Below are 72,089 nucleotides of genomic sequence, written 5' to 3'. Positions count from 1 at the left end.
CTCAAGGCGAGACCTCCACTGCCGGACCCATGGGGGAGCCGATCCCCATGGAGACTGGCGAAGAGGGCCACATCCAGTTTGGCCCTCAGCCGAATACGATTCTGGAGACCCATATGGCTCCGGAGTCGGGAGCAGCCCCCTTTCAAGGAGGGGGTGCGCCGCTTCCGCCGGTGGTCCCTGTTCATCCAGGGATGCCGGATAACCTGATGGAGGCGCTATGAGGCGCCTCCGTTATGGACGAGCACCGTGTCCTTATGGGCGCGGTGATCGAGAAGGTTCAGTCCGCCAAGAGTGGACTGAACGAAGCCTGCAGCAACCTGTTGACATGTTTTGAGGTAAGTGACATAGAAAGAGAAAAACCCCATGCAGTCAGTAGCCCCTGAGACACTGTCCGGTGCTCGGTGAGACGAACCGGATAGAGGGTCAATCTTTTATTGTAGGAGACTAACGTGATATGTATGCATAAGCAGGTGTCGCTGTTGGCCGCAACCTCGCATGCTGCTGAAGTCTCTGAACTGAGGCTGAGGCTGGAGCGGACCGAGAGCGAGCTCGGCGAGGTTAAGGTTCGGCTCCAGGAGCAGGAAGGTGAGTAACGACTTGCTGTGTATTCGGAAAGCATAGGCGCTGCGTATTGAATGTAGTGTCGTAATATGTGCAGGAGCCGCGACCGAGGTCGAGGCCCTGGGCAAGGCCGAGGAGAAGGATGTCCAGCAGCAAGCCGCCCGTAAGAAGCTCGAGGCCCGGGTCAAAGAAATCTAGTAGGAGCTCCAGGATGCGGTGAAAAAATGTGAGACCTTGGAGCATGATGCGTCGACTCGAGGGGCCGAACTCACCGAGGCTCGTCAGAGCGCGGAGACCGCACGGGATGAGGCCCAGGCCGCTCTCCAGGAGATCCAGGAGGCCAAGAAGATTACGGCGGGTAAGGCTTTTAAGATGCAAAGCAAGTATGCGGAGAAGCAGTACCTTTTACTAACCCGGGTGCGGAGTTCCCCAGGGGCTTTTGCGTATCTACCACGCAGCGTATCAGACGCTGCCGAGTTCTACCGAGCTGAAGGAGGGGGTTCTATGGAGAAGCTATTCTGGTCGCAGTATGCGACGCCAGAGCATCCCGTGTCCTTCACCGATCAGCTGAAGCAGCTGGTGGAGCTGCACAGGGTGGCCGGACTAGCCATGAAGGATTTGATGATCCGGCTGTGGCCAGCCGAAGCTATGCCCGGCAACTACTTCAGACTCGTGAGGCGGCTAGTGGAAGCCTGTCCGTGGCTGGACGTCGTCAAGCACTCTGCCTGTATTGAAGGTGCCCGTATGGCCTTCGCTCATTGCAAGATGTGGTGGGCGAAGATGAACGTCGTTGAAGTTGCCAGCGGGCCGCCGGAGGGCAAGGAGCACCGCACACCCGAGAGATATTTTGCGGATGTCATAGAAGGGTCTCGACTTGTGGCAGCTCAATGTTCGCAGGACATTGTATTTGAATAAATGTATTCATGTTGCCCTTGCCTTGTATTATGGAAACAAAGCCTGTAATGTAATTTTGTTATGCTTTAATTGTTTCCTCCTGCGCGGGCGTGTTGTTTGTAATCTGAGGGTTGACCAGTCGTCGGCTTCTGTCCTCGCGTAGGTAGTATGGAGGTGTTCGGGATGGAATCTAAATAATCTTGACCCAATTATATGGTCCTTTGAAGGAGTTGTTTAGCGCAACGAACAAGGCAATCATACTATACGGCTTAAACACCCTCACTTAGCCATAGGAGTTTTATAATAAAGCAAGTGCGCATCCCCTGGTCCAAGCCAGGGTGCTATCAGCATCTGATCGGGAAGTGCCGATCCTTCGCATAATGCGGAAAATAATCTCCAACGATTTTGTAACCCTCGAACAGCTGACCGGCTCTCGCCGTATCATGACAGTCAGTTTTCGGCTTTCTCTACTGAGGTGCTCATCCGGTCAAGGCCAAGGCACAATCGCAGTAGTTCTCCCTTTACTACCCTAGCCGATAGAGCGGAACGTAGGGTAGCAAGCACAGGAGCCGGGCAACCCAACTATTGACCAAAGACATGATTCGGAGCCAATGCATATAATCCTAAATTTGGGGTGCCGAACTTATATATAAGAAGTGTTCGGACTTTGCTGCCGTATTGTGGGGCGATAAGTAGCCCCTGGCGAATATGAAATGTACAAAAGAGTACCGATGCAACTGATAAGCAGATCGAAATAAAATGAAGTAAGAAGCGAAAACCACAGAAACTGGGCCGCAAACCATTTTCATTATAACTGGATGGATACGTCAAGGCGTATCTTGTACAAAATAGTGCGATAAGCATCCAGGCTACTTAACATGCCGGGATCAAGAGGGCGCGGCGTGCGGGTCCTGAGAAATAAGTGGAGATACCGTCAAGAAGAACGTATAGAGGTTACCCTATGCACCTATGCTGCTTGCCTCCTTTGTATGCCGATCCTTTAAAGGGACTGGTGATCAGGCCCGTGAGAAAAGGAACCTGAAACAAAAAGAAAAAGGTGAAACTATGTGTGTCTGGGATTGGTCTAGCCGAACTGTAAATCCCGGGTTAGCTTGTGCCTCCGTCGATGTCCATGGGATTTTGAGTGCGTAATTATGTACGCGTGGTGCGAATGCCACTACTTCATCGGGACTGGGACGGAGGCCGAATTGCTAATCGAGCTCTTGACGAGCCACGCTGTCCTGCTGCAGTGTAGTCCGGAACTTCTTAATGATGTCCAGGGCCTCGACAGCCGTACCATGGTGCTGCTTGAGAAGGCCACTCTGTACCTATGCTGCTAGGGCGGCGGTGTGCTCCTCTGTTCGGAGGGAGCGTTCCGTATTGCCATTGACTATTATGACGCCGCATGGACCGGGCATCTTGAGCTTGAGATAAGCATAATGTGGCACTGCATTGAATCTAGCAAATGCGGTTCGTCCGAGCAGTGCGTGGTAGCCGCTGCGGAAGGGAACGATGTCGAAGATTAACTCTTCGCTTCGGAAATTGTCCGGAGAACCAAAGACCACCTCCAGCGTGATTGAGCCCGTGCAGCGGGCTTCTACTCCTGGTATGACTCCTTTAAAGGTAGTCTTTGTTGGTTTGATTCGTGAGGGGTCAATGCCCATCTTCCGCACTGTGTCCTGATAGAGCAGGTTGAGGCTGCTACCACCGTCCATCAGGACTCGTGTTAGGTGAAACCCGTCAATAATTGGGTCAAGGACTAGTGCGGCCGAACTGCCGTGGCGGATACTAGTTGGGTGATCTCGACGATCGAAGGTGATCGGGAACGACAACCACGGATTGAATTTTGGGGCGACTGGCTCTACCGCGTAGACGTCCCTAAGTTCTCGCTTACGCTCCCTTTTGGGGATGTGTGTAGCATATATCATGTTCACCGTTTTGACTTGAGGGGGAAATTTCTTCTGCCCCCCAGTGTTCAGCTGCCAGGGCTCTTCGTCCTTGTCCTCACTTTGTGATCCCTTTTCTTTGTTTTCGGCATTTAACTTGCCAGCCTGCTTGAAAACCCAAAAATCCCTGTCGGTATGATTGGCTTGCTTATCCGGGGTGCCGTGTATCTGGCACGGACGGTCGAGTATGCGGTCCAGGCTGGAAGGTCCTTCGTTGTTTCTTTTGTAGGGCTTCTTCCGTTGGCCGGACTTGGAGCCACTGAATCCGGCGTTGACTGTGGTGTCATCGGTGTTGTCGCCATTGCTTCGGCGTTTGTGTCTATTGCGCCGGAGCTTGCCAGTGTTGTTCTTGGCCTCAGTGGGGCCTGCCTCACTGGTTGTGTTTTTGCTACGAGCCACCCAGCTGTCCTCACCTGCACAAAAGCGGGTCATGAGTGCCGTAAGGGCTGCCATAGACTTCAGCTTTTCTTGGCCGAGGTGGCGTGCTAGCCATTCATCACGGATGCTGTGTTTGAAGGCTGCTAGGGCCTCGGCATCTGGATAGTCGACGATCTGGTTCTTTTTGGTTAGGAACCTAGTCCAGAATTTTCTGGCTGATTCTCCAGGTTGTCGAACTATGTGGCTTAGGTCATCGGCATCTGGTGGCCGGACATAAGTTCCTTGGAAGTTATCAAGGAAAGCCTCTTCCAAGTCCTCCCAGCTGCCAATGGAATTCTCAGGCAGGCTATTTAACCAGTGTCGAGCTGGTCCTTTGAGCTTTAATGGGAGGTATTTGATAGCGTGGAGGTCGTCTCCTCGGGCCATGTGGATGTGGAGGATAAAATCTTCGATCCACACTGCGGGATCGGTTGTTCCGTCGTATGATTCGATATTGACAGGCTTGAACCCCTCGGGGAATTCGTGATCCAGCACCTCGTCTGTGAAGCAGAGAGGGTGTGCGGCGCCTCTATAGCGGGCTGCATCGCGGCGTAGCTCTGATGGAGTCCGTCTGCGGCATTCGGCCCGGGCGTGGTTAGGTTTGTCACGTCCGAATAGGTAGCCGTCGCCGTGCCTCGAGGCATGTCCTCGCGATCCGTAGATCGATCTTGTATGTCCTGATCTACTGTCCAGGGTCTGCCGGAGGTCATACGTGTGACCCTGAACTCTTCCATCTCAATTTTTACGGGGCGGTGGGGCAGGCTGCTGTTCGGCCTGAGTTACCGCTTTATCCCGACCGCGGGGTGGCCGGTCGGCCGCCCTGTCTCGACCACGTGGTGGTCGTTTCGCATTACGCGAGGGAGATATGTGCTCCGGTGCCTCCTCATTGAATTGAGGTAGCAGTCTGCGTTTCGGGTAGCTCTTGGTTGGGCGCTTGAGGCCGTATTTTCGGCTGTCAGGACATCAGTCCATCTATCGACGAGCAGGTCTTGTTCAGCTTGAAGCTGCTGATGTTTCTTTTTCAGGCTCCTTGCAGTGGCTATGAGCTGAAGCTTAAAGCGCTCCTGCTCTAGAGGATCCTCAGGCACGATGAAGTCTTTGTTGCCGAGGCTTGTCTCCTCCTTGGAGGGTGGGCGGTAACTATCGTCCTCCGAGTCATCTTCTATGGCCTGTTCGTCAGGGTTATCTTGCCCGTTGTCGTGTTCCTCCTGTTCGGATGCTGCTCCGACAGGGTCTTTATTGTTTTCGGCATCGCCTAGAGTACTATTTTCTTCGGTGCCAGTGTTGCCATCCTTTGAGCGACGGGGCTTAGAGCGGCGTTTGGGCCACCGGCGCTTGGACTGCGTCTCAGAGGGTTTATTTGCATCTGGCTCTTCTTTGTCGTCGCCAGATCCTTTAGGTGTATCAACCATGTACACGTCGTACGAAGAGGTGGCTGTTCAACGTCCAGTAAATGGCGGGTCTTGGCCTTGCTCCTTGTCGGCATCGTCGTCCGTACCGTCGATGTCTTCGGAGCCATGGTCAAGCACGTCGGTTAAGTCATCGACAGTGGCTATGAAGTCGGTGGCGGGTGGGAAGCAAAATTCCTCGTCATCCGCCTCTAGCTCGAACCGAACATAGTTCAGCCATGAGTCCTCCTCCAAGGACAAATTCTTTAAAGAGTTTAGCACGTCACCCAAAGGTGACTGCTGGAAGATGTCTGCGGCGCTAAATTTGAAAATCAATAACCGATCCAGCTCGGAGTGCGCAGGCGTACCTAATCCGGAACGTATAGCCGGAGACGAGTCCGGAGTTCCATTGACGCAAACATTGTAGGATGTCGAGTCCGTGTGCGGCTCCAACGCCGCAGACTTTGTGGCCTCGGAGGGTATGATCTGCTTCGGTTCTGAGGTCGTTGCAGCAATAGGATCCATCTCGTGGATGTAATCCGATGACAGATATGAGTCATGTTCATCGGGACGAGGGGGAGCGATCGCTGCGGTTTCAAACCCATTGAAGATCGAGTCTCCACGGGTATCCGCGACGTAGTTCAAGCTTCCAAATCTGACCTGGTGGCCAGGGGTGTAGCTATCGATCTGCTCCAGACGGCCAAGCAAGTTGGCCCGCAGTACGAAGCCGCCGAACACAAAAATCTGTCCGTGAAGGAAGGTTCTTCCTTGGACAGCGTCATTATCGACGATTGAAGGGGCCATCAAACCTTTTGTCGACGGCATAGTGGAACTCTCAATGAAAGCACCAATGTCCGTGTCAAAACCGGCGGATCTCGGGAAGGGGTCCCGAACTGTGCGTCTAGGATCAATGGTAACAGGAGACGGGGGACATGATGTTTACCCAGGTTCGGGCCCTCTCTATGGAGGTAATACCCTACTTCCTGCTTGATTGATCTTGATGAATATGAGTGTTACAAGAGTTGATCTACCACGAGATCGTAATGGCTAAACCCTAGAAGTCTAGCCTATATGATTATGGTAATGAGTATATATCCGTCTATCCGGACTACGTTCTCCAGTTTATATAGACACCGGGGAGATCTAGGGTTACACGGGGTCGGTTACATAAGAAGGAATCTACATAGTCGGTTGCCAAGCTTGCCTTCCACGCCAAGTAGAGTCCAATCCGAACATGGGTATAGTCTTCGGCCTTCATGTCTTCACAGCCCTTCAGTCCGGCCCAATGGATAACAGGGCGGACGTCCGAGGACCCCTTAGTCCAGTACTCCCTCAGTCCATAGGCCAGTCGACAGATGACGGCCCTCAAGAAAATACAAACCGACATGTCGTGGGCTGCGCATGTTAAAAAAGAAAGCCTAGACGGGGCAGCCCAAAACCCAGTTGATACTTGCTGCCCCAGTGATAATAGATGATACCTGCCAACTCCCCGGTTTCGTTGTGAATTTATCTCCTATAGTAACTACGTTGAAGCACCTAAAAAATGTAACTATGTTGACAAACCCGTGGGCCCCAACGTCAGTATAGCATTAGGAGGAAGTATTTTTTTGATGAGGCACTTGCTTGCGTACGGCCATAGACCTGGTGTGTCCCGACTGTCTGCCTCTCCCCGTACAGTCCTCTCCAGATTCCTCTCGTTTTTTCAGCATGTTCACAACGGCGGACAGCGGCGCCACGGCGAGCGCACAAAGGCGCAGGAGGAGATCGGACCACCTGAGGCAGTGCCTTATTTGTAATGAAAGTACTAAAGTAGCCCAGTGGCCAAGTGACACTACCCGACAGCTGTTCCGCCCGGGTTCGATTCCACCTGATGTAGGGAAAATATCTCCAATTTTTTTGCCTCTGCCATTATTGACATGTGGGTCCCCATTGTCATCTATGCACACCACGTCCAACACTTGCCAAAACTTCGTCCCTCGTTTTCTTTGTTTTTCTCACACTCGACATTGTGTGGGCATTTTGAAAATAGCATATCTTTTTGACTGTGCATCATATGAAGATGTGCTATGCATGAATGTTGATCAGCATGATGTTAACTGGCTGGTAGTTCCATTTTCGACCATGAATAAAACTTCCAACATGATGTTAACCCTGTTGAAAAGGCCGTGTTAATATAAATGCTCTGCCTCTGAAAGTTGCAGTTTCTTATCTGAAACTGAACTTGTAGTTTCTTCTCTAAGAATCACATTGTCTGCACTTTTATACTCCTATGAAACTACATTTTTTAAGTACTAAAAATAAATCTCTAGAATTCATAAAATACTCCATATGCTCAATACTACAAATTTGAAATTCAAAAGACATTAATATCTGAAAGTACTCTCAAAATACACAACACAAAACACAATTCACAACCTGCAAATACTGACAACCCTAAGCTCCTCCTGACAATTCACAACCTACCCGACTATTGGGCTGGGGGGGCAATCCCCTCCTATTCCTCGGCGGTAGACAGCCGCCCCGTGATACAATGTGAACGGCGAGGGAGGGGATGGCGGGGAAGCGTCATCGGTCCAACTGCTTTTCTTCTCTTGCAGTTGGGTTCGGTTGACGAAGACTCCATCGGCTTGCTCTGGCACGACACCCTCACAAACGACACCCTGTAGATGCTCGATCCTTCAATCTCTGGTGGATGCTCCATCTGGGATTGATACTCCCACCACCGCTCCCTCACAATCGGATTCGGTGAATCTGTTTGCTCCATGGCCCAGAGAAGCAGCTCTATGTACTCCCGCGTGACTCCCTTCGGGAGTCACTACAAAAAAAGACACATCCGTGACATTTTGGGCCGAACGAAAAAAAATTCTGTCATACATATGACACTTCTATGATGATAATTGTGACAAAACCCGGTATCATCATAGATGTGGTGGGCTCCTACTCCTATGACAAAAAATCATGACAGAAAATGGGCTTTTTGTCCTGGGCGGGCCGGAGACGCAGCTGCATGACATTCTTTGGGCCGTCCATGACGGAAAAAACCGTGGTATAAGCGAGGCGAGGAAAATTTCGGGGAGTTCCCGGTTACAGTGGGAGGTCGGGGGCCGAGCGATGCGCGTTTCTCTTGTACACGTACGCGCGTGTGTGCGAGGAGTTGGCTCTAACTGAACCCGAGCGAGGCGTTGGGCTCTAACTGAACCCGAGCAATTGCACTGCCGGCTACATGTTACTGAACCCGAGCGATCGATCGATGGCTGTTAACTGAACCCGATCGAGTGATTCCTTCGCTACTGCTGCTAACTGAAGCCGATCGATTGGATGAATAGTGAGCATTGCGGGGGGGGGGGGGGGGGGGTTGGATGAACAATGAGCGGTAGCGTTGCCTCTGGATGAATAGGACCCCGTGGTGTGGAGGGCTGGATGAACAGTAGACGGTGGAGGGGTGCCCGTGGAGGGGTGGTTGAACAGGACCCCGTGGTGTGGAGGGCTGGATGAACAGTAGACGGTGGAGGGGTGGTTGAACAGGACCCCGTGGTGTGGAGGGTTGGATGAACAGTAGACAGTGGAGGGGTGGTTGAACAGTAGCCGGTGGAGTAGCGCGCGGTGGAGGCTGGATGAACAGGAGCCCGTGGAGGCTGGAGGAGGTCGACGGTAGCCCGTGGAGGCTGGAGGAGGTCGACGGTGGAGATGAACAGTATCCTGTGGAGTCCTGTTTTGCGGTACGCCACACCCCTCCAGATCAACAGGACCCCCGTTTCGACCGTAGCGCTCCAACACAAGTCCGTTTCCTCCGTTTTGCGGTATGCCACACCCCTCCCGATCAACAGGACCCCCGTTTCGACCGTAGGAGGTCCGTTTCCTCCGTTTTGCGGTACGCCAGACCCCTCCCGATGAACAGGATCCCGTTTCGAACGTGGCCGGTCGAACAAAGGCCGATTCCTTCGTTTTGCGGTAAGCCAGGCCTCGTTTCCATTGCCTGTTCCGTCCAAGCCCTCCCGATGAACACGACCACGCATTCCGTTCCGACCCAGCCGGTTGGCTCCCACGCGTTCCGTTGCCTCCCGATGAAAACGACGCATTCCGTTGCCTCCCCGTGAACACGACGCATTCCGTTGCCTCCCCATGAACACGACGACGACGCTGTTTCTCCGTTCCGACCTAGCCGTGTACACGAGCCCTGGCCGTACGTATGCGCGAGTAGGCGTTCGAGACCCTGCCCGTATGTACGTACGTGGCTGTATTTTTGTTCTTGCACCCTGGCCGCTGTACGTACATGTACATGCTACGTGCGCGCCTCTACTACGACACGTACGCGCCTCTACTACGACACGTGCGCGCCTCAACATCGACCAGTATATATGTACGTACACGTTCGCGACCAGAATGACAACGCTATGTACGCTTCGACCAGGTGGGTCCCGACTGTCAGGCACTTCCTTGCCTGCGAAGATGTAGCTGGTGGGTCCCAGCAGTCAGGGGGGCGAATCATTTTTTTTTTTGCCCGGACGCACTTCCTTGCGTGCGAAGGTGTAGCTGCTGGGTCCCAGCAGTCAAGGGGGAATCGTTTTGTTTTTTTTTGCCCGGACGCACTTCCTTGCGTGCGAAGATGTAGCTGGTGGGTCCCAGCAGTCAGGGGGGCGAATCGTTTTTTTTCGGACGCACTTCCTTGCATGCGCAGATGTAGCTGGTGGGTCCCAGCAGTCAGGGGGAAACGTTTTTTCGCAAAATACGGTGGCCTGTCCGGTGGGTCCCCGCTGTCAGGTGGAGGAATAATTATTTTGCGCGTAATAAGGAGACACTTCCTTGCTGCGGCCGTGGACCCAGCTGTCAGCCTCTCCACGTACAGTCCACGTCCGATGGAAGGCATTCCTTGACCACGTTGACCATGCCGCACTGAGAGCACCAGGGCGGTGGACGACGGCGAGGCCTAGGAAGGGGACGACGCGGAGCCGGGGAAGACGCGGCAGTGGATGCCCACGCGTAGACGAGTATGAGGGTTCACTCGTTCGACAGCGGTGTGAGGCTGCCGGCGCCGCAGAATAACAGGGGGTGTGGGTGCGTAGAGGGATGGCCTGGCCAGCGGTGGGAGTAGTAGGGGGCAGTGAGGCCTCCGCGGCATCACAGCCGGCCACGGGCGGCAGGAGCAGGCGGCACGACCGGCGCTGCTTTGGGCGGCTAGAGCAAGAAGACTAGAGGTTAAAGAAGCACTACGGCTGTTGGATGGACATCGTACAGTCACTGGAGCTAGAATCGTTCATATATTGACTAAAGTTGACAAAGGCCTCCATCCCAGTCAACTTAGTAGGCCCACAACTCAGCCTCCCACCAAGGTGGGTCCCAGCTAGCAGGGGGTATTCATTTTTTTGTGCGTAATAAGGAGGCACTTCCGGTGGGTCCGAGCTGACAGCGGGGGGAACGTTTTTTTCGCGAAATACGGTGGCCCATCCTGTGGGTCCCAGCAGTCAGGGGGAAACAATTTTTTTGCGAAATACTGGTGGCCCGTCCGGTGGGTCCTTGCTGTTAGGTGGAGGAATAATTATTTTCCGCGTAATAAGGAGGTACTTCCTTGCGGCTGCCGTGGACCCAGCTGCCAGCCTCTCCACGGATAGTACTCTTCCGATGGAAGTCGGTCGTTGACCACATTGACCATGCAGCGCCGAGAGCACCACGGCGGTGGACGACGGCGAGGCCTAGGAAGGGGATGACGCGGAGCCGGGGAAGACGCGGCAGTGGAAGCCCGCGCGGAGAGGAGTACGAGGGTTCACCGGTTCGGCTGCCGTCGCTGCAGAATAACAGGGGGTGTGGGTGACTAGAGGGATGCCCTGGCCAGCGGTGGGAGTAGTAGGGGGCGCTGAGACCTGCGCGGCAGCACAGCCGGCCACGGGAGGCGGGAGTAGGCGGTCCCGCCGGCGCTGCTTTGGCGGCTGGAGCAAGAAGGTCAGAGATTGAAGAAACACGACGGCCGTTGGATTGACATCCAACGGTTACGTCTGCTAGAATCGTTTGTTGACGTATATAATAACTAAAAAAATCTTGCATACGCGTCAACTAAACAGGCCCACAAGTCAGACCACTCCCTCTTTTTTTAATAATTTATATATAGCTCATGGCAACATCTTATGCAATTTATTGCAGTCTTTTTTTGGTTGGCCAAGGCCAATTTCACGTATTTCTGTGGGTTCCAAACTATTTTTAATACCGAAATGTCGAGCCAGATTTAAAGTAATTTGAAGATATATTTAAATTAGGTTAATGCCCAGTGAAATAGGAATCTGAAAATGTGAAAAAAAATCAGAAATTATAAAGTAATTGCCAATTTGTCATCTGTTTTTATATTTTCAACCCATTTCATATTACTTTCAAGATTTGCAGGCATCTTGAAAGAGTTGCAGCCCATGAGGGCATAGAAAAATAAGTAGGCCTGGATTGGGTATTCTTCAGAAAAATAAACTGGGCTCATTTTCACAAAGAAAAAATAGCTGGGCTGGTCACGTGGTGAATAAAATATAAGCCTAGGCTAGACGGGCCACAGCCCAGTTCAAACCCTGCTCCGTCTCAACAATACCAAACAAAAAATACTGCTCGAGTAGCTACGTCCCAGGTGTGAGCCGATCTTGTGCTGTTCTCTTGTCTATTGACTATATACGCTCACAATGTTGTGGGTCCCATGTTGACAATGCGAGAGGGCGGCGCCGCGGCGAGCGCACCAAAGCGCGCGGAGGACGCCGGCGTTAACGATTTAGGAGACGGTGGGGCGGCGATGCGTGCGCTGAGGCGCAGCCAGCCGTGGGAGGCGGAAGCAGGCGGCCCCGCCGGTGGTGGTTTGGTTTTGGCGGCTGGAGGAAGACAGGACTGAAGAAACATGACAGACTGTAAAAGCAGCAAGAGTACTTAACAACCTTAACTGAAACCAGCAGGGGCACTTAACAACCAAAGCTGAAAGCAGTACGAGTACTTATACAGGTTCAACCGTACAAAGCACGCCTCGAACAGTGCTACTTTGCCTACAGTTAACCAAGGGTGAAGCCGCCAAGCCCCAGGACAAGGCCCAGGCGCCACCTCGCGCATCCACAACCTTCTGAAAGCGGCTTCATCTCGCAACATGGTCAATAAACAGGATATTCGCTTTAGAGCCATGGAAAAGCATGAACATAATCTTCTGTCCTATTCTCCAAGATGGATGGGCCTTCATTATTTGAGACCACCCATGAATAAGTATCTTTCCACCTCCAAGGGGAATTGAGTAGGTCGACATAAACATCATGTTGTGACCAAGCGCAACTCTGACCCGACCATGGTCAGGCATCTGTATAGGAACAATAGAACTCGGCAGTTGTTGTTTCAAGAAGATCACAGCTGTAAAACTGTGTATAAGCAATAGTTTATGAACAACATATATAACAGAAAACAGCTCGTACCATAAGTTTCTCGACATAGTTGGACCTATTCAACGAGTGCAGCAGTGGCACACATATCCCACGTGGCCTTCCACCATTGAAATGCCCCACAAGGACCTCAAGACGATCAATAAAGTGTAGGAACTTGTGGATGTCGATCCAGTCAACTTCAGTGCCATTAGTAACAGCTGAGTTATTACAGAGTAACAAACGAGCAGACTGCTTAACTCTGAAAAAACCTACACGTGCCACCAATTATAAGAAAATATTAGTTAGAAGTAGCATCTTCATGAGAGATTCGTTGCTACTTCTAAAGTTAAATTGTGATTAGTTAGACAGAATAGGTGGATTAAGAAGTAATCGAGGCAACAAGCAAGAACCAGATACAAAACTAACATGGATGAACAATTGGAACGATGTCGGGGTGGAAGATCGCAGTGAAGATGAGACCGGGTTCTGCTATTTCCATCAACATTCGTGCGCCAACTTTCAGTCCGTAACACTTGAGAAAGTTTATCCAAGTTCGGCCATAAAAAAAGCAGCGATCTTCTTGGTTCATGAACCCAACTCGGAACTTATATCCATGGCTTGTCTTCACTGTGACCATTAAACTAGTGTATTCAGTTATGGAAAGGCCGAGCATCTTGAGTACATGTGTTCTGGCAGAGCAAATAATACACTGCAAGAAAAATAATATGAGAACACGGCATGTTCAAAAAAACCCCCACCCTCCCGGATAGAAAAGAGGATTCTAGTAACATACTGTGCGCGTTTCAAAATGTTGTGTTAGGATGAGAAGGAACAAGTGTGGCGTCTCGCCGAGGGCGCACAAACCTGTAGGGTACTCGCACTTTGGGCACTGCAAATGAAACACACTAGATTCAGTAGGAAGAAAAATGCATCAACGGCGGCGGCTGCCATCCTAGGATTACCTGCGACCAAGGGACCTGGATTTATCGGGGATGGATGAAGAATTCGTACCTGGTTCTCCATGGAAAACCCTATGCAATCGCCGAGAGGGGGTTTTCTCTGAACAAGCAGACGAGGGAGAAGGGGCTTCAGGCCCAGTGAAATATTGTCGCTTCGTCCGTCCAGCTTACTGCTAAAGCTGGAAAGGGGGGTTGTGATTTGACGGCTCATTGGGCATTACTGCGGCGCTACGACCGGGGTGTGTCTACCGTGAAGTTGTGCACTCTAATTTGTGCATATGGCACGTGGACCCCGTTGCCGGTTGCCCCACATATCAGCGAAAGGAAGTAGAAAGACAGGAGTAACTAGTTACACATAAATATATATTTTGACAGAGAGATACTCCCTCTGTAAAGAAATATATAAATATTTTATATCACAGGCTCACCTTGCCGAGAAATATACTCCCTCTGCAACGCACGGGCATTATGGGGGTTCAGCTTTTTTTATGGGGGTTCAGCTGAGAATATAATACTCAGATAGGCTCACGGTTCTGGACTTTGGGCCGCAGGCCGATCCTGCATGTTTGGGGGCCCATGTGTTCTACCTCAGCGCTTTTCATATTGCAAGCGATCGGTACGACGCTGGTTTTAGATGGTGTCGCAAGGCGAATACACAAAATTGAATAAAGCACGGCAGCTGTTGGAATGAAATCGAACGACAGTTCCTAACCAGCAATCAGAGTTGCAATTCTATCAACGATATACCATGTGATAAATAATACTGTCGTACTACTTATACACACAGGACACTTGTTTCACCATGCCAGATTATTACATCAAAATCTCTGGGAGGATAGATCAGTTCAGCAGTTGCGTGCTGCTACTGAAGAATTTCAAAGTTGATTTGGACCAGCTCTCCTTGCCGAGAAAGTTCGATTTTGACATCATCCCCTACCGCAAGATATGATTTAGATTTGAACCTTGACCATCCTTTAGCATCAATCATCATGCGACCATCCTTTGTACTTACGGTATATTGAGCAGGTTCATTCACACCAAGGCTGCGCATGGTAAGAGAAACTTGGCCGCGGTCGCCCGGATTGTTGAACGACTCCCTCGTTGCTCTAGGAATTCTCTGTTTGCAAACAAGAAGACATACCCAAACAGTTAGATCAACACAGTGAATCATGTGAAACAACATGGAAAGAAAAAAGAACGAAACACTTGGGCAGCCAATGCTTACCAAGAAGGTGGACATGTCGGTTTTTGTAAGGACTTTGGTATATGAAGTGCGAACTGCAGCCCAGTCTGTTGCCAGTGCAACTGCACGGGCCGGAGCAGATGCAAGTGCAAGTGTTGGTGCAGGTGCCGAAGCCGCTGCTGCTGCCAGAGATGGTGCTCCTTGTAAAGCTAGTGCCGGTGTCGGAGCAGGTGCCGGTGTCGATGCCCGATCCTCCGGTAGATCAGACTGATCCGCTGATGCGGTCGGTGCCCAATCCTCACCTGGATCAGACTGAGCTGCTGCCGCTGTCAGTGCTAGAGCAACTGCCGGTGCTCGATCTGTGCGAGACAGCGGCGATCGTGTCTGGTCTGCTATGATCAGCTTTCTAACTTGACTAGGATCCGTGACCGTGATCCAGTTTTTTCTTCATTTCTTTTAAACGTGAGAAGGACTAATTGTGGCATTTTTGTTAAACCAAACTGCAGTTCATCATAGGGATTCAGCTTGTACTCAGACAACAGACTAATCCAATTTTTTCCAGTAATATAAGTAATGGACAATGCCTTCGTTACTGACACGACATAACAAGTGAAACCTGCAAAAATAGCCATCGTAGAGCAAACCAAACGGTTTATTCTGTGATGAATGTCACATGGCAAAACCTGCATCGTAAAATTGCAGGAAAAGAAAGAAAACATGACATTAAATCAATAAGATTTAGACAGTAAATCAATAAGATTTACTTGATGTGACATGAGTGAATCCTTACCAGGAAATCACTATACTGAAGTACTAAACAGAAGATTGATCGTCCAACTACGGGTGGCATGCAGGGGCCCCGCCTACTCCCACAAGCAGGAAAGTCCAAAGGTCGTGACAAATCGTATGGACCGAACATCCATGGGACTGGAAATCCTGGTGGGTGCGACAAACCCTGCAATGCATACAGATATTGGAGTGTAACCATAATTGATAAACCGTCCTCACAAAAAATATGATCTGGATACTTCAAAATATACAGACTGAATTGAGTGGACAGACATTAACATAGACCGTTCACACACCAAAAGTGGCAGTACTAATAAACAATACAGGGTTCAGAAACACAAATCAAGTACTGAACAATAGTACTTACTACAGACAAGCAAAGTTGCACTAACTAAACTCTGCAGACTATTTCGCCACCGACCTACGGGATGAACCCCGCATAACTGACTAGGCCATGGACTTCGTGTGAGATGTCTACATGCACCATCACCATCTTGTCAACCTTGGAGAACCTAACAGAGTGGTCTTTCCACTCATAAACATGATGATGAAGACAGGCCGCATCAGATTTGTTGGGAAGCTTTACAAGAACCACACCCTTCATAATCGAAGGCACAGCCAGGAAATTGTTGTGGTCAAGTACAGCCTCGAGAACATGCCTGACAACAATGCTACAGGAAAACACTAGTTCAGGACACGTGGCGACAAGGACACAGCAGCTGGATAGTTCCGTAGTAGAACTCATCATCAGGTCTTCCAGTTCACACGGCATGACTTTGAGAACTTCATCTCCACCGCGGACCTGGTTCTAATTCAAACAGAAACCATATTTTATTACTACCTCCGTTCAGAAATATAAGATGATTTTCGATATTATACTCCATATATGACTACATATACGCACAGAAATGAGCGAACAAAGACACTAGAACATGTCTTCAAAGGCATGAGAGCAGAGGGATTACATGCAATATCCATAACACAAGTTACTGAGGCAAATATACCCTCTTAAAAGGTAGCATTGATGTTCATAAAGTACTCCCTCCGTCCCAAAATTCTTGTCTTAGATTTGTCTAGATATGGATGTATCAAGTCACATTTTAGTATTAGATACATCCGTATCTAGACAAATCTAAGACAAGAAATTTGGGACAGAGGGAGTAGTTGAAAGTAATCTATAAGAAATCAGTGTCAACCTCTCGCATGTTTTGGTCAAAAGAGGAATTTAGAACCGTCATTTGGCACACTAAAATCACATGCAAGATCACCCAGAAAGTTGTACTACCAGTACTAGTACTGCGTGTTAGATGAAAAAACACGATCAAGATCGAGAAAAAGATCGTCAACAAGAGACATTACCTGGACTTGCTTAATGAGGGATCCCGGAGAGGGGGGCTTGGACAGGGCGATGGCTTTGAGCTTGTCTGCGGTAGTCTCGGCGGGGTGCTTGTGCTTCTTCGTACCATGAGCCTCGATGGTTTTGGCCAGAGCCATAGACATCACGTCGGCCGGTGCTCCGGCATCCATCCAAGAGAGGAAGTTGAGAGAGAAGAGTGAAAGGAGGAACGAGATGAGGGAGAACCGAAGCGAGTGGGGGTTTTCTTCAAGAGAGGAAGCTGAGAGAGAAGAGTGAAATGATGGTTGCTTTGTCCATCCAACTTACCACTGGAAAGGAGGGGGTTTTGTGATTTGACGGCTCATTGGGCATTACTGCGGCGGTTCGATCGGGGTAGTCTACCGTCACTCTACTACGGAGTAATTTAGTGCATGGCTGGTGGACCCAGGTGCTGGCTGTCCCACACGTCGGCGAAAGTGAGTAATTTAGTGCATGGCTGGATGAGGATCCGCACGGTAGAGCGTGTCCATTGTTTTCTAAAGAAAAAAATGATTACAGCAAGCGTTTCCACTCTTACGACGGAGGAGTGCGAAACACGGCAGCCACTTGAACATACACAGTGCTCCTACTACTAGGCATGTGCAGTGGTTCATACGTCAGTACTACACAATCTTGTTGCTAGTGTAGTAAGATATGAGGATAACAAATGATGTTGTGCGCATGTCAACTACTCCTATATGTAACATAGTACTGCTTTTTCGACTGTCCGGTCAAGAATGAACGGTGAGATCAATGTTAACAAAACTAGGTCCACAGCGCACAGAGAGTACGGTGCTACAGTACTCCATGAAACATGAACCATATGAAGCACGAATAGTGTTAGGCAGGGTGTATGAAGGGTGCATGGGATGGGAGCAAAAGTTCCCTTCTCGAACCACTTTTGGGTGTTTGGCAGAGTGCATGAAGGGTGCATGAGTCCACACTAGTAGGTTGACAAAAATACACGAAGAGGAAACAACTATATTGAGATGAGAATGCAACCAAACACACCCACACGCTTTGTGCTACAGTGACTCATCTGCACCGTCTGAGTTTGATCCAACGGTCATGTTGCGCCGAGACATGGACATGCCCATGCAGAGGGTGCCTAAACACCACCGAAGTCCCTCTGCTTCTCGAGGCGCACGACGTTGGTGATGCAGGGTGCAACCGCCCGCAGAGCCCGCTCCCAGTCTACGGGAGCCAGCTCGTCAAAGGCGGCGTCCAATGGCACGAATGGATTCCGGTGACGGAACCCTTAAAGGATTCGCCCGGCAACGGCGACGGCAGCCCGCAACCCCTCCTTGTCCAGCTCAGCCCCCACCATCGCGCAGAGACGGCTCAGCTCCTCGGAGATATAGGTGAAGAAGGAGACCAGGTCAGGAAGCCGCAGCTCGTTGAAGTCGACCGAGTGGTCGAATGGGTTTAGCCCGACGACCGGCATCGTCGCGCTGGCACGATGGTAGGCATCGCGCAGCCGCAACACGTGTGTGGCAACTTGGTTCACCAAGTGGCTGAGGCGATCCTGGACCTCGTCACGATCGGCCCGCTCACGCTCCAGCTGGCTCCCCTGACGGCCTATCTTATCTCCCGCTTTCTACAGCAACGCCGCCGACGCCTCGAGCATCTTTGTGGTGGACGCCTGCCGCTTTTGAAGCTCCGTGAACTCCCGCACATAACGGAGGAGCATGGCACTCCTCTCCTCCTTGAGCTCACAGAGCTCCACGTCCTTGGCCCTGAGCCCCGCATCCTTGACATGGAGCTCCTGTGTCAGGCGCCTCACCTCGGACTCCGTGATCTGCTGCGCCGCCATGGCACCAGGTAGAAGCAATGGGGAGAGGAAGCAAAGGGGGCGAAACAGCTGAAAGGCAATGCAATCTACGGGAAGGCGGAGGGAGCGGGGAATCTTTTAGTTTTCACCATGGTAAAACACCAGTCGACGACTTCTCACATCAGGGAGCAGTGGGTTTTTACAGGCGGAGTCATCGTGACTAATTGCTGCCGCGCCTACTCCCGTCAATCAAAAAATTAAAAATCCTGCCGCGCCTGCTCCCGTCAATCAAAAAATTAAAAATCCTACTGCACCCAAACACCAGAGCAACGCCGCGGTGGATATTTAAATTTACCTGCCGGCAAGTAGATAAAAAAAGGGGTGAAAAAACAAATGTGGCGGCGGCCTAGCTAATCGGTCGAACTAGCCCAACTAGCTAGCCACCGTGCTTCACTGATGTACTCGGCGGGAAAGGTGGTCTTTCGTGATTTGACGACTCATTTACTTGCTTCAGCGCTACGACCAAGGAGGACCCAGAAAACGCGCGGTAGGGCATCCCACGTCAGGAAGAATATATGTGTGCACCACCCGGGAGGACCCCGAAACCGCGCGGTAGGGTGTGCCATGTCTCGGCACGGAGGATAAATGTGCGTGTAAAAATATACTGTATCAGACATAGTACCTATGGTTCGACCTCGGGACCCAGCCAGTCGGTCGTAAACACCCCACTAGCCACACAGCTTCATCATGCAAACGTGGCACGGAGGATAGATGTGGTTAGCTCCGTCTCGACCAGCCACAACGTCTCTTGTTCTAGGCGATTCTTCTATTTTCCAAGCTTTTTTTTAGTTGTAATAACACCACGGCAAGCTAGCACCGCTCCTCGTGTGTGCCCGTGCAAAGGTTAGACGATGGAGAGAAGAGAGATTGAGATCGCAGACCTGGGTCCCACCAGTAAGTGAGACAACGGGCATGCACGTGTTGACGAGGCACTCCCTCTACTCTACTCAACGCAAGTACTGTATAAAATCAAGTTATGGGACAAAGCCAACAACCGTTCGTTTTTTCAGGCTATCGACTTACGCTTTGTAGTCCAGGTTGCCAGTTCGAATCTCGTCTTTCAGATTTGTTAGTTTTAGGTCCAAATTTGATTAATGACAAGTGGGACCCCCGTGTGTTGTTCCGATATTTCAGTGTAGGATGTTTTTTTTTGAACAAACACTTTGCACGGTTAGACAAGTAACGGCATGAGTTACACGTATTTTGCAAGTTTACGAACAAAAATGACAGTGGCATAGAATATCACATCCACCCCGCAGCTTAGATACTATGGTGATACGAGTTTTTACACCGTTGGAAGTGAGATCCAATGGCTTGGGAGTAGTCTTTGTAATTATGCGCAATTTCCAAACTCTCCAAAGGTTTTTTTGCAAATAAAACATTCAGGCCTCATGTGTGCCGCTGCATCTTCGATCCAACGGCTCCCCGGTGCTCATATTAGGTGCTCCCCATAGCTTAATTACCCGCTACGGTGATATGAGCATCTAGGTCGTATGATCAGTGATCAGATGGCACATGCGTAGTACTTGTACTTTCTGCGCATTTCCCAAACTCTATCAGTCGTATATTGCAAAAACATTCAAACCTCCTACTGTGGGCCGTTAGATCTCAGTGAACTCGTATCACCATAGAATCTACGGTGCGGGAGCACCTCATACTCTCCCGTGCGAGAAAACATAAGGTGTTATCGCAGCTTGGATGCTACGGTGATACGAGCTTGGAGGTCGTTTGATCTGAGATCCAATCGCATCTGAGCAGTCTTTGTGCTTGTAAGCAGTGGCCGAACTCTTTTGGGGCTTTTCTGCAAAAAACCATTCAAACCACCGAGGAGGTGTTGGGTCACAAATCCAACGCCTCCGAAGAGCTTGTATCACCAAAGCATCTAAGGTGTGGTAGCACATGATATTCTTACATACAGGAGAATATGATGTCCTCCTTCATCTTAGATGCTACGGTGATACGAGCTTCGAGGTCATTGGATATGGGATCAAAGGGCATCTAAGTAGTTTTTGTACAAATTGTGTGCAATTCTCAAACTCATCAAGGTTTCCTCCAAAAATATTAAGACACATCATGTGAGCTGCTATATCTCAGATCTACAAGCTCCAAGCAACTCGTATCGGCATATAGCATCTAAGGTATGGGGGCACATGATATTCTCCCGGGGAGGAGGGGTGGGGGTGCACAACCAATCGGTGGTTGGGAGGGTGGGGACAAATATAATCTAAACAACCCTAAACAGGGCTCCACAATTTTATCTAAGGTCGAGGGGTTGACCCCAGACAATCATAGCTCCGCCTAAACACAACATTTGCATGTACTATAGTACTAGACTTAATATTCATGTTTCAGTTTCATGTTCATTTTAAATATTGAACTGAGGACCATGGATGTCTTACATTTTACTCCCTTCGTTCCTAAATATTAGTCTTTTTAGAGGCTTCAAATGGACCGGCACATACGGATGTATATAGACATATTTTAGAGTCTAGATTCACTCATTTTGCTCCGTATGTAGTCACTTGTTGAACTCTCTAAAAGACTAATATTTAGGAATAGAAGGAGTATTTTTGAATTCGTGTCATACGTGCATGGTTTGGAAAAATAGATGCACTATACTTATTGGATTGTTGTTGTGTTCGTGCGTGTGTGTCTCTCTCTGTGTGTGTGTGTGTGGTAATATGCTTGATACATACAAAGTTTTCTCACCTCCATATTGTTCATCTTTTAAATTTGAATTTCCATTGGAAAACTTACTAGGATACCATGAAATGTGAAATCCACGTTGAGATCACTATATCACAAACTCACTCTAATTCAACAACTCGTCATAAATCAATTACCACGTTGAGATTAGTATTTGCAAGGAAAATACGGGTATTGTAATACACATAGATTCGTTCGGCAATTTAAAAGGTTCCTTTCGTATTCTCGAATGGTAGGACCCAACGGCGTACCAGCCAGACCTTGGCTCGTGTTGATCCTAAAAAAACCGGGCTCGTGTCCTTCGGTGGCGTGCGTGGTACGCACATTAGGCAACCCCAACCAGTCGAGCCTCAGCGTTTCAAGTCAAAATATCTGGCGGCCAGAATTCCAGCCCTAGGAAATTCCCCTCATGTCCCCGGTCCATAATGACTACCGATGAACAACGGAGGGATGCTCTAGTAACTAGACAATGTTACCTACCGTGCCGAGCACAGTTCAATTCCCTCGGTCGCCGCTCGTCAAGGTCACCGTCAACTGCATTGCCTAGTACTACTACTACTACACCAGGATGAGCACAGAATTGAGCCCGTTTGTTCGTGCCTAGTACTTGAGTTAATATATCAGGCAATGCACTGGTACGGAGGGATTATCCTTTTACTATGCATATATAACTTGTCTGAAGTCTAACTAAGAAAAATGTTTGACCAAATCCTTTCTTAAGAAATACAACAGGACAGATGTACGGCTTGAAAATTTATTGCATGATGCAGGTTATGATATTGTTTCGAATCCTGGATCTTAAATTTCAGAAAATCCAAAAGTGAGCATAAATTCTTGAAACTAAGCATGGTCACGTGATATGGCACAAATATTACTTCGTAAGTTTTTTCTTCAATTTGAGACAAGCTGCTTATGACAAGTTGCACAAATGAAGAGCCAAGGTATTTTGGAACAAAGACCTGTCACGTTAAGGCGAACGCTTTCACTATTGAAACAGTGGGCGTTTACGTGCCGCCACGAGTCCCCGCTTCTCATCGGCAGGTGTCGTCCGAGCAAGCGTGTGAGTCGATGGGAGGCGTGCGAGCAGACCGCTGCGCCGGCTGTCAGGGAGGCGTGCGAGCAGACCGCTGTGCAGGCTCACCGGGAGGCAAGCCCTTTGACCAGGCTCCGCCGCCCACCCGTCATCCCAACTGCTCCCACTTTTAATGTCGCCGGCGCCGCAGTTTAAAATCAACCCCGCACTACCCGGTATCGCTACAATCCTCTCTCTTCCTCTCCGATTCTCCTGTCGTCTACCTCCAACTAGCCTGACCTAAACGTATGCCATGCCGCATCACGACGGTCTACCCTTAGTGTTCCAGTTTCCTGAGGAAGACACCCAGCCGGAGTCTCAAGAACATAAGGCGCTTTGGGACGAGCTTGAACTGGCCTTGCGGGAAGACGCCGCGCCTGTCCCCGCTCCCGTTCCGGCTCCCGTCGCCCCGACTGCGCCAGCGCCCATCCTCGTGGCATTGATGGGTTGGGAGCCGCACATTGTCGCCGAGCTTGATCCCACGGGGTTCCACGAGGTCCCCGCCGACTTTCACGCGCCCGTGCACCTGCCAGCGCATGCGCCTGCGCGTGCACTGACGCGCACGCCCGTGCACCTGCCAGCGCATGCGCCTGCGCGTGTACTGACGTGCACACCCGTGCCGGTGCCCGTGCACACGAATGTCTCCGCCGCGCCGTTGACAGCGCCTGTCCCCGCGCGGGTGCCAGTGCCCCCCTCAGCGGCATGGATGGCCGCCGTCGACCGCTTCCTTGCACCAACGCCAGTTGCCTCCTCCGCCAGTTGACTTGCTCCGAAGTCCAGAACATTTTGGCCTTCCTTGAAGCTAGGCCAACGTCCAGGAGTACGCCAAAAACGGCGCAAGACGCCGCCGTCGCCGTCGGTCAGTGGCCCGACGACACACAGAGCACGGCAGAGGAGCCGCTTCCCACCGCGAGACGCCCCCGCCGCCGGCGCGTAATCTAAATTTGCCATGAAAAACGTTCGGATTGCCATGCTTCAAATCCGAACATTTATCATTTCCGTTTATTTTATATCGATCGTCGTATAATTTAAAGTCGGAGTCAGACTGAACGAAATGTATGGTTTGATCGATTGAATGTTCTGCTAGAGCCGTATCAAATTAAATATAAAACGTCATCAAGCCACATGTATTCCTTGTCATCCAACGACCTAGACTACTTCAATGTCGAGCGCTCAACACGTTTAGCGTGCAGTTAATTTCATGCCAAAAATAGTGCTAATCACATGACAACACGCAAATAATATCCTAGTAGTTAATATCCGCATGCACTTAATATACTTCCAAATTAACGTGCATTGCACGTACACACTGACTAGTGCTGCTAGTACGTGAAACTGGTGCCATGACTTGTGAACGCGTCCAGATATAGTCAACGGCAACATCGCCCGCGAATTCTTCGTGTTTGCCCGTGCGTCTAAACGCAGAAGGGGAGGAGAGAGAGAGCACACATGGAACCCACCAGTAAGTGAAGGCGAATAGTACTAGAAATAATATTACATGTTATTAATTAAATAGGTTGTGGTAATATAAAAACATTATGTGAACAAAGGGAGGTACAACAAACATTGTTGTTCTACGTATGTTGCCTATTGACGTGCGTCTTGAAGGCCCTGGTCGCATGTTCGGTCCTGTCCTTTATTTTTTAATTTGTATATGGGTCCAAATTTGTTTCATGACATGTGGGCCCCTCGGTGTGTGGTTTGTAGCACTTTAATTTGTGGGTCAAAATTTGTTCTATTCCAAGTGGACTATCGGTGTGTAGTTTTGTAGCTTATTTATAATAATTAAAGAGAACAACATAGTTTTTTCAATAATACCATTGTGCGACATTGAAGGCGAGAAAGGACGTGCGAGAGAGCGATGACCGAGCCAGAGGGAAATCAACTAGGGGAGTTGCGTGGGTTGCAAAGGTGTTTGGAGTAGTTGTGGGCCGAATGCTACGAAAATATAATCTAAACCGACCGGAATAAATGCCTACACAAATTAATCCAAGGTTGGAGTGCCCCTCGCAATGTAAATAGCTCCGGCTTTGCGAGGGATGGAGAGGTAGTAGCTTCAACGCGTGGAAGATACGGTGTGAGAAAGCGAGGTCAATCGAGAGACATATAGATAGAGAGACAAAGTGAGTGTGGTCCGACATTCATTGAACAAATATATATGCTCTGGAGAGATATTGTCCGATTGAGCTTTTTGGCAAGGGTGAGGGATGTAAGATAGATCTTGAGAGATGATCCAGTCACAGACGTGTAGATATATTTTGTGCGTGGGAGGAAGCAAGGTCAACCGATCACATAGGGTCGCCGTGCGATCGAAAGAGTGAGACGGGTTGGAGAGAGTGACCTAGATAGACGATGTGCGTGAGAGAGTATACAATGTGAATAGGTCGAATTGGGCTCAAACATGGTGATATATCGTTTTTGTCCGAGAAAGAGCGAGGTCAATCGAGACATACGGAGAGAGAGAGAGAGAGATTGAGTGAGCGTGGCCCACCATGAGGTCGAAAGAGTGGCGGCGGCTTGGATGGACTGACCTAGATAGACAATCTGCGTGAGAGAGTATAGAGTGTGTCGATCGAGGCCCGAACAGGGAGATATATCATTTGTGTGTGAAAGAAAATGAGGTTGAACGAGACTCAGATAAAGAGAGCGAGATTGAGCGAGTGTGGCCCGCCGTGCAGAAGAAAGAGTGAGACAGTCTCGAGGGAGTGACATAGATATACAACGTGTGTGCGTGCGCACGAGAGGTTGGGGGGCTAGATAGGAAATGCATGTATTTAGCGTGAGAGGGTGAGAGGGAGAGGGGGAGAGAGAGAGCTCGGCATGGGGTGCAATGGCGGGTGTGTGAGGTAAATACATTTGGTAACAGAGTGGAAAAGGGGGTTGTGTAGTTGAGAGACTTAGAGATCGAAACATGGAGAGAAAGAATGAACGTGTGTTGGAAACCGATAGCTTCCTAAGGTGGTTAGGAGAGGAAGATTGACCGATACAGGAAGTATGTAGCATTTGTGCGGGGGCGGGGCTAAAAACAACATTTGAATGTACATAGTACGAGACTTAATATCGATGTTTCAATTCGGTGTACATTGTAAGATTTGAACCGAGGACCAGGCATACGGGTAATTATTTCGAATTCGTGCCATACTAAGTTTTGAAAAGTTGACATTGACTCAGTTTGTTGTGCTATTTTGTAGGTCATATGTTTGAATCCATCCAAAAGTTTTCTCACTACCATGGTGTTCATCATATACATATGAATTTGTATTAAAAAAGTAGCATGGATACAGTGAAATGCGAAATCCACGTTAGAATTGGAGATCGCTACGTGACACACACTCTAATTCAAATAACTAACTACGTGACACACACTCTAATTCAAATAACTAATTACATGACACACACTCTAATCCACGTTAGCGTGGGTACCGTTTCGATTTTTTTTCAAATAACTCCTCATTAATTAATTTATAGTACTCCCTCTGTTCACTTTTATAAGACCTTGAAGACATTTCAGACAATGTGCAAAACAGTTCATTTTAAGTTGCTTGAAACGACTTACAAAAGTGAACGGATGGAGTATCTCGTTTTGAATGACTAATTATTGCAAGGAAAACACGGGCATGGTAATACATACAGATTCGTTTGCAAATGAAAGAAGATTCGTTTGCATTCTCAAATGTAGGCGCACCAGGTAGACCAGGGTCGTGTCGGGGTGGACGATGCTTCGGTGCCTTAAAGGCAACTGCCTTCGGGTCACTGACATGTGGGCCAGCCACCTGTTGGGCCCACATGTCATGGACACAAAGGCAGGTGCCTTAAGGCACCGAAGCATAGTCCTGTCGGGGTGGTCGCGTGTGTCGGACGGACGCGTAGCACCCAGCCACCCACCCCCCTCCCCCCCCCAAAAAAAGGACGACGACAATATAAGTTCGCGCTTCCACGTTTCGGATTGAAATATCTGGCGGCCCCAATTCTAGCCCTGCAAAATCTCTCTTCTCCACCGTCCCCTTCCGCGCCCAGATTGCTCAAATCCCTAATTCGCCGCCAACCCTCGAATCGCCCCTCGTCTTGTCTCTTTCCCCACCGCTCCCCACCTCTGTGCCGGACGACGACGACGAAGACGACGGACGCGCTTCACCACCGCACCGGAGCTACCTCATCTACGCCCTTGTCCACCGCACCGGGTGGTCCACCGACAACGTCGGCCGCCGCAACTGACGTGCCTCACAAACACCGAGTTCCACCGCATCAGGTGCACTTCACCGACGTCGTCTCCCAGCTCACCGGGGCTACTTCACCGAGCACATCGTCGCACCTCCGCCCCCCGAGGCCATTGGGGCTTCACCAACGGTCTCGTCCACCGCATCATAGCGCTCCGCTGCCACTCAAGATCTACATCCGTGCGCGGCCAGCCAACGCCAGCGCATCACCCTCAATGGCTCTGAAGTGACCCGCACTCTAGCTAGGCGAGCATGCCCAAACGCCGGCCCGAACTAGGTATCCACACATCACTCCCTTGTGCACGGTTCCGACGATGTTTGGATATCCTTTCACTGCTCTCTTAGCTTACACGCCTATGCAACTCTGACTTTAACTCTTATTTCTTCTGGAGATATCATCTGAAACAAGCAAATCCATTTTTTTGCGAAGCATGACGGCGCTACGGGATCTGGTACACATCCTGCACACCCGTATAACCTTGTAAGTATCTGTCCTCCGGTACAACACCAAGGTCGATTCCTCTTATTTGATCAACCATTCGCCATGTCAAAAATGCAGAGGAGGATGCAAGGAGCACAAGGCCTGCACATCCAAGCAAGTGGTAACATGGACTTGTACATGGAACATCCCAAGCGCATGCAGAGCTGCAGTGAACCTGTACAACGAGCTAGCGTAAGTCTCTGCATTTCATTTAATTCGTACTGGCATTCGTGTATGATTTGTGTGCAGTGGCTGATCCACGAATTCAAGTTACCAGGGGCGAACATTTAACTTAAAAAATACGAAGGCACTTGCACTCCGGAAATCAACATAACTTGAGAAATGTGAAGCTACATGCACTTTGAAAACCAGCTAATGATCCAAAGTAGTTCAGATTATAAACACTAAATGAAGCAAGCACCAAAAAACACAAAATACAACATGGTGTACAAGGACTACAAACATGGTCTGTACCTGCTTGAATTATTCGTTCTCTGGCTAAAAACATCGAAGTGTAATTGCACGTATAACCAGTGCGCAAACTGCATATCAATATATCTATACTGCACAAGTATGGCAATAGTTTCAAACAACAGATTAGAAAAGTATTTATGCTATGTTGTCATGATACGGGGACTTTCTGGTAGATGGCCTCGACGTTTCCTCAAGCTATGAAAATGCACTATAATTTGCTTGTCATCAATGCCTGCAAATCTCTGTCTCTCTGAACATAGTAGATCATCATTAGACACTAAATCCTTCAATGAGCTTGCAAAATGCTTGCATTAGATCCCTCATTAGACACTATATGTTCATCACTAGGAGCATGTAAAATGTTTGCATCAAATCCTTCATTAGTAGTCTGTTCATTAGACACTTCAGGCTCAAGAACAACGTGAGCTTGTATGTTTGCACCAGAAACTTGATTAGATACATCAGATTCAGTCAGTTCAGTATTGATTGGGGGAGTTATAAAATAAGTAGAAATTGGTTTCATTTTCTCATAGATTCCCTACATACAAGCAGTTTTACAACACCGTCAGGTTTAACTATTGGCCAGAAATTGAAGAGTTGGATTAGATATAATCAGGGATGTGATGTACCTGCTCGTTGCGCATGCTACTCTTGCAAGCTGCGACTGTCCGTTTGCGCAAGCTCGCTGTCATGCACGTGCTGCCGCCGCTGCCTCCCACGCAGGCTACACCCAGGGTTGGATCTTCATCTTCTTGTCCTTCCATTCGCTTGAAGCCCGGCGACCGCCCTCCAACGAGGGCGTGAGGAAGTGTTGTGTCGGTTTGTCCAGCGGCGGCTAGGTTAGGAGCGAACCAGACTGGAGGCTGGAGCAAATCAATTGGGATTTTTCCTGCTGTCGATCAATATGGGAGGCGCTCGTTTGGGCCGCGAGCCTGCTATAGGGCCTGCCTTGCACTTATGTTATTGGCCCATCCAAATTGAAACATTTTTCTTCATTTTTTACATTGCCTGCTCGTGTGTTGGGACGAACAAAACTAGCATGGGCCAACCTGGACGACTCAAACTAGGTGCACACTTTCCAGCCACCTGAGGCGGCCGCCCATACCAGCCCCTATGGTGGCGTCGCCCCTTTTTGTGTGTATGATTGGATAGTGAAAAATATTCCAGTGGCGCTTTTGATTTACCCACAGAATGGTTGAATTGCTTGTTTCTATGAACTGAGTTCGCCAATAATGTGAAGGATGCCAGTCTTTTCATCCTATTGTAGATTGCTTAGATCTCGATATGCCAAAAGTAATCACATGAAATATACAGTAAAAGCTAGTGTGATGTGTTTGGCTACAACTAGTCTGACTACACGTCCTCATATAACATATCAAGGACGCACCATCTTACCAGATTAACCATTCGACTTACCCAGGCAGTGTGGGAAGAAAGAAGTATTGGGACTGCGTATCCAAGCAATTGATGCCATGGACTCCTTCGTACAACCTTGTAAACGAAAAAGAAGTTGCGGTGTGCTTGTACAAAGAACTAGTGTAAGTTCAGTTACCTGCTTCTTGGAATTTTAGTTAGCCACTTATTGCAAAATTGTTCAATTACGTTGCTTGGCTTAATTTAGTTTGCTACTGATTACATAATGGCACAGCCTGTTAATCATATTGTAGACTGCGCCTATCTATGTGTTTGATACTTACTGTTAAGAATTACCTGTTTGCCTTAACTTAAATATCTACTTGTTTGTTTAACTGCTTTGCTGCTGCAACAGCGGGTTACAATGATGTTAATAACTACTTTTCAGCATCCAATTGAAACTCTTTAATTCCTTGTTTGTTTAACTGGTTTGCTGTTATAACTCCCAGTTGAGATGTTTTGCTAACTTCAACTTTTCTGAATCCAATCGGAACTTTAATGGCAAAACAGGTTAGCCCAAGATCAAAGAGCGAGGTCCCCATGGACGTTGCATCATCCCACAGCAGTGGCACCAGCCCAATCGTGCATTATGAATTGCCAACTGCTGATGCTCTAGAGGCTAAACTAGTGGTAGAAAGAGATTCTGCTTCTGCACTTAGAGATGAAGTTGACATGTTGAGGAAGCAAACAGCACAATCATAAGCAGTACACAAGACAACCATTAAATATTTGGTGGATTTCAAAACTAAGCAAGGTGAGACTGACCAGATTGTTAAGATCCTGAAGGAAAAAAGGAAATTAAATTCCTACTTGGTAAATCATAGGTGAAATGTTCTTTCCATAGTTGAATAACCTTTGTGTTGTCTGTTCATGTAATCAATCAAACCATTTGTTTTAGAGATCATGTAATGATTGTTTTTTTTTGGTTTTAATTTTATTTGAGCACAAGTCTGTATTAATTGATAAGACTCGGAGACATTTCATTTGGATTGCTGTGCCAGACCTACAAATATGCCAATCGGGCTGAATGTGCATTCAGAAATAGTAGTAGTATAGATGGACCATAAGTGGCATGCTCGGAAAGGGCCAAGATGCTGGCTAAAAAAAGGATGTTGTTGTAGCCAAAAAAAAGTACAGCGGCCTGGCTTATGTATGTTAGTTGATATTATTGATCCATATACTCTATACGTGTTTATATGTCTGTTAGTTCTGTACATTCTTGGTTGATTGACTCGGTATTTGAATCTTGATACATCGCTTGTGTACATATCTAAATGGGAGTACACATTATGCTGTGTGTGACATTTGAGTTGGACATGAAGTGTTCCAAATATTCGAATTCACCTTAAACTAGATTCTAGTTTCTGAATTTGCGTATCGGCATTTGTAAACCATATTCATATATGACAGTGGAATACATCTTTGTCGTCCTTTTGAAGATATATAAAAACACATAGAATGATTTATAAAGATTCATATAGGAATACAAAATGGATTCGAATTTAGTTGCCAGGGTAAACGTGGATGCTTATTGTCCCAAAATTCGAAAGAAGTAGCAAAATTTCCACTCCCACATTGGCTGCCCGAAGCCAGGTGTTTGGGAGATGGAAATTACTGTCTACCCATTACACGGACAATCCATCGGCCCGATTTCCACTGCTCTACATAGGGGTAGGTTAGTAACTTCAATTAGACGTGACACGACCGCCTGTGAGCCCATTCCGACACGGTGGGCGTCAAACATGGGCGGCAAAACTCATTTGATTCAAGCTTGTCCGAAAGACCTCTGTTTCTCCCTCCATTCCCCATTCATACACGGTGGGCGGCAAAACAAACTCGACTCGGCCGAAATCGATGTAGGCAAATATTTTCAATAGGGGCAGGTTTGTAACTTCACTCAGACGTGACACAACCGCCCTACCTGTCAGCCTCGTTCATACACCGTGGGCGCCAACCACCCTCTCCTCGCCCGAAATCGCTCTGGGCAAATATTGGCGAGATTCGAGATTCCCGTCCTATCCCCAACCGAGGAGACGTCCAAATTTTAAACGGGGGCTAAGTTCGTAACTTTCCCATATTTCAGACAGGCGCGTCCCAAAAACATGGTTCCCCATACCTCTCCCTCCATTTTCCCATTCATACACCGTCCGCGCTAGAACACCCCATCCCCACACCAGCCTCCGTCCGCCACCCCATCCATCGCCGCCGTCCTCCACCACATCCATCGCCACCGTCCTCCACCATGCCGGATCCCCTACCAAGACCGCGTCGTCCACTGCTAGAGATGGACGTTTCTCATCCACGGCGACGGACCAATAGCCTTGCATCGCGTCCTCTCGCTTCATCGGCGCCATCGTCCTCATTGCCGGGGCTGCTCACACGACCTTCTCTTCCACCGCAACGGGACTTATCCTTCTATGCACCCATCTACCGTCGCAGATCTGCTTCAACGCCACCGACAGCCATCGCACCCCCGATGCCTACACGGCACCGCAAGAGAGGTGGTACTTCATATCTCCTCAACTTTTTGATCTCAACCAGAAAAAAGATCTTAACTTGGTTACTCCACTTTCTTTTCAGCTCTTAGGCTTTAGTTCTTAGTTCAAACCAAACAATGGATGCTAAATATCATTTCTCTGGTTTGCAGCTTCAAATCTGCCGTGGCACGGCCATAATACGGTTTAATTGATCATGCATATGGTTTAATTGATCATGTTGGTTCCGTGGTGGTTTCTTTAATAGAAATCGGAGGGGAAACCCTCTTTTGCTAAAAAAAATGCTTAGAGTTCCCCCTTTTATGATCACTATACGATCAGAATACGTGCTTCGTGTCATAATAACACTGCTCCACCCATCAAGCTAAACAAGCTTAGTTGTTCAAATACGAATCTGATATTATTAAAACAGAGTTGTTTAATTGGTCAGCTAAATGTTCCTAAATTAGTTTCGAAAATGCATGTTCGCCGCTCGGGTGTGTATCTCTACAGGGTGCCCACGGTGGACCGGCCCACCCTGGGATTTTGGGTCGTCCCAGGCCCCGATTCCCCTCTGTTCTGCTGCGCGCTTCCGATCTCTACTCGCTCCCAGCCGCCTGCCTCGCCGGCGACTTGCCGTCCCCGGACGGCATGACTCTAGGAGGAGACGCCGGACTAATAGGAGGCCAGGAGCCACTCGCCCAACAGCGTCACCGCTGCCCGGGCGCGCCGCCGTGCCTACCTTCCCAGTCCGTTCAGGGCTCAGGCGTGCAGCACCCACCAAGCCAACCCGATTTATCCTGAGATACGTCCTCAACACTCAGCAGCCACTCCTCATCACCCATTTTCTAATTGATTCATTACTCATTAGGCAGGACTGTCATTAGGGTTTGTTGTGTGCTCAGTACTACCTACACTTAATGGTTCAGATGTATTTTGGTAATCTTTAGTACCTCTAAAGTTCACAGGGTTTTCAAAATTCCGGCCCTCGGAATAGAAACTAGTCATTTTGGATTGTTGGTCGTAGTGACATTGACCCAGATTACTACTGCAAGCCAGGTTTGTTGACAATTTTACTTGTCTTTCTTACTCATTCGATATAATATCCAATTATTCACGTCGATTAGTTGCAAACAATAAGTGCTAGACAAACTTCTTCATTCAGATTTTGGACGGTCTCTTACTACAGTTACAATTCTGCATACTTGTCCTAGTAAGCTCACAAGTAAATGATTGATTCACTACATCTATGCTTGCCTTGTCATATTTGTTGTCAATATTCTTTTAGGGCGGACCACCCTGTTTCTAAATACTGGAATCGTAGACATGAGTGAATAGTATTTCTCTATGTGATCTCTTCCATCATGTGTGGGTAACGAACACTGCATTGTATAGAAAGAAAGTGTCATTTCCAGCTTTTACATAGGTTTCGATCTTTTACATGGAATACAATCTTCCTACTTGCTTTGTGTCGCACTACCAACACTCCACCCTTGAAGCTAAACATTACACCACTCATAATTGCTTAGTTTATTTGTTCAAATACGAATTTCATATGATTCTAATGTTCCTACTTCAGTTTTGAAATGTGTGCCTGCCTGTTATAGAGACATAAGGGGTTTGTATTTCTATGTGTGGTCTGGTCAGCACGGTTGGGGACGTGAACTTTGCATATGCATGGGTTTATAGGGAGACACTCTCCGAGTTGAATCCGCTATGCATTCCATAGATAATCTGACTACTTTTTATGTTTTCATGAATCTCAGATTCAGAACAGCATCATAATGATTATGAGCTTGCGCGCATGAAAAGAATAAAGCAGAACAATGCCATGGCTGTCAAACTTGGCATTAAGGGACTGAAATCAAGTCTGGATGCAATGCAATGCAAACGCTCTCCACCTACAGATTCATGCTCAGAATATGATCCTAACAGTGATTCTGAGCTAGAGGGAGACCTAAATCAATGTAGCTCTCTAGTGGAGGAGTTAGAGGAAGATGCCCTATCTTGTTCACCCATCAAGGTACTTGGTCTAACTTTCCAAGGTTACATTGCTCGCACATATCTTGCAACTGATGCTTTGCATTGCTTCTACTTTGTTGAACTGCCATTAGCTTAGTTTACACATCGTGTATGTGAATACGCCCTGCCTATCCATTTTCAGTACATATTCCATCTGTCATCATATCATATTTATCCATTCAAATGTTGTTCTTGTGTATCAGACGTTCAAAAGGAAGAGGGCGATTGCTAATCGTGGAGGAGCACAAGCAAAGTATTTGGAAAAGGTAGTGCCACCTGATAAATCAAATAGCCCATTAGGTGTAGTTGCAATATCACCTGACCCACAAAATACCCCAACTCTAGCAGACTCTAGCCCTACTACACTGGTCATTTCTAATGCCCCAACTCAGCAGACCCCAACTGCAGCAAACAATATGATTATGCCAGTTGACATAGCACCAGCTGTACGACGCAAAACCCCCATTCCAGCAAAGAGTACACCAAATCCAGTTGCCAAATCCCTTTTCGAACCAGAGAGAGCCCCAATTGCAGCAAATAGGACCCTTGTTCCATTTCTTCCCAGTTTAGAAGACGAAGCTTATGTTGTTGTCAGTAACTTTGTGCGCATCTTTCCTTCATGGAAAGATTATACCGCAGATACAGAACAATTTCCAGTCTTCCTCCGCAACTTACGCGTAAGTAATGTACTAATGTTATTCATGGTCATTACTGCGTATGTTTCTACTGACAGAAGACACAAGATTTCATTCTTTTAAATAGGCGAGGAGCAAACTGGATTGTGATGACGAGCAAGGGTTGGTTGCGCTTTTCAAGCACTCGTTGATGAAGTATCGTTCCTACCTGAGGCAAGCGCACTTCGATGGCAAGCCTCTGAACGAAATTTCTGTAAAGTCTCCGGTGCTACATTTATCCAACGGTGACTGGAATAATCTTGTTACACATTGGTCTCGGCTGCAGCGTAAGGTACTGTCTATGATATCACATCACAATTTGAACTACATTTCTGCATTTGCCTTAATGTCTCACTTGTACGAAAACTGTTAGCAGAAGAACATTCGTTCTCAAGGGACCACAGAATCTCACAACTATACTACACACTACATTGCTCTTATGAGTACCTCTTGCCCTGTATGACCATACTTACTTTCATAGTTGTTTGATTATGTAGCATCACTGCACATGTTAGCCTCGTAATCGTCCATTTGGTGGACATTATAAGATCCGTATGGACACTTACAAAAATTTGGAATCAACCCAATGCTTTTGAAGAGGTTTAGCTCTGCAGTCCTCTTGTAAGGACTGAACGTGGTCTATCACTGTACTTACATTAACAGCTACTCCCTCCGTCCCATAATATAAGAACGTTTTGTACAGTACACCAGTGTTCAAAACACTCTTGTATTATGGGAAGAGGGGTTGGTTCATTTTGTAGCATTCTGCATCTTATCTCCCTCGCCCACCATTTACTAAAAAAGATCAGATCTATATTTAATCTTACCAACAAGTAGAATACACAGACAATGCCAGTGCAGAAGTGTAGCCCATTGCTCTTGTTAGTACATTTTGTCCTGTAATGCTTGTACTTCCAGGGATTGGTAGTTGATTATGTAGCATCAATCTGCATCTTATCTTCATTATCCTCTATCCCTTCCAGTATTATCATATCTATAATTACTCTCTACAAAATGTAGAGTACAGGCAATGCTTATGAAGAAGATTCTGTGGTGAAATTCTTGAGTTATCCTTCCCTTGACATGGAGAAGGGCATTATAAAGCCGGTGTTAACTGTTAATGTAAGTCAGTCCTTCTAAAGCCTTTATCCTCAACTGCTGTTTAATTTTCTCATACTCCCTATCGTTTACTGCTGTTTAGTTTGCTGTTTCTACCAAAATGCATGTTCGTAAGAACCATAAGTTCTAAGTTTTACTTGTAAAACCAAATTCCTTATTCATACCATGCACATTACTTAATACTCCCTGTATGTATGCTTGTTTTTGTGGATCTAAAATCCAGTGTGTGGTGAAGCAGCCCACGTTTGCACCTTGTCATCTCCTGTTTTATCTTACTGATGTGGCTGATGATATGAACAACATGCCATGTGTGACGCCCCGTTACGTCCAACAGAGTCAGGCGTAACGGAAACCGTCACTTCAGAGTTGCGCCAGGATCAGTTAAGGAGAACAGTATCATGTACAAGACGGTGCAGCTGCCATGAGTAGGCAAGCTTTTATTACATTGACACCTCAAGTGTCGACTAAGCCTAAGCGACCATGACGATATATCGTCATCCACTTCTAGTTACGTGCCTTCTAAACCAACCATGGAGGGCATCTACTCTTCATAGCCTTGATTGTCGACTTCCTCATAAACATACTCCACTTCAGAATAACCGAAGTCATTAAGATGACCAGATTCATCATAAGTACCATTCTCTATCACCTCAGAGTTCTCATAACTCTCTTGTTCTGAAAAACAACATAAGTGCAGCTGAGCACATATAAAATACGTACTCCGCAAGTCGCCGGGAAAAGTGGATGCAAGAGTCTTTAAAGAGGAATAACTTTACCGGCCACGGCTACAACCACCGAGCCATTAGCTCAAAATACTTTGTAGGTAAAAATATTTTCCCTTAACCCATTTTGTTGAAAACCAAATTTTATTTATAAAATCTACTGGCGACAGAGCGACGTGGGATCTTACATCCTGTGTCAGAGGAAAACCCACACGACGCACTTCCAAACCCGGAAGCTGGGAGTGATATCACATTTACTCTGATCAGAGGTGTACTGCTTTACCCATAGCATCACTTGGTCCAAGTCATCCATGCGCTACCCGTGCACACGACTAGACCAAGGAACCAGAACCTTTAACCAGCCCGTACACTACCTCTGCTTTTCCACCTTGCCTTACTAAAGGCCCGCGGGTCGAGACCCCTGACCGGCGGTCCCGCCCTAGGGTGACTGTACCTACCCGGCTACAGCCACCTTCTCACCCATGTAGAGGCAGCTACTTGGCATGGGTAGTTGGTTCAGCCCGTCCCATTCCAGGTCTATGGTCAGTACGGTTTGCGCCGCTTTTGAAGTAAGCGCCAGTTGGTTGTGTCCTAATGTGATACCCTATGTAGAGGAGCCCACCATCCAAGCCGACCCTCCCTGGGTTGCTTTCACCAACATGAGCTCCCCTACCCACCAAATATTTATTTATATTGTAACCCTACCCGGGTCACAACTACTTAATACAGATGCTTCACCTGATCTGGTCCAATTGCCAAATCAGTGGATCCACCTGATCCAAATTTCATTTTATTTATGAAAAATATTTATTTTAAAATCTTATGCAAAATTTTGGAAATGACCCATAGCCCGGAAAACATTTATCAAGACATTGTCAAGGAGATGACGACTTGCCGGATAGTGCTTCGACCAACTCGGAACCACCGGGCGTGGCTCCTACGGATCCGAGATCGGCTCCTGATAATTATTTCACAACCATGTTTATATTTCCTAATTTAAAATCTAAAGATCCAGCAACATGGCCATGTTGGGCAAGCCATAATTAATTAACTAGGTTGTGATACGTCCTAGTGTTTCATTGAGAGATAAAATGCATCAAACTATCCAAATCAGAGTAGCATGCACGTATGCCATCCAGTCTAGAGAGTAAAAAAATGATAAGTAAAAAGGAAACAGTAGCCTGCACTACTAGTACTTTACTCGTTGAACCCAGCTCGTTCCTCTCCTCGTCTTCTCTGCTATCCCAAGAACAGAACCAGCCACCCACCTCTCTCTCTCCCCAAGAACAGAGCATGGCCGCCGCCGCCTCAATCTGCCCCGTCCGGGCATCTCCGGCGACACGGTGGACACCTACAGATTCTCCTCGTCTCCCTCTACCATTTCCCCCTATTTATTTTATCCGCCGCCGCCAAAAACGTCGCCACCACTCAATCCTAGCGCCGCCTGATTCAGGTCCGGTGGGCTTGCCACCGTCTGCAGCGGCAACGACGTCTCCATGCCTACATCCTCCCCCAGTGCAGCCACACGCACGAGGCGTGCAGCCACGGGCGTCGGGCGTGTGCGGCTTCACCGGCGCTGCTCGGTCGCATGGCTCTGCTGCTAACGGTGTGGACTAGCCACATCCTACTGCTACTACTGGTAAGTACTAATTCTGATTCCTTCTCCATAAGTGTTCCAAATTTCACATCGAGTGCCTGCTAGATGTCAACGTGTGTGTGCATATAGTGTTCATTTTATCTCAGGCCCTACTATTGCCCACTCAGCCATATTGCCTTCTTTCTCTTTGTTTATCTCAAGGCGATGAGATTAATCAAGATTTAATCTATGGCGTGGTCATGGTATTGCTACTGATTAGATCTAAATGTTGTTCCTAACTAGTGCTACTCATCCTTGAACACCATATAGAAGCAAATAGTGGCAGTGAAACTCCAAAATTAATTACTTGTGAGTAGATTATAAACATCAATCACTCAATTTTTGCTACAGATTGGCAGGGATTAATAATTAGAACAAGGTAGTATACACAGGAAGATTGAACTTTTGGATACACACATACATGTCTTAGCAAGTTACTAGTACTTAGGATTTGATTCTTGGCATGTTAGATCTAGTACAAGCCATAGATGTCATTCACAGAAACTTTTACAAGCTTTTGCAATTGATCTAATTAGTTTTGATTAACTTGGGTGTTTACGCAAACATTTTGTTCTTTTTACAGCAAGATAAATAGATCAAGGTGAATAGATGCTCATGGACTGATTCAAACCGAGGTGAAGATAGACAAGAAGTCAAGCAAGAAGGGCTAACACAACAAGGTACTCTATTAGTACCTGATGGCGCTTGCGACCCAAAGGGCTTCACCGCAGTGAAGGACAGCAGTGTGGCAGAAGGTGAAAAGGCAAGTGGTGGTGGTACTCCAGTGTATGTGTGTGTGTGAGGTGGAATGGACCACAGCGAAAGGAATGGCTCCTATTTATAGTGGGGTTAGTAGCTATGTCGGTTTGGAGAGGCATTACATCTGGCATGCATGCGTGGTTAGGCTTGCATGCATGCCTCCACTTGTGTCTCTTGTAGGCTGTACTAGGGACAAGTGTAATTTGCTTGACTGGCCATTAGTTGGCATTTACTTTATGTGGAAAAAAAATGAGACCAAGATCTGATTATAAATTTGTAGAATACATGGAGGTTTGGAAAATATTTTGTTGTGCATGGTCAAATGCTATTTGCTATAATAAAAATTAAATGTCAGGTGTTTCCATTATTTTAATTAATGTTTGGGCAACGCCGTTGAAATTATTGTTATCTAATTTTGACGGTTCTTACGTCCTATCCCCCTTAGAGAAAATTTCGTCCTCGAAATTTGTTGAGTCGCACCTCGAAAAGGTTAGGATATTTTTCTCGGAGGTCATCTTCTTTTTCCCAAGTCGCTTCTCGCACCGGATGATTTCCCCATTGCACCTTGCAATATTTAATTGTTTTACTCCTAAGTTTCTTTTCCTCGGTGTCCAGAATACGACTAGGACGCTCCTCATACGTTAGGTCCTTTCGGAGGGTTAATTCTTCCTCCGAGACTCTCTCAAATGGTGGCTTTACGCTCTTGCGTAATTGGGAAACATGAAATACATCATGAACCCCTTGTAGGTGCGTTGGCAATTCTAATTTGTACGCCACCGTCCCTCTTCTTTTTAAGATCCGATAGGGACCAATATATCGCGGGCTTAGTTTTCCTTGTACTCCAAAGCGCTTGACACCTTTAATTGGTGAGACTTTTAAATAAACAAAGTCTCCGGGTTGATATTGTATATCACGTCGTCTCTTGTCCGCATAACCTTTTTGCCGGCTTTGCGCCGTCTTGAGCCGCCTCTAACTATGCGAACTTTTTCCTCGGTCTCTTGGACCAAGTCGGGTGCTAAGAGTTTCTTTTCTCCGGTTTCCACCCAACATATTGGGGTTCGGCATCTTCGACCGTATAAGGCCTCAAATGGGGACATACCAATACTAGCTTGGTAGCTATTGTTATAAGCGAACTCTGCTAAGGGCAAGTGCTTGCTCCACGAGTCACCAAAATCTAGCACACAAGCCCTTAGCATGTCCTCTATGATTTGATTCACCCTCTCGACTTGACCGCTAGTCTGGGGGTGGTAAGCGGTACTAAAATCCAATTTTGTTCCTAATGCTTCTTGTAATTTTCCCCAGAACTTGGATGTAAACATGGATCCACGATCTGACACTATTCTAGAAGGTGTCCCATGTAGAGCTACTATCCTGTGGATATATAGCTCAGCCAATTTTTCTCTGGAACAACCCGGGGCTAAAGGGATAAAATGGGCAGATTTAGTGAGTCGGTCAACTATGACCCATATGATCTCCTCTTGTTTTCTTGTTTTGGGCAGTCCGGTGATAAAGTCCATGTGGATTTCCTCCCATTTCCATTGCGGAATTTGGAGAGGTTGCAACAATCCTGGTGGTCGCTGGTGTTCTGCCTTTACTCTCTTACAAGTGTCACACTCATCCACATACTGAGCAATTTCTCTTTTCATATTTCTCCAACAAAATGTACCTTTGACATCCCGGTACATTTTTGTGCTACCAGGGTGTATGGTGTACGGTGTGTTGTGTGCCTCCTGGAGTATTATTTGCTTAATATCAAGGATATTCGGCACACATAACCGGGTTTTATACCAAAGTGACCCGTCTTCTGCTATTCGGAACTCTGATGGTTGACCTTCGTGTATTCTGCGTTTTTCCTCACAAATGAACTCATCTTTGGTTTGGTTTTCCTTGATTTCGTCCAAAAAATTGGGTCTGATTGTTAATGTGGTTAGGATTTTCTCAACCGGTTTATGTATGAATTCAATTCCCATCATTCCCAGCTCATGTATCAGATGCTTATCATAGGTTGGGATCTTGACATGATTGCATGAGGTTTTTCGGCTAAGGATATCTGCCACCACATTAGCTTTTCCTGGGTGGTAGTTGACACTAAGGTCATAATCCTTAATGAGTTCTAACCATCGTCTTTGTCTCATATTCAACTCCTTTTGCATGAAGATATACTTGAGGCTTTTATGGTCCGTGTATAGTTCACAACGGTTTCCATAAAGGTAGTGCCTCCACATCTTTAGCGCAAATACCACGGTAGCTAACTCGAGGTCATGGGTGGGGTAGTTTTGTTCATGGGGCTTTAACTGTCGAGAGGCATAGGCTATGGCTCTCCCATCTTGCATTAGCACACATCCCAAACCAACTCTAGAGGCATCGCAATATACTGTGAATGCTTTGCCTGGTTCGGGTAGAGCCAATACAGGAGCGGTTGTGAGCCGTTTCTTTAACTCCTGAAAACTTTGCTCACACTTGTCATTCCAGTCAAATGGAACTCCCTTCCTTAGTAATTTGGTCATAGGGGCTGCTTTCTGGGAGAAGCCTTCTATGAACCTTCGATAATATCCAGCTAAACCAAGGAAGCTACGAATCTTTGTTACGTTTGTTGGGGATTTCCATGCCAACACTGCATCCACTTTAGCAGGATCTACGGCTATCCCTTTCCCTGATATAATGTGTCCTAAGAAGGACACTTCTTCTAGCCAAAATTCACACTTTTTGAATTTGGCATAGAGTTATTTTTCTCTCAAGGTCTGTAGCACTATCCGGAGGTGTTCAGCATGTTCCTCAATACTTCGAGAGTATATGAGGATGTCATCGATGAACACTACCCCAAACTTATCTAAATAGGGCATGAGGACTAGGTTCATCAGGTTCATGAAAACTGCTGGTGCATTTGTGAGTCCGAAGGGAACAACCAAGAATTCATGGTGACCATATCGGGTTATGAAAGCAGTCTTAGGTATATCTTCTTCCTTTACTTTTAGTTGGTGGTACCCTGACCGGAGATCTATTTTTGAGAACACGGTGGCTCCTTTCAATTGGTCAAATAGATCATCTATCCGGGGTAGTGGGTACTTATTCTTAATTGTCGCCTCATTCAAGGCTCGATAATCCACACATAGCCTCATACTTCCATCCTTTTTCTTAATGAATAAGACTAGTGCTGCCCAAGGTGACACACTTGGTCGAATAAACCCCTTTTCTTCTAGTTCATCCAATTGTTTTCTTAATTCCTTTAGTTCTTCCGCGGACATATGGTATGCTCGTTTTGATATGGGTGCCGTACCTGGGATGATATCAATAGTGAACTCTATCTCCCTGTCTGGTGGCATCCCGGGCAATTCTTCCGGAAACACGTCCAAAAATTCTTGTACCACAGGCACATCTTTAGCCTCCTTTTTGTCCAAAGTGGCTACTGAGGCTTGGTTTGATTTCGCTCGGGTTCTAATACTATTAAAGGTTATCCGTTTATTTTCTGGGCTTCTCAAGGATATGGATTTTTCTGCACAATCCATTCTTGCTCCATGACTCGCTAACCAGTCCATTCCAAGAATAACATCTAACCCTCTTAGGCCAATGACAAATAGGCTAGCATTAAAGGTTATGCCCTCAATGCAAATGGGACGGTTGTGGCAGACATGCTCAACAATTATTGGGCCTCCCGGTGAATCTACTTTTATGGGTTTGGCTAGGGGGGTCCGGTCCAGATTATGTGTCTCAACAAAGCGTTGCGATATGAAAGAATGTGTTGCTCCTGGGTCAAACAATACTAGTCGTACTCCGGGAGGGATTAGTAGGTTACCCGTCACTATGTCTGAAGCCGACTCCACTTGTGCCACATCCATATGTGTCAGACGGAATGATCCACGTGCAAGACTGCCACGACCACGCCCGCGGTTGGCAGTGGACGCACTCCCGTGTACTTGTGCTGAATAAGCCTCGCGCTTATTTTCAGGTGGGACAGCTCCATTTGTGCCAGATTGTGGTTGACCCTTGCTTGGGCACTGATTTTTGTAGTGTCCCTTTTGTCCACAACCAAAACAGACAACACTCGCCTTTGGGCAATCTCGAGCCAAGTGTGGTCCACAGCACACGTGACATTTGATAGGGGCTCTCGGAGGCATAAAAGGTGGTCTAGGAGCTTGACGGAAAGGAGGACGGACAGGCCCGACCATTGGCACGCGGACTAGGCCAACAGGACGATTCCCACTTCTCATGGCAAACCTCGGGTCCATCCTAGCTTTCTTCCTTCGCTCTTCCTCTACGGCGATTTGCCGGTTCTCGATTGTAATGACTCGGTCTACTAGCTCCCGAAACTCGGTGATTTTTATAGGAGCTATAATAAGTTGTATGGACGGGTTCAATCCTTCTACGAACCGGTACACCTTTTTGGTCTCAGTGTTTGTGTCCTCTGGTGCATAGCGGGATAGTGAGTTAAACTCATCTAGGTACTCTGCGATGGTCTTAGACCCTTGCTTGAGGTTCTGGAATTCCTTCCTCTTTATTTCCATCGCACTTTGCGGGACGTAGTTATCTCGAAATCTCCTCTTAAATTCGTCCCATGTAACTATGTGGTTTTCGGGTATGATAATTTGGACATTTCTCCACCATGTGGCAGCAGGACCAATTAACTGATGGGATGCATACCGAACTTTTTCTTGGTCCGTGCATCCCACAGTGTTAAGTTTTAGCTCTATGTCCATCAACCAATCATCTGCGGCTAATGGGTCTGTGGCGGTTGAAAAGGTTGGTGGTCTAGTCTTTTGGAAGTCTCCAATCGTGACACCTTGTTCTGGGTTTTTAGTCAGTTGGCCTCTCATCATACCGAACATCTGCTCCATGAACTTATTCTAGTGTTCTAGAGAGTCTCGACGAGACTGCTCCATCCACTGATACATTAGAGCAAGTTGATCGGATCCCAGGGCATGATGGGGTAATGGTGGAGGTGGAGGTAACGTCACTCTAGACGGCAAATCTGCCATGTTCCTTAGCGACTCGGGTACTAAATCTGATGGGTTCCCGTTGTCTTCGAACGACTGACTACCAGATGCCATCGCTATCGATCTGGTGGGCAAGGCATAGGTTATAACGATAGCTACTATTTGTGAAAAATATTTTATTTATTTGATTAGAGGTGAGATTTTAGCTCAAACAGTACACTTCACGCTTCCTGTTTTGGAACATCAATTTAAACAGTGCACTTAACAGCGGCATACTAGAAAATTTTGCGAAACATTTTTTTTTACTTGTTGTTGGCCGAAGAATAAAAGTAGTCAAACAAAGTGATTTTTTTATCACGACAGAGGCAAGAGATTAATCACAAGTCAAAAATAGAGCCACTTGCACATGCACATGCACACACAAGTTCTTCACGTACTGCATTAAAAGCATGCAATCATCAAGTGTCTGACATACATCAGTTGAACTCATGAAGTGCTAGGAAAATATGTAGCAGCGTCAGCACATAATATATATACTAGCCCAACACGTGATGTACCAAAGGTATGTACTTGAATGAAGAGATCACCAAAAAAAATTCTTCCATACATCAGACGCCATAATGAGGCATTGGCAACAATGTGGCAACAACATCACATACAGTATTCCATCATTCAGAGCAAGGAGCATAAAAAAACCAGAATTTAAAATGAATATGGAGGCATGGCATATGCATCATACGAGATCATCTAGTAATAGCATATCAGTACATCCATAAGTCCACCAGTCCACATGGATACATCACATATCATAGCAGCAACACCACACATGACTCTGTGTCGCACATCATCAGGCTACCACGGCTATCTACATGTGTACCTGGAACAAAAGTATACCTGCCGACCTATCTGTCCGTCGGAACTAGTCTGGCTAACTACGGCTGTGCAAACTCTGGAAGGGTAGCTACGGCTACAAGACCTTTCCAGATATGTACAAAATCCAAAAGGACAGCCTCCATGCACCTACCTAAACATCTAATAAGTGGGGGAACTAACTCTGGGAGGAGTAGCTATCTAGCATGATGCTACAACCTTGCCAGAATACTAACTACTACTACTGGTAGCACGTCAATCCTCCCTGACAAGAGGACTAGGTGAAACGGTGAGGAGCAAGTCGGGGTCGAGGGCAGAAGTCGGTGCAGGCAGAGACACACTCGGTGCAGCAGTGTCAGACTCGGGTGCACTGATGGTGCTAAGAGGGTACTCAGAGGGAGTGTGCTCAGAGGGTGTGACGTCGGAAGCGACACGAAGGTACTCCGGGGGCTGAGAAGACACCTGGCGGGAGTCGAGTGCTAGAAGCTCTAAGTAAGTGACGCCAATCACTGAAAAGTCAGGGGTGCCATCGGGAGAAGGTGGAGCAGGGTCAGTAGCTGGAGAACCTGGTGGAGTGTGGGGAGTGTGCTTTGGAGGTGGTGGAACTACAACGGAACTCAGAGTAGGAGCAACCTGAGAGGAAGGCTCGTCAGCGGCAAGAGACTCATGGTCAATCGGGTACCCTACCCGGCCTGGAGAGGCGGAAGGTGAGCTGTCAATCTGAAGAGGGTTGAGGGCCATACCCGGACGGGTGTAGTCCCTCAACGCAGTGGACATCTCGCTGTTCGCCCGCTCAAGCTCGGAACAGCGCCTCTGAAGAGTGTCAACCCGATCTAATAGGTCCTGAACAAGCTGATGTGTAGGTGGACGCTCGTACGGTGTGGAGGGATGTGACACTGCACGAGAGGAGGAACCCCTGATGACTCTAGGAGCTGGGTGGTCTGCACGAGTGGGTGGGACTGTCGGGTACAGAGGTGGACGAGCGGCAGTCGAAGCTAATGGTGGTAAAAACGTGGGAGGCAAGACAGGAGGACGTGGTGGAAGTGGAGGGAAAGCAGAAGTGGATGCAAAAGGCGAAGGAGCGACAGTGGCCGGAGGTGCAGACGAACTCCCTGCCTCCTCTAACTGATGAGGCCACTCGCCTCTGCCCACGTACTCAAGGAGAGGGTGATAGGCGTGGAAAAGGTGTAAAGCGGCATCCCGTGCCGCACCCTGAAGTGCTGAAACAAAGTCATAACGTGCAACACTGAACCTAGAAGGGACATCTAAGCCCTCAGGAATGTGCACCGTGACTAAGTACCCCATAGAACACGGGTCGTGAAACACTGTGTAGTATGGTGCAATCAACACACCCAGAAGACCAAGAAGCTCAACCAAGAACAGAGCAAAACCACCATACTCAGCACCCGTACCAAACAACCTACCACTCGTCATCCTACATTGAGCAATTAAGAATTTAGTTAGTTATAATACAATGCAAAATTAATTTACCTAGGACAGTAAAAATAAAAACATTTTTCTTGCACAATTGTGTGGTCTAAATTATTTAATCTTCACTTGACTTGAGTCATTTTTTTTTAGAAAACTCATATTTTATTTTAGGTAAAGAGGGAACCTATGTTTCCTAGGGCTCGGACGGTCTCTAACTAAGTACATGACTGTTTCCTTAACGGGGCTCTGATACCACCTCTTCTGTGATGCCCCGTTACGTCCGACAGAGTCAGGCGTAACGGAAGCCGTCACTTCAGAGTTGCTCCAAGATCAGTTAAGGAGAACAGTATCATGTACAAGACGGTGCAGCTGCCATGAGTAGGCAAGCTTTTATTACATTGACACCTCAAGTGTCGACTAAGCCTAAGCGACCATGACGATAGATCGTCATCCACTTCTAGTTACGTGCCTTCTAAACCAACCATGGAGGGCATCTACTCTTCATAGCCTTGATTGTCGACTTCCTCATAAACATACTCCACTTTAGAATAACCGAAGTCATTAAGATGACCAGATTCATCATAAGTACCATTCTCTATCACCTCAGAGTTCTCATAACTCTCTTGTTCTGAAAAACAACATAAGTGCAGCTGAGCACATATAAAATACGTACTCCGCAAGTCGCCGGGAAAAGTGGATGCAAGAGTCTTTAAAGAGGAATAACTTTACCGGCCACGGCTACAACCACCGAGCCATTAGCTCAAAATACTTTGTAGGTAAAAATATTTTCCCTTAACCCATTTTGTTGAAAACCAAATTTTATTTATAAAATCTACTGGCGACAGAGCGACGTGGGATCTTACATCCTGTGTCAGAGGAAAACCCACACGACACACTTCCAAACCCGGAAGCTGGGAGTGATATCACATTTACTCTGATCAGAGGTGTACTGCTTTACCCATAGCATCACTTGGTCCAAGTCGTCCATGCGCTACCCGTGCACACGACTAGACCAAGGAACCAGAACCTTTAACCAGCCCGTACACTACCTCTGCTTTTCCACCTTGCCTTACTAAAAGCCCGCGGGTCGAGACCCCTGACCGGCGGTCCCGCCCTAGGGTGACTGTACCTACCCGGCTACAGCCACCTTCTCACCCATGTAGAGGCAGCTACTTGGCATGGGTAGTTGGTTCAGCCCGTCCCATTCCAGGTCTATGGTCAGTACGGTTTGCGCCGCTTTTGAAGTAAGCGCCAGTTGGTTGTGTCCTAATGTGATACCCTATGTAGAGGAGCCCGCCATCCAAGCCGACCCTCCCTGGGTTGCTTTCACCAACATGAGCTCCCCTACCCACCAAATATTTATTTATATTGTAACCCTACCCGGGTCACAACTACTTAATACAGATGCTTCACCTGATCTGGTCCAATTGCCAAATCAGTGGATCCACCTGATCCAAATTTCATTTTATTTATGAAAAATATTTATTTTAAAATCTTATGCAAAATTTTGGAAATGACCCATAGCCCGGAAAACATTTATCAAGACATGGTCAAGGAGATGACGACTTGCCGGATAGTGCTTCGACCAACTCGGAACCACCGGGCGTGGCTCCTACGGATCCGAGATCGGCTCCTAATAATTATTTCACAACCATGTTTATATTTCCTAATTTAAAATCTAAAGATCCAGCAACACGGCCATGTTGGGCAAGCCATAATTAATTAACTAGGTTGTGATACGTCCTAGTGTTTAATTGAGAGATAAAATGCATCAAACCATCCAAATCAGAGTAGCATGCACGTATGCCATCCAGTCTAGAGAGTAAAAAAATGATAAGTAAAAAGGAAACAGTAGCCTGCACTACTAGTACTTTACTCGTTGAACCCAGCTCATTCCTCTCCTCGTCTTCTCTGCTATCCCAAGAACAGAACCAGCCACCCACCTCTCTCTCTCTCCCCAAGAACAGAGCATGGCCGCCGCCGCCTCGATCTGCCCTGTCCGGGCATCTCCGGCGACACGGTGGACACCTACAGATTCTCCTCGTCTCCCTCTACCATTTCCCCCTATTTATTTTATCCGCCGCCGCCAAAAACGTCGCCACCACTCAATCCTAGCGCCGCCTGATTCAGGTCCGGTGGGCTTGCCACCGGCTGCAGCGGCAACGACGTCTCCATGCCTACATCCTCCCCCAACGCAGCCACACGCACGAGGCGTGCAGCCACGGGCGTCGGGCGTGTGCGGCTTCACCGGCGCTGCTCGGTCGCATGGCTCTACTGCTAACGGTGTGGACTAGCCACATCCTACTGCTACTACTGGTAAGTACTAATTCTGATTCCTTCTCCATAAGTGTTCCAAATTTCACATCGAGTGCCTGCTAGATGTCAACGTGTGTGTGCATATAGTGTTCATTTTATCTCAGGCCCTACTATTGCCCACTCAGCCATATTGCCTTCTTTCTCTTTGTTTATCTCAAGGCCATGAGATTAATCAAGATTTAATCTATGGCGTGGTCATGGTATTGCTACTGATTTAGATCTAAATGTTGTTCCTAACTAGTGCTACTCATCCTTGAACACCATATAGAAGCAAATAGTGGCAGTGAAACTCCAAAATTAATTACTTGTGAGTAGATTATAAACATCAATCACTCAATTTTTGCTACAGATTGGCAGGGATTAATAATTAGAACAAGGTAGTATACAAAGGAAGATTGATCTTTTGGATACACACATACATGTCTTAGCAAGTTACTAGTACTTAGGATTTGATTCTTGGCATGTTAGATCTAGTACAAGCCATAGATGTCATTCACAGAAACTTTTACAAGCTTTTGCAATTGATCTAATTAGTTTTGATTAACTTGGGTGTTTACGCAAACATTTTGTTCTTTTTACAGCAAGATAAATAGATCAAGGTGAATAGATGCTCATGGACTGATTCAAACTGAGGTGAAGATAGACAAGAAGTCAAGCAAGAAGGGCTAACACAACAAGGTACTCTATTAGTACCTGATGGCGCATGCGACCCAAAGGGCTTCACCGCAGTGAAGGACAGCAGTGTGGCAGAAGGTGAAAAGGCAAGTGGTGGTGGTACTCCAGTGTATGTGTGTGTGTGAGGTGGAATGGACCACAGTGAAAGGAATGGCTCCTATTTATAGCGGGGTTAGTAGCTATGTCGGTTTGGAGAGGCATTACATCTGCATGCATGCGTGGTTAGGCTTGCATGCATGCCTCCACTTGTGTCTCTTGTAGGTTGTACTAGGGACAAGTGTAATTTGCTTGACTGGCCATTAGTTGGCATTTACTTTATGTGGAAAAAAAATGAGACCAAGATCTGATTATAAATTTGTATAATACATGGAGGTTCGGAAAATATTTTGTTGTGCATGGTCAAATGCTATTTGCTATAATAAAAGTTAAATGTCAGGTGTTTCCATTATTTTAATTAATGTTTGGGCAACTCCGTTGAAATTATTGTTATCTAATTTTGATGGTTCTTACACCATGCACATTATCCAAAATAGATACAATGATTTTCTTTGCCCTTCATCTATGCTTGTTATGTTGACATGGTAATCCAGTAGTGTGGCGAAGCTCCCCGCATTATGAACAATGCCAAATTATGTTATTGATATTTTGAACTTACTCTTTATTTTCTAATTTGAAATTGGATAGAATTGACAGAATAGTTATCATCTTTGTTTATACACGTGCAAAACCTGTCATCTCTCTGCTTTATTTCAGGGTGATATGCCTAATGGCATGCACAAGTCTGCTGAAGGCTGTGAGACAAACCCAACATATATTGCAGCAAAGAAGGCAAAACATCTTGAAGATAGCGAGACAACCCCAAAGTCTTGTCTTGATGCAGTGTTCAAGTTACTTGAGACTAACAGTCAGACAAGCTCACAGAATTTGTTGTCTGATCAGTTCGACTTCTTCAGTCCCAAGTTCTAGCAGAAAGGCATTCTGCAACTCAACTTCGACTTGAAGTCCTATCTCTAAGAAAGATAGCGGAGAACACCAATGAGAACCTCATCGCTAAACAGCTACACCTGGAAGCTATGACCGACATGCTAGGCCGGTCTCACAGCCTTGCTCAGCAGCTTGCGCAGCAGTTCCCCCGCAAGGCTAACCTTTCTTGAACTGTCTTGGAAGTGGTCTCGGTTCAGTATTATTTTGTTACGCTGCAATGGTGCCCAATTTTTGTAATCTGCTTCTTCGTTGCGCTTTATGATCACTGGTGGCGAACTTTGATGCCAAGTGGATGTAATATGTGTAATAGCCGTGATAGCCTAGCATAAGTTGCTTGCTTATTTATTTCCTTGTTGTCTTGTTTATTTGTTTGCCTGTAGTCAGTGCAGTTCTTTTTCCGCGGTTTGCTAGTGGCTGCAATAACCTATTTTTTAAAACTAGGCCACAATAACCATGGGCTAATATTTACTGTAGTGACACTGGGCCTCCTACGGGTCGTAGAAATAGTGGGCCTTCTACGGGCCATAGAAACAGTAGGCCTTCTACGGGCCGTAGAAACAATGAGCTTTCTACGGGTCGTAGAAACAATGGGCCTTCTACGGGCCGTATCATCAATGGGCCTTATACGGGCCGTATGATCAATTGGCCAAACATGGGCCAATAACAGGCCGCATTACGGCCGTAAACGGGCTAGAGTTGGAATCGTCCGTTCATGGGCCGACCATAACGGGCCATCGTTAATAGGACGTATTTGATAACGCTATGAAAACGGCCCAACGTATTAACGGACCACAAACGGGTCGACTGTAACCACGGGCTGAATTTGGCCCACAAGCAGAAAATGACAGTAATGGACCGTAAGTAAACGAATGCTGGAAATGAGCCCAAGAATAAATGGGCTCTGAGAAGGCCGAAAGATAACATGGGCTGGAAACGGCCCAACGAAATAACGGGTCGTTAATGGGTATAAAGTGATACACTGTTCATTACGGGCCAGTTTCCCCACGGGCCGTTAATGGGTGTAAAGTGATACACTGTTCATTACGGGCCAGTTTCACCACGGGCCGTTAATAGGCCAAGAGTTACATAGGGCCTCATATGGGCCGAAAGACATCATGGGCCATACATGGGCCAGAAGTGAAAATGGGCTGGAATCATATTGGATGGCCCAGATGACGCTACTAGGCCTAATTCGGATAGGGCGTAACGGGCCTTGGGTTAGCGGGCTGTAAATGGGCTATATGCGAACAGGCCGTTAACAGGCTTTCCATGGGCCGGCCCGCCAGCTTTTGACCAAGTCAAACGGGCCGTCCTTTTCACAGGAATGGGCCTCTGTTGGGCCGTGCCATGTGTCGACGTATCATAGGCGCCTTCTGTCCAATGAGTGGATGACATCTGTCCCAACAATGAGCCGACACGTGTTTCCTCCAGCCAATGATGATTTTACACGTGGAAAATCCCCATTGGTCGGGGCTGTTAACGGGTTATCGGATCCAAAACCCGACCCGATAGCTTAACGGTGTTCCGTTACGGTGGATGCCACGTGTCGGTCACCCTTGACGAAAGCTCTTCTGTGACGCACGATTTGTCGTCATGGAAGTGGACACTTCCGTGATGATAATTTTGGTAATGTCATGGAACACTTCTATGACAGCACAGGTATGACTATCTTGATTCTGTCATAAATTTGTCATGGATGTACATGCATGACAAAAAACGTGACCTACTGTGACAAACACGTATCATCACGGAAGTGTATTTTTTTGTAGTGAGTATCGCCACCTTTTCGCTCTGTTGCAGATATTTGGCCATGGATGTCGCCATCGCCGCAAGTTGGTCCTTGTTGTCAAACCAAGACTGTATCTCCAACATCCTAGCTAGCTTCACAGGGTCGCCGTCTGCGATCCTCACGTATCGGTTGTACTCCTCCATCGATCTACTTCTCCACAGCACCTTCACTCGCCGGCGATGGTTTTTGAATGGAAGAGGATAGGAGCAGCTATAGTTTTGGATTAGAACGGGAGAGGAGCGACGCTGGTTTTGGATTGGAACAGGAGAGGAGGGGCGGTGGTTTTGAAATGGAAGAGGAGAGGAGCGGTGCTGAATTTAGATTAGAACAGGAGAGGAGCGGCGGTGGTTTAAGAGGAGAGGAGCAGCGCTGGTCTTGGAAGTATTTTTTTGTTTTGCGTATTTTGGGTCAAAGTTTGACCACGTACTGTATTTGACAAGCAAAATGTGAATGCATGTCACCAAAAATTGTATCGTTTGGTTCGTATCTGAATGTACTTTCAAATTATATTATTTTTGCAACATATAACATATATTTTATTTGTGAAAATCATGGTCAATTATGACCCAGAATAAAAGGGAGACTAGTTAATGTGGGGTCGCTTTCTTAATTGAAGGGTAAATTGATTTTGATTTTGATCCAGTCACAGCGTGCTGGCCCTCTCGCCCAATCCTAAATCGCCGCCGCATGCTCCTCTCCCTCTTCTCCATTGCAAAACGACCTCCTCTCCTCTCCATCATCTCCATTCCAAAACCACCGTCTCGCCTCTCCCTCTTCTCCATTGCAAAACCACCCCCTCTCCTCTCCATCATCTCCATTCCAAAACCACCGTCTCGCCTCTCCCTCTTCTCTATTGCAAGACCACCGTCTCTCCTCCCATATTCCAAAGCTAGCACCGGACCACTCAAAAGGACATCTATGGAGAGGATGCAGCAGCGAATCAGGCAGATCGCCGGCGGCGACCAGGCAAAGTTAGCCAGGTTGAAGGAGATCCTTACTTGGTTTGACAATGAGTGGGAGATTTCGAGGACGGTGAGGGCCATGTGGCAATGTATGCGAAAGAGCGAGATGGCGGCGATGTACTCCGGGCGATGGAGCAGACAGATTCGCCCGAGGCGAAAGTCTAGCGGAGGTGGTGGGCATACAGGTCGAAGGTCGAGAACCCAGAGGATAACGAATTGATCGAGTACGGTGTGCCATTCGTGAGGGTGCAGAGCCAGCCGGAGCCACAGGAGTATTCGTTCTCCCACCGCAAGAGGAGGCCGGATGGCGCGACGTCGCTTCCCCGCCGTTATCCACGGTTCCCTCGATGCTCGCCTCGTTTCAACAGCGGCGGTAGGGTTTAAGGTAAGCTTCGCACTAACCTAATCTTCCATCTGCTCATGTTTACAATCAGTGTGACAGCTAATGAAAATCATGCTTACAATCAGTCTCCGAGTACTACGCTAATCACCCTAAAATAGCTCTGGACCTTTGGGTCAAAGTTGTGACACTGTGTACAAATAAAGAAAAATAGATTGGTGCTTCTTTCAGAAAAGAGTACTCCCTAGAAAACTACCAATATAAGCTACTAGTATTTGGTTAGAGGATTTGCTGTCAAGAAAGATCCATCCACAGAGAGCGCCACACATCCCACTGGTGGTGATGGATGCCAATGTGTGCATGGAGCATGGTTGGTGTCGGTAATTTTTACTTGGCACACCTCGCACTCTGCATATATGTCGGTTCCATCCGTACATTTGTGCAGTTCCATCAATATGCAGCTGAATAACCCTGTTTGCACAGATAATGAAAAAGCGTGATTACATTATAGTGGCACTAGTTGATGAAACATACACTAATAAATAGAATAAAATATTGCGATAGTATCATAGTATGCCATGTTGCGAGTGCGAGATGGGCCCTGCGATGCCTCATACGGTACGCCTCATACTGGAAATCGACCCAAGTCTCCCCGATACACCTTCTGCCAGTGATGAACATCAGTGTACAGCGGTAGTACACGGAGGGGCCTTGAGACATTCCAATCTCTATTTTTGTGCAGATCAACTAAAATTAAGCACCCCAGTTTGCAGAAATGCTTAAACATTAACAATGGGACTAGTTGATGAAACATATACTAACAAAGAGAAGCACTTTCTTTATCTACATTGGAAATGAAATGATAGAGAGGACACTCGCTCTATTTTAACTATATTATTACTTCATATTATCAGTGACACTAGGGTCGAGCGGGTGGCAAATGAGGTGTACCGTGCATCGCAAGGATGGAGGCGGGGGTGCTTAGACTGGGATGCTGAAGCTGGCTCTTTCAGTCCCTATCTCCCCCCTGATGTTCCTATGGTAGCATTTGGGTTGTAATCCAAACTTGGTCGAGCTGGTGCTGCGTCCCCCTACCTGCCTAGCTTATGTGGCGAACTTGTCTCCTGCTAGTACTCAGTCCATTCTAGTAGTAGTTGCATAACTGCCCGTTTACACTGAGATGTTGTCGGATAATGGTTCTCTATGGTTGGGTTTCTTTAATAAAATCGGAGGAAACCCCCTCTTTCGATATAAAAAAAACAGTGGCACTAGCGGTGACAAAACATTGCCTCAAATTAATAGTGCCACTAGATTAAGGTGCAAAATAATAACATTACTGCTTTATCATGGTAGTGCCAAAACAGTAGCACAAGAGCAGACTCAACATGCAGGATCTTTGGCAAACGGTCAGACCAAAAAGGAACATACCTCGTGATGGGAACCATATCTGCAGTCAACGCCATCGTAGAAGGGATGACACCAGTCACCAACATGGATGATTCAATTCATGGGACCTTTTAGTGCAGTTCACCTAAAATGAAGCAATGTCCCATGAGCTAGCAGCTTCTTCTTTTTTTAAGAAAAGGGCTCCAGCCCCTGTTCCATTTCCATCAGAAAGCGAAACCCACAGGGCTTCTTCTTCATTAGTTGCAATAAAATTTAGCAACATCAAGGTTGGTTGTGAAGCTCCTGGAATGTTCAACTATAATTTGGATATCATTTGTGCAGTTCAACTAAGATCAAGTGTGAAATGTATATCTCTGTTTGCACAAAAAAGGTGGAAAGGAGGGTGACTAACAAGTGCTGAAACATACATCAAATGAAAATAAGCATGTTCCTTATCTGAATGGCAATCCTACAAGGACAGTAGCAATTTCTAAAGCAGCAGCATTGCTAGATATTAGTGTGGGCATTAGGATTAACTATGACAGCCGTTAAATACGACATTACTTTAATGGTGCCATTGCTTCATTTTACCAGCAACATTACATTAACAGCTGCTACAGAGTCGGTATTTGGGCACGGGAGAGTAGGCAGACCAGGACAGTTGCATTTCTAACGAAAAGAAGCAACTTATCTTAATGGGAAATTTAGCAGGACATGAAAAAAAGTGCCATTGATTCATATTACTGGAGGCATTACATTGAAAAAAACATTGGTTTAACGTGTCCTTACTTTTAACAGTGCGACTGCTACATTTTACTAGTGGCATTACATAAGAGTGGCTCGGGGCAACAAACATCAGAACAGGATATCTGGGTTGGTCCCATTTTTGTTCGGTATAGCCACCTTATACTGTGTGAGGCTAGCAAATCTAGTGCTAGACTTACTCTGTTGACTTGTCCCCCAGTCCCCACTTTCTTTCCTTTTTCAACCAATAGATCGGGTTTATATTGAGTTTGTACTGTGTTTCCCTTTATTTCCCTATTAGACCTAGAGACTAGTTGGATAGCCAGTCTCTGCTACTTTTCGCCCCCATTATTTCCTCTTTCGACCAAGTCCTAGATTCAGGTAACAAATCTTCCCCCACCCCCACCCCCTTTCTTCCTTGTTTGAACCAAGTAGTACTAGATTCGAGTGCATGACTAGTTTTACCTCTTAACAGTAAAAATTTAGGTGGCTTTCGAACAGCTGATTGATCCTATTTACGAGGGGGCCTGAGAAATAGTAAAAGATACAAATGCAGCGACGTCAGGAGCTCGGGAAGTAGAGCAAGGCCGGTTTCAAAGGAAGTTATACCTGAGGGTCACCGGTATGTCGCTAGGTGGGCGGCGGGAGGCCGGATCTGCCCGGCAGCGAGGAAGAAGGTGTCGGAGGCCCTCCCTAGCCAGCGGTGCTTGGGAGAGAACGGCAAGGCACGCTGATTAGGACGCGCCAACAGTGGGTAAGAGCCGTCGCCGAGGACGATCGCGTGAACGTTGCACCTTCTCACCTTCCCTGGTGGAGAGGATCCGGCTGGATCTGTGACCAACGGTGAGCAGAGAGAGAGAGTGTGGCCACCGCTGTCGTGTTTAGATCTGGAGAGGACGAGACAGTGTGAAGAGAGCAACACTAGCAAGCAAGCGCGGAGGCTCCTGCCTATATAGTGGAGTACTAGTTTTCTTTTGTCTACCGGAGCCGGCTTGACCTCATCAATGACTGTCGAGAAGTCTTCATGCACGTGCCCCGGAGGCGCAGTTGTCGTCATTTTGACCTGAAGCACCGGATTATAACATATAACACAAAAAAATGCCACATGACAAGAAACCATAACCTCACTGCCCGAAGGAGACAACATGAATCCCGACGGACAAACTAGACGAGGATCAAAGCTCAAATTAAAGATAAACTCGTAGAAAAGGGGTCCTTCGTTAGATGTCCTAATTAACATAGTCGGCTTGACCTAGATGGCAGTCAAGTAGTCTTCGTGCATGTGCCCCCAATGACTAGCCCCTTGGAGGAACTCGGTTGTCGCTGTTTAACCCTCACGGTGATCCGAAGCACATGACACCTAATTTTGCGAGATGACAAGAAACCTTTTTTTAGATTTCTCACCAGAACTACAGCCCTGTACAACACAGCCTGCACGATATGTAGACGATAGCCAATTCAGGCGTGTCTACTGGAGTCTGGTCACATGCATGGACGAACTGATCTTCTGTGTCTTGCAGGGATCGTCCAGGCACCAACGTCTGTACAACACTTCTCTAGTACTATCGCCCGTCTCTCTCTCTCTCTTCTATTAACTCACCCGACTTGCGGGGCCGGGGAGTGTGCTTATGGTCGGTTCTCAATTGCGTTCCCACATGTGTGTGCAAACGCAATATGACGCGCGTTCCATTTGGAGAGTGGCGTGCCAGACCGACCGACCGTCTGGGGTGCGACGCGAACGCGACGGACGTGCTGTATACTCCGTACATGTGTATCGCCGTTTTATTGAGGCTTTGCTCCATGGCGCAATCCATGGATACAAAATTAGTATATTGTACTATTTAAAAGTCGAGGGCGGGGCTTTTCCCGCGCGGTAGGCGGGGCAGTTCCGCCTAGTCGGTTCGACAGAGACGCGAGAAGATGAGGGAGTAGGCTGCTGCAAACGTAGGGCTGTGTGATTTGACAGCGAGTTACTACTGGACAGGTCGGGCCCCATGATTTGACTTGCCATTATCATTTTAACTGCGGCGCTATGACCAGCGTGAGTCTCCTGATTCCTGACCACCTCCATACAGGTGCCTCTCCCAATGCTCCACCATGTAGAGGCTGGCTCTTGCATGAGAGCCCACTCCTCCACTTTTTCCTTGCCTCTTTCCTCCACATATGCAAAAATGCCATGTAAAGCGGGCTTATAGCCCACTATTGTACTTGCTCCTACAGGTGCTAAGCCTGCCACATAGGCATAAAGTCTGATGTGGCAAGTTAATTAAGAAGAGGGAGACTAGTTTGGTGACCCCAGGAAGAAACGGTGCTAAGCACGTGTACCTAGGTGAAAAGACAATTTTGAGTCTATAGCTAATTAAATGAAGCAAACTTAGCAACAAAAAACTAAGCACCTATGCATTGGGGACTTGAGTTTCTAAGCCATTTAATGCCCTTAGCACCTCATCTAAGCACCATTTCATTGGAAGAGGTCACTCCTTGGCAAATGCAATAAATACTACGAAGAAAGAGATAGAGAGAAGTAAAAAAATACTCTTATAGCCAACCTTATAGCTAACCTTGTTGTAGTATGAGTGACTAAGTGATGACTATGTATGACATGCCAACATCAAATAGCCTAACGCACCGTGTTAAATCTCCAAGGGCGTGACCGCGCGAGCGAGGCGATGGTCGTGGTAGGCGCGACCATGATACGGGCTGATGGCAGCCCTTGGATCTGAGATCGAACGGTCGCATGCTAAGTTGCTGAAAATTTGCAGAATAACTCTCCAGGATAGGATATTCACCCATAGGTATAGAATCACGCCATGCAACCGTTCGATCTCAGGTCCAAGGGCTCTCGGAAGCCCGTATCATGGGAGAATGGAAAGGTTCGTATCACCTGTAATTTTCCCGACGCTTGACATGACATCGAAAGCCATTTAATAGGGCGTCGAGTAGACATGACATCTAATTGGGCCCCCATAGTACTGTGCATGAATCCATTTATCCACCAGGCAAGGCACTACCCTGTCGTTCGCACGCCCCACTCAACATTTTTACAAATCAAAAAACCGATGGCAGTTCGCTCCTACTCATCCCCGGACGTCCTTTAACATTACGGCAGTTCGCTCCTAGTCGTCCCGTCCTTTCACATTACGGCAGTTCCACTAATCCTAACCCTCCTCCCAAATCCATGGCATCCCAAATCTCCATGATCAGCGGTTATTACAAGGTTAGAACCATCACCGGCGATGAGTTCGACGTCATCTACACCCGTTCTTCCGCGACGGTGAAAGGATGCCTTGCTCGCTTCAGACGCATGTTCAAAAACTCAAATGATGAGTGGGTCGCTGGGCTAGATGTTGAGTACACCACAACCCTGGACAAAGAGAAGAATCTAAAGGAGGAAGAGAAGATGAAGCCCACCGTGATCCACGTTTGCATGCATGACTTATGCTTGGTCTACCACATATGCCATGCCGATGTTGCATGCGAGGAATTTAAGAACTTCCTCAAGGGCGGCCGAGTCAAATTTGTTACTGTAGACTTTACGAACGACAGAAGAGTCCTGGATCGGATAGGCCTCGTTGTAGGCAACCCCTTCGACCTCCAGAAGAATGGGTTGGTGCCCTCCCGTTATCAGCCTTCAATGCTGACCCTGGCAGGAGCCATGGTTCATCCTTCGTACGGTAAACTAAAGAAACCTCCACACATGTTTCATCATGCATAGCAGTGGAATGTACTAGATATAGACCACATCCACTACGCTGAAATGGATGGCTACCTTTGTTTCAATATCTACAAGAGTTGGATGAAGAGCAAGAGCCAAGTGTGCGGTTCAAGCAAAGAAGTATCGGCCAAGAGGAAGAGGGACAAGGACGAAGTCGAGGACGTGGACGAGGACTCCGAGTAAGGTGGCAGTGTCGTTGCTCATGGTGGTTCTAATGCAGTGTCTACCAGATTAGTTGCTTAGTTTAATTTCACGTGTTCTTAGTTTTATTTGAGGGGTGTGTTGTGCTGAGCCCAAAACAGAACTATGGTATGTTTCTTCTCGTTACTTTAACTCTTCAGTATGTACTACTAGTATTTCTTACAGTTAATCTTTTAGTTGGTATACTACTACCACTCGTTTCTTCACATTATATACATACAATATATATGGCGAACATCATATAGCCAGTAGTTTAGTTGTCAAAGAATTTCAGGGTGCTTAGTTTTGTCAAAGAATTTCAGGGTGCTTAGTTTTATTTGAGGGGTGTGTTGTGCTGGACACCACTATTGTGACTCAAATCTCTTTTGCCATGTTATAATAACATAAATACCAATGGACCAACATGCCAGCTCTCCCTCTATCTCACTACAGTAAAATAAAGTGTGGGGCCTACTTGATCCCAACAACATTCTTATTTTCCTGTAAAATTATTCGCTTGGTTGCTCCTAACAAGTGGGGCCACACTTATCATTGTGAGAATCGGCTTATTTTTGTCATGTAACATGGTCAACGGGTTTGATGTGAAATAACAATGTCTAATGGCATTTTTGAGCAAACATCTAACTTAATGATGGCATTTTTGAGATATCTAATTGCATTTTTGAGCAGGCATCTCACGGATCGATGGCATTTTTGAGTAGTTGTAACTTCTATGGCAAAACTGAGTAGTGATACACAACTAGTGGCATAAATAATAAGAACCCAACAATTAAATAGTTATGCTAATTTCTTTAATAGAATTTAGCACCCCATTTAAGCACGTACTAGCTTTTTTAATAGTACTATATGCATAATTTGGCGACGAGCGCTCTCTATATGTACCACCTTTTTTCTTTAATTTCATCTTGTTAGTTTTGCTCCATGGCACAATCCATCGATACTACTACTGTACAAAAAGTATACATTTTTTAAAAGGCTAGAGGGCGGGGCAGTCTAGCTCTGTCGGTTTCACGAGAGGCGAGGGCCTTTGTGATTTGACGGCTCATTACTGCTGGAAGGCGGGGCCTTGTGATTTGACTGCTCGTATAAATGTGCCGACGACCTGAGGAGGAGCAAAGAACTGTGCGGTATACTCAAGTTTTCCACTGGAGTATGACGGAGGAGCACGAAACACGGCTGCCCAGTGCCATATGGCGATAAAAAATGATCTAATTTGCTAGTCATCTCATTGTTAGCATTGTTTTATTCATGCCTCGCAGAGAACATGACACGTGCAGCAAAACACCCGAAGCAAAAGAAGAAACACAGGAGCAAAATAAGAAGGAAGATTACCACCCCCCAAAAAAGAAGGAAGACGCACACACAAGTCTAGGGCACTGCTCTCACTACATGAAGGATTGCTGGTCGCAGAGTCATAACTGCTTCTTCATCACCTCCACGACCTCCATCTCCTTGCGCGTCTCCTCCGCCATCTTCTTCATTCCGTCCATGATGCGGGATTTCTCGACGCAATCCTTCATCATCTGTTCCACGGCCGCATTACGTACCTTGACAGCAGTCGGGTGCTCGATGCGGAGCTTCGCCAACTCCTCCTTCTGTTCCGTGACGAGGGCCTGCAGCATCTTCATCGAGGAACTACTATTCTCATGCAGTTTCTTCCAGCCGGTGTTCTCCTCCTTCAACAGGTCGAGCTCATGGCAGAGCTTGGCCTTGTCCTCCTAAAGTTGCAGGATTTCGCCGGTCGCCTTCTTCTCTGAGGCAAAGCTCTTCTTCAGCAGCATCACCAAGCCGGTGGTCAACTCCCCCTACTCATTGAGCTTAGCGGGCATGTCGTCGAGGCTCTCCTTCAGCAGCTCACCAAGCTGTGGATGAACTCCTTCTGCTTATTGAGGTGCTTGTTGAGCTGATCGGGCATGCCGTCGAGGGATAACGACTCCAACGCCGCTAGCTTGGCATGTTCGCCTCCGCGGCTAGGGCACTCCTGGGAGCCATCGCCTGCCCGTGAGAGATCTTTCGAGGTCTCTGCATGGCGGTGAGCCCTCTCTTTTTTCTGCAGCCTTGGTTGCCGCTCCCTTGTTACGAGTAGTTCTCGACCTAGAGCTCTACACATCGGCCATGGCAAGGATGGACGAAGAAGAAGGACTTATGAGGAGGAAGGTAGAGTAATTTTCGGTTAGGTAGTTCCCCTTTTTGTAACCTAAATACTAGCACTAGTACTAAAACCTGCATAGTGGGAACACGTTCAGGTTTGGTACGTACTAGTAGGTGTGAGCAGGCTTGCACTTAATTGTAGCACTAGTACTTTCGAATGTGATGGGAACAAGGTAAAGATTAATTGATGGTTTTGGTTTCAAGGCCCGAAACGGCTCCCGATGAGTTTAGTGCAACATAAATTTCAAGTACTCCCTCCATCTCAGCTTACAAGGCTTGCACGTGTATCTAGGTCGTCAATATAACTTATATAAAATAAATTGTTTAACATAAAAAATATATCATTACAAATAGAATATTTGAAGTTTGTAATGATATATTTTTTGTAATCTATGCCTGTTATTAAGTTGGTCAAATTAACGACCTAGGTACACGTGCAAGACTTGTAAACTGAGATAGAGGGAGCACTACACTGCTCAAATGCGGCCGCACAAGTCAGTGATGTAACTGGTCGTACATGTCAAACCAAGCCGATGCGTGTCCCTTTGGTGAGACGCGGGTCCGACCGACCGTCTGTTGGTGCGACCGACCGTAAAGTATTACGCGATGGAGACTTCTGGTTGTGGCTTCGGTTCATTGTCACAACCAAGCATTCTAAAACTAGTGATAAATCAATTACCATCTTTTTCCAAACGACCAAGTATATTCACAGGAATACAATACATATAGATGGAGTGACTGTCAAGGTTGCAAACCGACATGGCGTTGCAAGTTCACTGCAGCAGCAACCGACTAGGTCACTGCATCGCTGGCGGGGAAGGACGGCGGCTCACCTCGCCTACGATGCATTCCCAATGGCGCCACCGGAACTGTTATTGGGATTTGGCTTCTCCTACCGCCCATTTAAACAGTTGCACCGACTGCTCATGCCATTGTGCAGGCATGCGCGTTCTTTCCTCCGCATTCGACTCCGTGAATATGATCTCTGCCATTAGCCCTAGCTCAAAATCAACGCGACGCTGTCAAATGCTGACATCCCTCAGCATCTGTCCCCTGAGATCGACTTGCGCCTCCGCCTTGTGCTACGCTAGGTGCAACTCCTTGGAACTTCTCTCCAATTGATGCGATGCTTCCTCGATCCGATTTGCCCTTGCTGCCCACCACCTGAAACGCAGCCCTGGCATGTCCTCGAGCGCCACCGATCTGTGATTCCAGAGCAATGGATCCCCTCTAAAACACATGTGGGTTTCTCTCAAAGGCGGCAGTGCTGCGGGCCGCAGCGAGAGGGCAGCTCGCGGGATCCTGGGATCCAAGGGATTATCCATGGCGGGATCCGGTGGGCGAGGCGGGGAGGCGAGCCTAGGCGGTGGGAGAGCCCTACGAGGCTAAGATAAAGATAGTACTACTCCACTCCGTCCATATTTAAATACAAAGGCCACCAACAGTAGCCCTAGAAAAAATTGATCATGCTGCCTGCGTCCTGGTTTATTGGCCCCCTTTTTGCCACTTTTTATGACATGCATAAATATTATGTTACTTACAAATATGGTCAAAAATTGGCACAAAATACGAAGGAGACCAATGGAAGTACTAGCAACCCATGATTTAACTACTCGCATGTGCATAGTGGAGTAGTAATGTCTTTCTTCCGCCCTCACGTCCACTCAATTTGCATGAGTTGTATTAATTGACCATCAATGAAGTGAAGGACTTTACACGCATCAAATTATCACATGGGGTGGATCTTCGTACAAAAATGCGTCCGCCCGTGTACCCGCGTGTGCGTGCGAGGGAATGAGTGCGTGTGTGGCGTGCGTGCACATCTTTGCTTCGTGCATGTACCGCCAGTGTGGCTCATAGAGGACGAGTACATTTTTCTGGAACCAGCATCACGTCACTGTGATCAATCTACACAAGGAGGTCGCGACAACGCCTCCACATGTGCCACGTGGCTTCATGAACTGTAAGAGAGACATTGTGTAGCGTGCCATTGGAATTCTAATTTACATGTTTTGCACATACTCGAAGTACTAGTAAGGTACACGTGCATTGCACGCATCAGATTTGGCAACCAAATTATGAATAAATACCACACTATAGCATGTAAGCTCTGAGTCATATATGCCTGATGTAGACCTTTGTTTAATTCTTATAGTTCATCTCATTCAAAATCAATTAGTTTTTATAAAAAGCTAGGGCCTCTTTGATTCATAGGATTTCCAAAACGCGGGAATAGGAAAAACATGGGATTAGAGTGGGATGTCGTCTTGAATCCTACAGGATTGTATGAGTGTTTGATTGTGCATAGAAAAAACACAGGATTCTTTCAAAGAGGTTTGAGTGGATGGGATATTTCATATGAAATCTAGTGCAAATGAATCCTATGGAAAAATTCCTATGGTTTACAATCCTACGAATCAAACAACCAAGATAGGAAAAATTCCTAAGGATTAGAATCCTCCAAAATTCCTTTGAGGATCCTTTGTGTCGGCGTTCTGGGAACGGGGGTCCCCAGACTTGCCTGCATGCGGCCCACGGCGTGGCTCTGCGAGCGGGCCCGTACGGCCCATCTTCACCAACGAGCACTCAAGACCCTCGCGAGGGGCCAAGCCTCGCGAGGCGGACGATGCAAGACCTCCTCGGGAGCGGCCTCACCAGGCTGGCTCGCGAGGGGCGGAGAGATCAAGGCAAGGCAAACCTCGTGTTGTTCTTGTGACGTGAGCCATGACGATCGAGACCAGGCGGGCGCGAGCGCGCGTGGTGTCCTTGTTTCCACTTTGGTGCTAAGGAGGCAAGCGCAGGCGAGGAGTTTTGAGGCATCAGGCAAAGGTTTCCATATCGGTGCAACAAGACCAAGACCAGCAGGACGGCAGGACGGAGGTCACCGTGGAGCCCAAGACGACGTCACCACCAGAGCCTTTGCCAGGCGAAGACTACTTTTGTCAGGATAAGTTGTACTGGCTGTCCCCTTTCAAATTGGCCGTTGTGGGATCCCTTCCCGCTCAATAATTGGGAAGAGGACCGGGGCCTCTATAAATAGGACTAGCCACCACAGTAGGAGGGGATCGATCTCATCTTGAGAAATTCTCACCCACACAAGTTCACCAAGCACAAGAACACCTATCCTCAGGAGGCTGTTCTTCCCCTTGTACTGTTCATCCTCAGCCCAACCACCACCACACACTGGAGTAGGGTATTACACCACAACGGTGGCCCGAACCAGTATAAATCTTGTGTCCCTTGTGTTTCGAGTTCGTCGAGCTAGCCTAGAGATCGTGGAGTGTGTGAGGGCGTGATCTGTGAGGGAGAGATCTTCGCGCGCACCCCAGAGTTCGAACCTTAAGGGTTTTGCCGGAACTCGAGATCCGACATTTGGCGCGCCAGGTAGGGGTGTGTCGTAGCTTTCCTTCCGTCGATCTGCGCTCTGCCACCACCATGCTTCGCCCCCATGGCAGGCGTCTCGCTCCCGGCTCCGACGACTGATGCCGACGACGGGGCCAGGGGGCTCCGAGCCTTGGCCCCCGCCCTGCAGCAGGTGCAGTGGCCGCCCAAGTTCAAGCCGGAGATGCCGCTGCGCTACGACGGCCCGGTGAACCCGTCGGCTTTCTTGCTGGCGTACGAGGAGGTCGTCCTTAAGGCCGGGGGCGATGACAAGGCCATGGCCAACTGGCTGCCCATGGCCCTCAATGGCGCACCGCGTGCCTGGCTGCTCAACCTCCCAGGATCCATGGTGGCATCTTGGGAGGAGCTGCGCGGTCTCTTCGCTGCGCACTATGCGGCACCGGCGCACCACGCGGTCGCGGCCCTTCTCGGCGGCTCGCAAGAACCGCCCTCGGATTGCCACATCAAGCCATTCCTTCACCGGATTGGCGCCGCCTCCAAGCGCCCGGGGGCTCCGCCGGGCTAGGCCGCGCCCGACGCTGACCTCACCTTCGACTCAGAGGACCACCCCGTCACCACCGCCGGCTCGGGTATGCTCTCAATGCTTTGCACGCCACCATCTGCAACGTGGCCGTCACCAAGACCCTCATCGACGGTGGCGCCGGCCTCAACGTGCTCTCCGTGGAGGCCTTCAGCCTTCTTCATGTACCGCTCGAGCGGCTCCGCCTCAACAAGTCTTCCTCAGGAGTTGGCGGCGGCACCGCCCACTCCCTGGGACAGATCCGCCTTCCTGTCACCTTCGGCATGCGCGACAACTACCGCACCGAGCTGGTCGACTTCGACATCGCCCGCATTGGCCTCCCGTACAACACCATCCTTGGGTACCCAGCTCTAGCCCAGTTCATGGCAGCAACCCATCCGGCTTACAACCTCATGAAGATGCCTGGGAGCAAGGGCGTCCTCACCATCAAGGGGGATGCCAATGAGGCCCTGGCGGCACTCAAGCTGGCCCTCAAGACTGCCGCGGTGGCATAGCCCGCTGGCGCGGGTGCCTCCGAGGCCAAGGGGGCCACACCAACCAAGAAGAAGCAGTTGTTCACCCAAGACAAGGCAGAAACCAAGCAGGTGCCGGTCGATGAGGACGGGTCCTCAGGAGCCACCTTTACCATAGGTGCCGACCTCGACCCAGACCAAGAGGAAGCGTTGGTGAAGTTCTTGCGCGCAAACAAGGAGATATTCGCATGGGAACCCAAGCAGCTGGTGGGGGTCCCGAGAGAGGTGATTCAGCATCACTTAAAGGTGTGCCCCAATGTACGCCCTGTGAAGCAGCGGGCAAGACGACAGTCCATGGAGAAGCAGGCCTTCATCGTCCAAGAAACCCGCAAGCTAGATGCGGCGGGTGCCATTCATGAGGTTCGATACCCCGAGTGGCTGGCAAACCCCATTGTTGTGCCGAAGAAAGGCGGGAAGGAGCGCATGTGTGTCGACTTTACCAACCTCAACAAAGCCTGCCCCCAAGATTTGTTCCCGCTTCCACACATCGACCAGATCGTCGACTCCACCGCCGAGTGCGATTTGCTGTGCTTCTTGGATGCGTTCTTGGGCTACCACCAGATCAAGATGGCGGTAGAAGATGTGGAAAAGACCGCCTTCCTGACCCCGTGTGGGGTGTACTACTATACTTGCATGCCTTTAGGACTGTGCAATGCGGGAGCGACCTTTCAGCGGCTGATGCACATCGCCTTAGGGCGGCAGCTCGGGAGAAATGCGGAGGCCTACGTCGACGACATTGTGGTGAAGTCTCGGGAGACGAGAACCTTGATCCAAGACCTAGAGGAGACTTTCGCGATCCTACGCCAGGTGAACTTGCGACTCAACCCGGAGAAGTGCGTGTTTGGTGTCCCTTCCGGCAAGCTGCTGGGTTTCCTCGTATCCCATAGGGGGATCGAGGCGAACCCAGAAAAGGTCAAGGCAATCGAAGACATGAGCCCGCCGCAAACCCTCAAGGAGATGCAGAAGCTTGCTGGTCGTGCGACTGCGTTGGGCCGCTTTATCTCCAAGCTGGGAGAGCGTGCCCTACCGTTCTTCAAGCTGATGAAGAAAAAGGGCCCATTCGAGTGGACTCTGGAGGCCGACCAAGCGTTTCAAGACCTCAAGAGATACCTGAACAGCCCGCCAGTGATGGTGGCACCTCGACCCCTCGAGCCCTTGGTGCTCTACCTGTCTGCCACACCCCACTCCGCCAGCGCAGCTCTGGTGGCCCTTAGAGAAGAGCGCTGGGTCAAGGGCCCATCAAGTGGAACCACCGGGCCGGACAGAGCGGCGTGGCGCCAAGGCGAAGCTCCAGAAGCAGCGGCTACTTCGGCAGACCACCAAGTCCCTGAAGCCGAAGACCCCGAAGAGACACCTCAACCCCCGGAAGCCGAGGGCTCCGTCAGCTCTCCCGCCCTCGTCGACCACCCGATGTACTTTGTCAGCACAGTGCTGCGGGATGCGAGGGCACGGTACCCCATGCCTCAGAAGATCCTGCTCGCGCTCCTGGTGGCCTCGTGCAAGCTGCACCACTACTTCCAGGGTCACCCCATCAAGGTTGCCTCGGCTTACCCACTGGAAAGAGTGCTCAGGAGCCCCAATGCTGCCGGGCGAGTCGCTGAATGGAACATCGAGCTGCAAGCGTTTGACTTGGAGTTCAGCACAACTAGGGTCATCAAGGGGGCTGCGCTCGCAGACTTTGTGGTTGAATGGACCGACGCCCCAGAGCTCGAAGCAGGCGAGGACCAATCCCTATCTCCAGGAAGCGAAGTGCCGGACGGCTGGGTCATGTACTTCGACAGTGCATTCTCACGCCAGGGCGCGGGGGCTGGAGCGGTGCTCATCTCACCCGCCCAGGACAAGCTCTACTACGCCGTGCAGCTCTCCTTCCAGCAGGGCGAGAAGGTCTCCAAGAACATAGCAGAGTACGAAGGCCTCATAGCTGGATTCAGGGCTGCGGTGGACCTGGGGGTGAGGCGTCTCACCATCAAGGGCGACTCGCAGCTCCTCGTCAACTTCTCCAACAAAGTTTATGAGCCAAAGGACGAGCACATGGAGGCATACCTCGCGGAGGTGCGCAAGATGGAGAAGCAGTTCTCGGGTCTAGAGTTACAGCATGTGCCCCGTGGCACCAACAAGGAAGCCAACGACATCGCCAAAAGAGCATCGAAGCGGCTACCCCAAGAACCTGGCGTCTTTGAGGAGCAGCTCTTCAAGGCATCAGCAACGCCACCGCTCTCATGAACAGCGTTGCCTCATGAGGAGCTCCCTCAACCACCTGTTTCAGGAGCCCCGGCCTGCGGCCCGACCACGGGAGCGCGCCTGCTCTTGGTGCTCGAACCTCAGGAGGGGTGCTGGATCAAGGAATTCAAGGAATACCTGACGCAAGGGACGCTGCCGGAAGAGGAAGAGGACATGGAGCGTGTGGCCCGACAAGCCACACCATACTGCATTCGAGACGGTGAGTTATACAGAAAGCGGCCAAATGACGTTTCCCCACGTTGCATCTCCAGGGAGCAAGGAAGAGAGCTACTGGCCGACATACACGACAGGGACTGCGGGCACCACTCGTCCTCACGGACCCTCATCGGCAAGGCATTTCGCAATGGATTCTACTGGCCCACGGCACTCAACGACGCGACTGAGTTGGTGAGGTCCTGCGAGGCCTGCCAGTTCCACGCCAAGCAGATTCATCAGCCGGCTCAGGGCCTCCAGACCATCCCACTCACATGGTCGTTCGCGGTCTGGGGACTGGATATCTTGGGCCCGTTCCCTCGAGCGCCTGGGGGCTACCGTTACCTCTACGTCGCCATCAACAAGTTCACCAAGTGGGCTGAGGTAGAAGCCGTCCGCACCATCCCAGCTGGCTCCGCGGTCAAGTTCATCAAGGGTCTCGTGAGCCGTTTTGGGGTCCCCAACCGCATCATCACTGATAACGGCTCGCAGTTCACTAGTAATCTCTTCAAGACATATTGTGCTAACCTTGGAACACAGATCTGCTACGCTTCGGTGGCGCACCCCAGGAGCACTGATCAGGCCGAACGCGCTAACGCAGAGGTCCTGAGGGGCCTCAAGACCAGGACCTTCAAGAAGAAGATCGAGGCCTGCGGCAGGGGCTGGCACGACGAGCTCCAGTCCGTGTTGTGGTTCGTCCGCACCACTGCCACCAAGCCAACGGGCGAGACCCCGTTCTTCCTCGTCTACGGAGCAGAAGCGGTCCTCCCTCACGAGGTCAAGCATCGCTCCGCACGGGTCCTGGCGTTTGATGAAACGCAGCAGGACGCCACGCGGGGGATGGGCCTCGTGCTAGGGGAGGAACGCCGCCGCGAAGCTGCACTGCGGGTGGCAAGGTATCAGCAGGCGCTGCGGCGGTACCACTGCTGCAACATCCGCCCCAGGACGCTCGAGGTGGGTGACCTCATCCTGAGGCGGGTCCTCTCCAGGGAAGGGTTGCACAAGCTCTCACCCATGTGGGAGGGCCCGTTCAAGGTCGCCCATGTCCCCAGGCCTGGCGCAGCGCGCCTGGAGACACAGGGCGGGTTACCCATCCAGAACGCCTGGAACATCCAGCACCTCCGGAAGTTCTACCCATGAAGAAAGGCCCAGCGCCTGTGAACAAGGCCTGGTGCATGTGAATATCTCCGCTCGTGACACTCTCACGTAATAATGAGTGGAGCTGTACACGCCCCGGAGTCTCAGGAGTGCCGCCCTCGGGCCTCGAGGGCTCCCTCCCACGTCCAAGTGGCAGCACTTAGCTCCGTGCTGGTGAGAACACATGAAGACTAGACTAGGTGTCGGACGCGGCTTTTCATTTGCTTTCCGTAGTTGGCTTGCCCCTCTTTAATCGAAGTTTGCTTCTGGAGTTCTTTGCTGGTTCGCCCCTTGATGGTTCCGCCGACTTCTGCCTTGGTTTCTGTTTGCTGTACTCTCTCTCGTATTCCTCGCGAGGGGGCTGGACAAGTGCCCTCGTGAGCGTTTGTGTGCCCTCGTGAGCGTTTTCCCCTTTTTTCTGCTTTTCGCGAGGCACCCTCGTTCGAGTCCACGAGATGGCGCGCCTCTCCTAATCCGTGCCCCACGGGTATCATGATACAAAGTGCAGGGTCAAGGCCAGCGGCGCCTGCGACCAAGGCTCGGGAAAACGTTAAGCCTCCTAACGAGTTTTTTGCAGTTTCTAAGCGCCTACCATGCCAAGGGTGGAGAGGAGACTACTCCAAGCATGTCAAGCTAAGTTATCCTTACATAAAACAACGGCGTTGGGACACAGCACATGGACGATGAACATAGCATAACAACTAGGAAATCATAGTTCGTTGCACGCCCCTCCAGGGCCCCATACTGGTTTCTTTCTTAATGCAGGAAGGAAAGGAAGAACAAGATAAAAGCAGCGCGTGCCCTCGTGGTGGACCGCGAAGGCGGGCTCTTGGCGCTGACCCGAGCTCAGCCAGACCCCTCCTCGCGCTTCACAGGGGCGCGATGACGAGACGACCCGCTACCACCTTCGAAGCGGGCGCGGCAACGCGGTGGCTGGTCATAACCACCGCTGCTAGAGCTGTCGCTGGGGGAAGAGCCACCGTAGCTGGACGAGACGCGGTCGATGCCAAGGGCGGGTTTGCCCTCATCCTCCTCACGACCATCGCCAAGGCCGAGCACCTCGTCGCCGTTGTTGACCTCGGGGCAGCATCCGGCGCGGTGACCATCTTCCCCAAACACCCTCACGTAGAGGGTCGCATCACCGTCGTACTTGAAATGAAGGGTGCACCGCCTGCCCAGGCCGCGCGCGCGGGCAAACGTCTGCCAGCCGCGGGCCAGGGCTATGTTTCCCGCGACGGAGACCTCAACTGCGACCCAGGAAGCCCTGCTGGTGCAGACCAGAGCCCGCCTGGACCCGCGGCCGGCAGCTCGTCGACGAAGAAGCGCGGGAGCTGAAGCCAGTTGCCGGCCGGGTCCTCCGACCAGACGACGAACTCCGTCAGCACCTCCGCCGAGTGGAAGCGCGGCCGGGGAGGCCGCGCGACCATGGCACGTCTCCCTTCATCGACAGGGCCGCCGTGACCGGGGCGACCCCCACCATGCAAAGCGGCATCGCTGCGGCCGCGAGGGCCTGCGGCTGGGGTCGCGGTGTGCTTGCGGGGACGGCCGCGTCCACGCTTGGGCGCCGGAGAGCCAGGCCCCTCGCGAGGAGCCTTCCCCTTCTCCGCGGCGGAGAACCTTTTCGACGGCGCCATTGGCATCGCTGCTAGCAATGGAGCAAGGGGGAAGAAGCGAGCGGAATGGGAAGAGATGGGCGACGGGGGCTCTGCCCCCCTACCCATTTATAACAGGAGAAGGCCAACCAGCGCCCCCCACGATCACAGGTAATGATGATTTTTCCTTGCATGTCGTAGGGACTTGGCAAGTCGGGCAGTTGTCGAGGCAGCGTGGGGAAGCGGAGACGCCCACGTCCAATCAACCGCCATGCGTCGACCAAGGCCGCAGGCTGTGGGGGCCCACGGCACTCCGCACTTGCCCTTTGGCTTTGCCTCGAAGCCAAGTCCGAGTGCGCCTTGGGCCCGGGGGCTACTGTCGGCGTTCTGGTAACGGGGGTCCCCAGACTTGCCTGCCTGCGGCCCACGGCGTGGCTCTGCGAGCGGGCCCGTACGGCCCATCTTCACCAGCGAGCACTCAAGACCCTCGCGAGGGGCCAAGCCTCGCGAGGCGGACGATGCAAGACCTCCTCGGGAGCGGCCTCACCAGGCTGGTTCGCGAGGGGCGGAGAGATCAAGGCAAGGCAAACCTCACGAGGTTCTTGTGACATGAGCCATGACGATCGAGACCAGGCGGGCGCCAGCGCTCGCAATGTCCTTGTTTCCACTTTGGTGCTAAGGAGGCAAGTGCAGGCGAGGAGTTCTGAGGCATCAGGCAAAGGTTTCCATATCGGTGCAACGAGACCAAGACCAGCAGGACGGCAGGACGGAGGTCACCGTGGAGCCCAAGACGGCGTCACCACCAGAGCCTTTGGTAGGCTAAGACTACTTTTGTCAGGATAAGCTGTACTAGCTGTCCCCTTTCAAATTGGCCGTTGTGGGATCCCTTCCCGCTCAATATTTTGGAAGAGGACCGGGGCCTCTATAAATAGGACTGGCCACCACAGTAGGAGGGGATCGATCTCATCTTGAGCAATCCTCACCCACACAAGTTCACCAAGCACAAGAACACCTCTCCTCAGGAGGTTGTTCTTCCCCTTGTACTGTTCATCCTCAGCCCAAGAGGAAATCCACCACCACACACTGGAGTAGGGTATTACACCACAACGGTGGCCCGAACCAGTATAAATCTTGTGTCCCTTGTGTTGCGAGTTCGTCGAGCTAGCCTAGAGACCGCGGAGTGTGTGAGGGCGTGATCTGTGAGGGAGAGATCTTCGCGCGCACCCCAGAGTTTGATCCTTAAGGGTTTTGCCAGAACCCGAGATCCGACACTTTGAATCAAAGAAGCCCATAATCTATTTTATGATTCATGGAATTGTGCGTTGTAAAGCATAAAGTAAAAACAAATAATGGCAATTCAACTAGAAAAAAAGTTTGGGCAGTTATGATATGGAAGATTGTAGAACAAAGGAGAAGCACTTGTGTTTTGAGGTTTGTGCATTATGCTTAAGTTCAACCATGGAGTCTGCTAGATTGTACATGTGGCAAAATCCGGTGGGGGCTAGAAGATGGTGCGAGG

The 72,089-nt window shown here is 48.7% G+C and overlaps 3 long non-coding RNA genes across 3 annotated transcripts; 2 read left to right on the top strand and 1 right to left on the bottom strand.

The window, feature by feature from the left end:
- Positions 1–35,743: 35,743 nt before the first annotated feature.
- LOC120973171 (uncharacterized) lies at positions 35,744–39,393 on the bottom strand. Its single transcript, XR_005767326.2, has 2 exons — positions 38,416–39,393; positions 35,744–36,037 (listed from the first exon to the last, which is right to left on the bottom strand). It is a non-coding gene; the product is annotated as an uncharacterized lncRNA (long non-coding RNA).
- LOC120973170 (uncharacterized) lies at positions 36,688–38,780 on the top strand. The gene is made up of 2 exons (XR_005767325.3): positions 36,688–37,723; positions 38,304–38,780. It is a non-coding gene; the product is annotated as an uncharacterized lncRNA (long non-coding RNA).
- Positions 39,394–47,615: 8,222 nt separating the features above from the next.
- LOC120973168 (uncharacterized) lies at positions 47,616–49,137 on the top strand. The gene is made up of 2 exons (XR_005767323.3): positions 47,616–48,027; positions 48,609–49,137. It is a non-coding gene; the product is annotated as an uncharacterized lncRNA (long non-coding RNA).
- Positions 49,138–72,089: the final 22,952 nt, after the last annotated feature.

Source organism: Aegilops tauschii, chromosome 2, assembly GCF_002575655.3.
Source record: "Aegilops tauschii subsp. strangulata cultivar AL8/78 chromosome 2, Aet v6.0, whole genome shotgun sequence".
In the NCBI taxonomy this organism is placed as follows: Eukaryota; Viridiplantae; Streptophyta; class Magnoliopsida; order Poales; family Poaceae; genus Aegilops; species Aegilops tauschii.
Note: the sequence above shows the minus strand (reverse complement) of the source record. Positions and strands in the feature narration are given on the sequence as shown.